At 45.4% G+C, this 59881-nt stretch overlaps 3 protein-coding genes across 6 annotated transcripts; 2 read left to right on the forward strand and 1 right to left on the reverse strand.

Annotated features, from left to right (window-relative positions):
• The first annotated feature begins 5838 nt into the window (after nt 1–5838).
• On the forward strand, nt 5839–14946 carry AQP6 (aquaporin 6). The gene is made up of 4 exons (XM_005308426.4): nt 5839–6269; nt 7474–7632; nt 8040–8120; nt 14612–14946. Exons 1-4 carry the CDS (start codon nt 5907–5909, stop codon nt 14807–14809), a joined length of 801 nt encoding a protein of 266 aa, XP_005308483.3. The 5' UTR covers nt 5839–5906; the 3' UTR covers nt 14810–14946.
• A 5610-nt stretch (nt 14947–20556) lies between these two features.
• On the reverse strand, nt 20557–47293 carry RACGAP1 (Rac GTPase activating protein 1). Of its 4 annotated transcripts, none has more exons than XM_008173837.4 (17): nt 47030–47293; nt 42029–42117; nt 39931–40133; nt 38629–38765; nt 36077–36146; nt 34840–34893; nt 33865–33942; nt 33415–33532; nt 28168–28298; nt 27033–27197; nt 25974–26069; nt 25494–25692; nt 24611–24716; nt 24262–24394; nt 23939–24074; nt 22820–22928; nt 20557–21764 (listed from the first exon to the last, which is right to left on the reverse strand). In XM_008173837.4, the coding sequence occupies exons 2-17, from the start codon at nt 42111–42113 to the stop codon at nt 21689–21691; spliced, it is 1896 nt and encodes a 631-aa protein (XP_008172059.2). In that variant the 5' UTR covers nt 42114–42117; nt 47030–47293; the 3' UTR covers nt 20557–21688. The 4 variants fall into 4 exon arrangements, with proteins under 4 accessions (XP_008172059.2, XP_008172060.2, XP_008172058.2 ...); XM_008173838.3 differs by having other exon boundaries at nt 42029–42113; nt 47030–47211; XM_008173836.4 differs by having other exon boundaries at nt 46508–47083.
• A 3238-nt stretch (nt 47294–50531) lies between these two features.
• On the forward strand, nt 50532–58162 carry LOC135977189 (uncharacterized). Its single transcript, XM_065576512.1, has 2 exons — nt 50532–56576; nt 57511–58162. The coding sequence occupies exons 1-2, from the start codon at nt 56027–56029 to the stop codon at nt 58011–58013; spliced, it is 1053 nt and encodes a 350-aa protein (XP_065432584.1). The 5' UTR covers nt 50532–56026; the 3' UTR covers nt 58014–58162.
• Nucleotides 58163–59881: the final 1719 nt, after the last annotated feature.

The raw sequence follows: 59881 nt of genomic DNA on the forward strand, positions 1-59881 counted from the left end.
TGACCTTCTTGTGATGGCGATGCCTAACTCTACCCTAACACCAATCCTTAACCCTAATCCTTAACTCCAACCCCTCACCCTAACCTAACCATAACCCTAACCCCTATCCCTAACCCCTACAGCCTAACCCCCTAGATTTTACCTCTCTAACTATAAAGCCTTACCCTAAACCATAACCCTAATCTCTCACGCAACCATAATCCTGCCCCCTAACAATAACCCTAATCTAACCGCCTAACCCTCCCCCCTACCCCGACCTCTAACCCTGATTTACCCTAATCTAATACTAACCCTAAAGTAACCCTAACCCCTGACCCTAACCCTAATCTCACCCTCAATCTACCCTAACCCTGACCCTAACCCCTCCCCACTAACCCTAAATGCTAACCCCCACAACCCAATCCCTCACACTAATTCCTGACCCAAACCCCTCATCCTAATCTAAACTCCATCCCCACCCCTCACTATAATCCTTGTCAATGTCCCTGACCCTAACCCTAACTGTAACTCTAACCATCACCCTGCTGATGGCCCTGACATTAATCCTTAACCCTAACTCTATCCTAACCCTACCCCCAACCCTAACCCTTAGCCAGATGCTGTCCCTAACCTGACCCTTAACCGTAACACTACCTCTGACTCTCATCCTATCCCTACCCCTAACCCAACCCTAAAACCTAACTTTAACCCTAATCCTAACCCCTACCCCAGCCTAACCCTAACCTAATCCGATCCCTAATCTGAATCCCTAGCCCTACGCTTTCCCTCAACCCGAGTTTGCAACAGAAACCTCAGAATGCATATTTTATACAATGGTTATTAAACTAGGATGTGGGATTTGTGTACATGGGTCCATTTGGTCACAAGGAAGTTGTCGATCAATGAACAGCAAGTGTGAGGCTGGAAGACAGAACTAATTGTATCAGCCATTTAGTGTCAAATTGTTTGGGACTGTGGGAAATGGTAGGGGAAGGTGTAAATGTGTAAATAATTATCCCAGTTCCACCTGCCTTTCCCTTTTCTCCAACTCTCCCCCCACCCCATAAAGGTCATTTGTTTAAACCTCTGTGCCTGTGAGTGATTACAGACTTGCATAGCAAAGGCACCCAGAGTAAGTTCCCATATTACTGAGTGAGGGGCTCAAGTCAAAATTAAAGAGAATCTCTTAACATAAGGATCCAGCCTTTGTTACTGTTGGGATGTTAGCCGAAGGATTAGCTTTTTTCCCCCCCTTAAAAATATCTCACCTGACTAGATGTAGCAGTGAAAACAGGGAATGCTGAAGGGGGGAAACCCAAACACAGCAACACTGGGTTTAGCACAGGTGGACCAGGAAGCAAAACTGACCAAACTAGTTTCAGGGTTTGGTTTGCTTCCTGGTTCTCTTGTGATGAAATCTGTGCAGCTGTGCTTGCATTTCTCACGCTTCAAAGGTTTAATTTCACCCTACCACTACCATCCACCACTTCTACTTATAGAGATTTCCCAAAGTTCTGGCAGGTTTTGATTTGGCTTTATATATGCAGAAAAGGTGATAGCATTCTGAGCAGCAGTGTAGCTACAATGATGACACTGTTGCAGCCGTGGCAAGACCCACAAGATTATGGGAACCCAACCAGCTGGAGCAGCACTCCAGCACTTCACCTGGTGCCTGGTGTCACAATGCCACTCACTCAAATTTGGCCCCCACCACCTCTATCATGATAGGGGGAAGTGGGGCTAAATTTGCCTGAGTGGAGTTGCAAGTTGGGGCATGGAATCACGGTGCCACTCAAATTTGGCCCAGCTGCCCTTAATTATGATGGAGAAGTGTCCAGGCCAAACTTGAATGGCACTACAAGCCCATGTACTAGGTGGCAATGCCATTCATCACTCAAATTTGGGAGCTGGCCATGGGCATGTGCAGAACCTCTGGATAGCTAGAAGCAGGAGGAACTGTCCAAGTCCAGGATGAGAGTAAAGTGCTGCGTGTGGGGTGAGCAGGAGCTGAGTGGACAGGAAAATCCCGGGGCTGGTGGCTGAGGAGCTGGTGGGATGAGTTTTGGCTGAGCTTTGGGAGTGGGGGGAGAATGCGGAGTGAGGGTTTCGGGGAGTGGGTGTTATTGGGGGGGGTGAATGAGTTGGGGGGGAAATGGAGGATGTTGGGATGGCAGGTAGGCTGGGATGTTGGGGTGCCTGGGGGCTTTTGAGGACTATGGCCTGGAATTGCGATGGGATCCCTAACCTATTCTTGCATCAGTGCACTTTGAGGCCTTATTACACCAGTGATTCTGAGCAATAACCATCCAGATTCTTGAGGGCAGGTGATATGACTCAGAAAATAGAAATGCCATGATTGAGGATGTAATGGATTAGTCTGGTTACAAATGTCTTACAAACTTTATTACTTTATTACTTAAAACCAAACAGAAGTAGCGCATCAGGTCTTTCCTGATCACTAGGGCCCTACTAAATTCACATCCATTCTTGTCAATTTCATGGCCAGAGGGTTTTTTAATTGGTCAATTTCACGATTTCTGATGTTTATATCTGAAATTTCACCGTATTGTAACCGTGGGGGTCCTGACCCAAAATGGGAACATGAGGGGGGTTGCAAAGTTGTTGTGGGGGGGTCCCAAGATTGCCACCCTCACTTCTGTGCTACCTTTAGAGCTGAAGGTAGCACCCTCCCAGCTTCCTGCAGTTAGAGGAGGTTCCTGGAGGTGGAGGTGGGTAGGATCTCCCCCATACTGCTGGGAATGTCCCAGCCAGGGGATCCTAGCTGATAGTCCAGGCCAGGGACAGATTAAGGCAGGGGCCCCTGGCCAATTTTGGGCCCCCCCCAGGAAAAATGGGTGCCCCGGCCCCAGAAGATGCCCCTACTGGGTCACCCGGAGCCCTGGCAGGAGCCGCAGGGGAAGAAGCCCCAAGTCCGGGCTGCCCTGAGCCATGGCTGGAGGGGCAGAAGCCCCAAGCTCCATCTGCCCCTGCTCTGGCTGCAGCTACCAGGAGGAAGCCCTGGGTTTGGTGCCGGAGCCGTGGCAGGAGCCGCGAAGGGGTGCAGAAGCCCAGAGCCCAGGCTACCCCAGATGCAGGAGGAAGCCGCACCTGGATCTGGAGCTCTGGCAGGAGCTGCGGGGCGGGGGGGACAGAAGACCAGAGCCCAGCTCCTGGGCTGCTGCAGCGCAGAAGTGAGGGGGTATGACCCTCATTTCTGTGCTGCCTCTGGAGGTGGGTCTGATCTCCCCACCAAGAGCAGCCATGCAGGGGAAGGACATAAGAACGGCCATACTGGATCAGACCAAAGGTCCATCCAGCCCAGTATCCTGTCTGCTGACAGTGGCCAATGCCAGGTGCCCCAGAGGGAGTGAACCTAACAGGTAATGATCAAGTGATCTCTCTCCTGCCATCCATCTCCACCCTCTAACAAACAAAGGCTAGGGACACCATTCCTTACCTATCCTGGCTAATAGCCATTAATGGACTTAACCTCCAGGAATTTATCTAGTTCTCTTTTAAACCCTGTTATAGTCCTAGTCTTCACAACCTCCTCAGGCAAGGAATTCCACAGGTTGACTGTGTGCTGTGTGAAGAACTTCCTTTTATTTGTTTTAAACATGCTGCCTATTAATTTCATTTGGTGGCCCCTAGTTCTTATATTACGGGAACAAGTAAATACCCTTTCCTTGTTCACTTTCTCCACACCACTCATGATTTTATATACACCTCTATCATATCCCCCCTTAGTCTCCTCTTTTCCAAGCTGAAAAGTCCTAGCCTCTTTAATCTCTCCTCATGTGGGTCCCGTTCCAAACCCCTAATCATTTTAGTTGCCCTGCTCTGAACCTTTCTAATGCCAGCATATCTTTTTTGAGATGCGGAAACCACATGTGTACACAGTATTCAAGATGTGGGCATACCATGGATTTATATAAGGGCAATGAGATATTCTCCATCCCTTTTTTTAATGATTTCTAACATCCTGTTTGCTTTTTTGACTGTCGCTGCACACTGCGTGGACGTCTTCAGAGAACTATCCATGATGACTCCAAGTTCTCTTTCCTGATTAGGTGTAGCTAAATTAGCCCCCATCATATTGTATGTATAGTTGGGGTATTTTTTCCAATGGGCATTACTTTACATTTATCCACATAACATTTCATTTGCCATTTTGTTGCCCAATCACTTAGTTTTGTGAGACCTTTTTGTAATTCTTCACTGTCTGCTTTGGTCTTAGCTATCTTGAGCAGTTTCATATCGTCTGCAAACTTTGCCACCTCACTGTTTACCCCTTTCTCCAGATCATTTATGAACAAGTTGAATAGGACTGGTCCTAGGACTGACCCTTGGGAAACACCACTAGTTATCCCTCTCCATTCTGAAAATTTGCCATTAATTCCTACCCTTTGTTCCCTGTCTTTTAACCAGTTCTCAATCCATGAAAGGATCTTCCCTCTTATCCCATGACAGCTTAATTTACATAAGAGCTTTTGATGAGGGACCTTATCAAAGGCTTTCTGGAAATCTAAGTACACTATGTCTATTGGATCCCCCTTGTCCACGTTTGGTGACCCTTTCAAAGAACTCGAATAGATTAGTAAGACATGAGGGACGACTCATGTGTCTCCCCCGCCCCTCCCCCCCAGCATGGCCAGACTAGCAGCTAGGAGCCCTGGGCTCCCAGCAGCAGGGGAGATCAGATTTCATGGGGAAGGGTTGATTTCACGGTCCGTGACATGTTTTTCATGGCTGTTAAATTGGTAGGGCCCTACTGAGCACTAGCTCCAGCTTCCATCAAAGGCATCACCGGAGTTGCAATCTCTGTGTTCTGCACCTCCACCATGCTGCTCCCCACCAGCCCCCAAGCATTGTGGGAGTTGCAATCTCCAGCTTGCAACTTTCCCTCCCCCAACCTCCTACAGCTACCTCATCCTGCTTCCCCCCCATTGTCTGGGTCACCCCACAATCCCCCCAGCTCCCAAATTCCCTTGGGCTCCCCAGTCCCTCCCAACCAACCAGGCACCCCCCCAATCCTCCTTGCTCCCCCAGCCCAGGAATACCCACTCATCCCAAGGGAACTCCACTCGCCCAATCACCCCATCCTGAACACCCTGAGACCCCTCCATCTCCCTCCCCCCCTATTCTTATGCCCCCCCACTGCTCCACCACTCCAACATGTCTGGGTCCATCCTTAATTCCCCCAACCCCTCCACACCATGCCACACCATCCCACCTCACTGCCCCCATACCCTAATACCTTCCTGGTCAGCCCGCTTCTTAATGCCCCACCCAGGCACCCCCAAGCATATTTCCCTCAGGGTTCCCCCAACCATCAAACTTATCCACCCTCCTGCCCCACCACGAACCCCCACTTATAAAAATCTCCCAGCTACTTGGGCCTCCCATCCCCAGGCAATCCATTTCAAGCCTTCCCCAATCTCCACAAGGCTCCCCCATCCATATGGTCCCTCCCACCCCAGCTCGTCCACTCCCTCACATCAATCCCCACAAACCCTGTGGTGGGGGTTGGGGGAGGGTGTGCACTGGTCTTGGTCTGTGTGTGAAATTCTGGGGTCCCACAGGAGTTCGTCTGCCCTGCCTACATTGCACTAAGATAACAACCCAAAAATGGAACACACTCATTTCTGAGAGTCAGAAACTGGGTTAAGTCTGGTGCTGGGAGTTAAGACTCTGGGTCAGTGGTAGTGGTGGTGGAGGGGGTGGGGTGAGGAAGGAGCATTGATGTGTGCTGAACTGGGCAGGTCTGACTCACTCCTTCACTGAAGAATTTCCAGGTTCTGGATTTCCTGGTCCTGCCCAGTTTTACAAACTTATTTACATAGTGTTTCCTCAAATATTCTCCAGTAAAAAGGAGCTCCAGCATTAGAAACGCCCTCTGTCCCTCTCACTGTTGGGCTCACGAGAGGATGTGGAAGGAGGTACTGTCTGTGACCTTTTATCGGGCTGTCTTTGCTGAGTTCCTAGCCACCTCCATCTACGTCTTCTTCGGCCTGGGCTCAGTCCTCCGCTGGCCCTCAGCCCTCCCCACCATCTTACAGATCTCTATTACCTTCAACTTGGCTGCAGCTACTGTGGTCCAGATTGCCTGGCATGTCAGTGGTGCTCATGTCAACCCAGCTGTGACTATGGCCTTCCTGCTTGGCTCTCGTATCTCTTTGGCAAGAGCTGCTTGCTATATGGTTGCCCAGCTGGCTGGAGGCATCGCTGGAGCAGCCACGTTGTATGGAGTGACGCCTGCAGAGGTCCAAGGAAGCTTAGGCATTAACACGGTGAGTTCCTCACCCCTCTTTTTGATAATGCTGATGAAAGTGAATGACCATTAACATTGCTGTGAGCCCGACATGTGCAAGCTTCCCAACCACACCTCAACCGGTCCCCTCACTCTTGACTTGTGTGGCCCCCTTCTAGTTCAGGCTTGGGTTAATATGTAGCTATATGTAGTGGTAACAAATAGTGTCAATGCTCCTCAATCCTGACCTGCACCCCGCTGCAGGAGGAGAAACTGCCAACCATGCTGAATTATGTTGTAATTCTAAATTAGGAGGCCAGGACTGTGGTAGGTATGAATTGAGGGGGATTTGTGATAAAAAAAATCACTGCCATCTGCTCAAGATGGAAACACAAATGGGCAAATCTTTACAGTGAAACCTGCCCAGTGACAACTAGAAATGAATGCCCAGTACAGGCGGGTTTTTAAATACAGGTCAAACAAAACTATACTAGATACCTCATGGATCTGTGCCTATTTAAGTCAAACCAAAGGAGGGACTAGGGGAAGTGATTACCCTTAGCAAAGGTTTCTGCATGTACTGGGCATTGATTATTGTGACTATCGCACTTTTTACAGATGAGAAGTGAGGCTCAGAACGAGGAAGGGAGTCACCCAAGATATCAGAACAACTTAATGGACTCCACAGATAGGACCTACAGCTGAGCATTCCTGCTGTTTACATAATTTCCACACATTCCCAGCTAAGTGGATTTTAGTTGCATGAGTACATGCCTCTCTGCTTTTTCATGCTCCCAGCAACATAATACCTAAGCCATAAGGAACAGATTTTCACCCTAGAGCCCCCATGGTCCTCAATTGGTGTGCATGTGTAGAATTCTCCATTGTTCTCAATGAGAGCTGCTGGATGCTGAGCCATTCTGAAAATCTGTTCCCAATAGCCTACAAAAACTTTGGAACAGTAGTAACCAATCTGCTATCAATGCCTGATCTGTACATTCTGTGCTTATCACTCCTACACTCAGTTAGTTGCTACTGCATGGCTCCAAAAGTAAGGATACAAACCATGAAAAATCCCCTTACCCCCACTGTTACACTTAAGTCTCCCAGAAGCTCTTGTCACTGCAGATGCCTGCTTTTGAGGTGGATTGTGTGAGGCAGCAGCGTTACCTAGTGTGGCTGGTGAGCAGAAGCCGATGCTGCTGTGGTCTCCTAAGAAGTCCCTTTGCCATCCCTTTCCCCAGGTGCGGAGCAACATCACTTCTGGACAAGCAGTTGCTGTTGAGCTCATTCTCACCTTTCAGCTGGTTCTTTGTTATTTTGCTTCCACCGACAGACACAGAAATGCCAACTCCCCAGCCACATTCATTGGCATATCCGTTGCCTTGGGACACCTGATTGGGGTAAGCTTGTTAGGCACTGCATAAAACATGGAGGGGTTTGTACCTAATGGTTGATTAGAAACAAATAAAAAACATGCACTCCAATTCTGAACACCCTGCCTGCCAAAAGCGCTGCTTGGAGCAGGGCAGGAGTGCTGGCTGTGGGGAAAGCTTATTGTTATGCCAGTCCCAGTCTCTTCCAGTACAAGATGCTCGCTGTGGGAGGAACTCCCAACTAGGCCAATTCCATGCTTCTCCCATCATACAGCAATGATGACTAAACTATAACTATAAGAGAGATTTGTAAATGTCTAATTGCCTGAACTACAGAGAGATATGACAAATCAAACATGAGGTTCATTTGGACTTCATTCATCTTTAGAGAGTGTAATTCTCCTAATACTTTCTTTCCCATCTCTGTTTACTAGATCTACTTCACTGGCTGCTCCATGAATCCTGCAAGATCCTTTGGCCCTGCTGTCATAGTCAACAAGTTTACTGTCCACTGGGTAATATCATTATGTCCTTTCCCTTTCTGTTCTAGAGGTCTCTACCATCTCCAAAATACCTTGGGTGAGATGTTGAAATTTGGCCTTATTGCACCCCGCGTTTCTAGGAGCTCCTTGTATCAAGGTACTGAGACCCAACAGTGAGTAACATGGGATGAGCTTTATCAATTATGTCTGCACTGAATGCGATCAATCCAGCATTTACTAAATCCTCAAACTCCTTCCCCAGCAGGCACTGGGCTCAGTGTAAAGTCTGGGAAGGACACATAGGAGTCAGTCTCCTCTTTAGATGTTCCAAAGGCCTGAAAGGGAAGGTCCCTAGGAGTCTGAATTAGCTGGGTGTACCACTCTGCAGGCATGTCTTCATCTTCATGTAATCAGTCAGTGTTTCACTGTTAAGGGGCTAGCTACACTCCCCCCCCCTCCCCCCAATCTGGTCTGTTAATGCACCATCTTTGGGTCTTAGGCCTCTTGTCCTCACCTCTCTCAGGGTGAAAGCTTGTGATTCTTCTATTCTTAGCTCGGGGTCCCTTGTATACCAACTGCTTATTGCCATGTAGGGCTAGATCAGTTTAATCACCTGCTGGAGCCTTCAGGAACCCATGATCAGTGACATTGACCAACAGGCCTCTTAAAGTATTTTTATATAGCAGTTGGAACAAACATAAGAACAACCATATTGGGTCAGACCTATGCTCCATCTAGCCCAGTATCCTGTATCTGACCGCAGCCAATGCCAGGTGCTCCAGCGGGAATGAACAGAACTGGTAATCAAGTGATCCATCCTCTGTTGCCCATTCCCAGCTTCTGGCAAACAGAGGTTAGGGACACCATCCCTGCCCATCCTGGCTAGTAGCCATTGATGGACCTATCCTCCATACATTTATCTAGTTCTTTTTTGAACCCTGTTATAGTCTTGGCCTTCACAACATCCTCTGGCAAAGAGTTCCACAGGTTAACTGTGCATTGTAAGTAAAAAATACTTCCCTTTGTTTGTTTTAAACCTGATGCCTATTAATTTCATTTGGTGACGCCTAGTTCTTGTGTTATTTACTTTCGCCACACCCATCATGATTTTATATCCCTCTATCATATCTCCCCTGAGTCGTTTCTTTTCCAAGAGGAAAAGTCCCAATCTTATTAATCTCTTCTCATTCAGAAGCTGCTTCATACCCCTAAACATTTTTGTTGCCCTTTTCTGAACCTTTTCCAATTCCAATATATGTTTTGAGATGGGGCAACCACATCTGAATGCAGTATTCAAGATGAGGCGTACCATGGATTTATAGAGAGGCAATATATTTTCTGTCTTATTATCTATCCCTTTTTTAATGATTCCCAACATTGTTAGATTTTTTGACTGCCATTGCACATTGAGTGGTAGCAGCTAATTTAGATCCCACCGTTGTATATGTATAGTTGGGATTATGTTTTCCAAAGTGCATTACTTTGCATTTATCAGCATTGAATTTCATCTGCCATTTTGTTGCCCAGTCACCCAGTTTTGAGAGATCCCTTTGTAGCTCTTTGCAGTCTGTTTTGGACTTAACTATCTTGAGTAGTTTTGTATCATCTGCATATTTTGCCACCTCACTGTTTACCCCTTTTTCTAGATCATTTATGAATATGTTGAATAGGACTGGGCCTAGTACAGATGCCTGGGGGACACACCACTATTTACCTCTCTCCATTCTGAGAACTGACCATTTATTCCTAACCTTTGTTTCCTTTTAGCCAGTTACCAATCTATGAGAGGACCATCCCTCTTATCCCATGACAGCTTACTTTGCTTAAGAGCCTTTGGTGAGGTAGCTTGTCAAAGGCTTTCTGAAAATTTAAGTACACTATACCCACTGGATCCCCCTTGTTCACATGCTTGTTGACTCCTTTAAAGAATTCTAGTGGATTGGTGAGGCATGATTTCCCTTTACAAAAAAACATGTTAACTCTTCCCCAACAAATTATGTTCACCTATGTGTCTGACAATTTTTACTATAGTTTCAACCAGTTTGCCCGGCCCTGAAGTCAGGCTTACTGGCCTGTATTTGCCAGGATCACCTCTGGAGCCCTTTTTACAAATTGGCGTCACATTAGCTATTCTCCAGTCATTTGGTAGAGAAGCTGATTTAAATGATAGGTTAAACCACAGGTAGTAGTTCAGCAATTTCACATTTGAGTTCTTTCAGAACTCTTGGGTGAATACCATCTGGCCCTCGTGACTTCTTATTGTTTAGTTGATCAATTTGTTCCAAAACCACCTCTAATGACACCTCACTCTGGGACAGTTCCTTAGATTTGTAACCTCAAAAAGAATGGCTCAGGTTTTAGAATCTCCCTCACATCCTCAGCCTTCCTGCTTCTGATGTATTTAAAAGGTTTTTTGCTATTACTTTTTGAGTCTTTGGCTAGCTGTTCTTCAAATTCATTTTTGGCCTTCCTAATTATATTTTTACACTTCATTTGCCAGAGTTTATGCTCCTTTCTATTTTCCTCTATAGGATTTATCTTCCACTTTTTAAAGGATGCCTTTTTGCCTCTCTCAGCTTCTTTTACTTTGTTGTTTAGCCATAGTGGCACTTTTTTGGTTCTCTTACTATGTTTTTTAATTTGGGGTATACATTTAAGTTGAGCCTCTACTATGGTGTCTTTAAAAAGTTTCCATGCAGCTTTCACTTTTGACACTGTACCTTTTAATTCTTTTTAACTAACTTCCTCATTTTTGTGTAGATCCCCTTTCTGAAATTAAATGCTACCGTACTGGGGTGCTGAGGGGTTTTCCTCACCACAGGGATGTTAAATTTAATTATATTATGATCACTTTTACCAAGCAGTCCAGCTATATTCACCTCTTGGACCAGGTCCTGTACTCTACTTAGGACTAAATCAAGAATTGCTTCTCCTCTTGTGGGTTCCAGGACTAGCTGCTCTAAGAAGCAGTCATTTAAGGTGTCAAGAAACTTTATCTCTGCATCCCGTCCTAAGGTGACATGTACCCAGTCAATATGGGGATAGTTGAAATCCCCATTATTAAGTTTTTTATTTTTATAGCGTCTCTATTCTGCCTGAGTATTTTGCAGTCACTAATCACCATCCTGGTCAGGTGGTTGGTAGTAAATCCCTACTGCTATATTCTTATTATTCAAGTATGAAATTACTATCCATAGAGATTCTATGGTACTGTTTGGTTCATTTAAGATTTTTACTTCATTTGATTCTATGCTTTCACATAATGCCACTCCCGCACCAGCATGGCCTGTTCTGTCCCTCTGATATATTTTGTACCCTGGTATTACTGTGTCCCACTGATTATTCTCATTCCACCGAGTTTCTGTGATGCCTATTATATCAATATCCTCATTTAATACAAGGCACTCTAGAAAGCACTACAGAAAGATTATTTTAACACACTAAACAGCCTACCCCAATATTAAGTTTTCTCTAGGCTGATGCTTTACTACAAGTTAAACAGGCTTCCTCTTCAGGAAAGGAAATGAACCAGATCACATTCTGACAAGGCTTCTTTATGCAGGGAAATTGACTAGCATAGCTAATGTGGAATAATCTATCCTGGAGTAGCTATTCCAGAATACATCCCTACGTGGACCCTTTTTGGGAATAAATGTCATTTTATTTCAGAATAATTAGCTGCTCTAGGAGTGCACTAATTATTCCAGAATAGACTGGCCACACGGGGAGCTATTCTGCAATAGCTTATTTCAGCCAGTGTACCCATGTAGACAAGCTCTTAGTAAGCAAAGAGTCTTTTATGACCCACTTTGGTCCCAAGTGACAGCAGGCCCTGCTATTCTTCTAGCCCAGTGATTCTCAACCAGGGGTACACGTACCCCTGGGGGTACACAGAGGTCTTCCAGTGGTTACATCAACACATCTTGATATTTGCCTAGTTTTACAACAGGCTACATAAAAAGCACTAGCGAAGTCAGTACAAACTATAATTTCATACAATGACTTGTTTATATGGCTCTATATACTGTACACTGAAATGTAAGTACAATATTTATATTCCAACTGATTTTGTAATTCTATGGCAAAAAGAGAAAGTCAGCAATTGTTCAGTAACAGTGTTGCTGTGACACCTTTGTATTGTTATGTCTGATTTTGTAATCAAGTAGTTTTTAAGTGAGGTGTAACTTGGGGGTATGCAAGACAAATCGGTCACCTGAAAGGGGTACAGTAGGCTGGAAAGGTTGAGAGTCACTGTTCTAGCCCACTTACCTTCCTTCTATAATTCTGTGTCTTGGTCTCTCTTAAGTACAAAAGGCCCTGTTATTTATCTCAGAGTAAATTCTTTACCATATTGCTCATTAGTTTTCTTTGTTTCAGGGCCCAAGTATAAACACTTTTAGGTTCCTCTGACAGGTTTTTTCCCCACTGGAACTGTGCATCCAGAGAGGCCGGTCCAGGAGGATTCTTCTCTTTTGATGGCTGCAGCGCTGAGTGGTTGGATCATTCATTCTTAATGGATTGTAAGCACAGGCCTGAGGCTGTGTTCCTGTTGAAACTGCTTGAGTAGAAGGGGCCTCTTCACTTTCCCTTTGACATCTAACACATACTCTTACAACTCAAGCACATAAATATTTAGGATAAAGATCAAAATATGCAATTAATACAGAGAAACTCATGTTCATGTACTGTCAGGGTAAGATTCAGGGTCCAAAGTATATTTTGTCTTTTAATGTTTACTCCATTGCATGGAAGTGGGGAAGTTGTGATCCACAGATATCAACACAGAACTGAAATGGGGCTAAGTAATTTTAGCTCAAAGCTACAGAAAATGAACATGCTCCCAAGCAACCCCAATATGGACCGACTTTCCTTCCCTCTCTACCTCCATTCAGTTTCTATATCTCTGCCTTAACGAAGTATAGCGTCACTGTAAGCAGCCTGCTGTCAGTTTTGTTTGCAACTGTAGCTTTGCCCCGATGTAACAAGGCTGTTTGTAAGCACTGCCACCTGGTGGAATTGTGCGGATATAACCATTTGCTGCATGGACACATTTCAAGGTGTAGGAAATGAGAATGCCAGACAGGAAGAAAGATCAGCCATCTGAACCCTTAATGGCACAACTTAGTAGCAATATGCAGCTGGAGAGGAAATCTTCAGTACAGGGGCATGCATGGGGCATAGTGGTAGGGACTGGCAGGGGAAAGGGTGCTGCAATCTGATGGATCTAAGCTTTCACTTAAACAAGGCCCACAACCAATCTGTTGCAAAGAGATGTAAAGCGGTCATTAGTGCATTGAAATTAATGCAATATTAGGGAACCTTCAGCTGCATGGCAGGTGCTTTATACCTGGACATACATATTATTTGTATTGCAGTAGTGCCTACAGGGCCGGCTCCAGCTTTTTGGCTGCCCCAAGTGGCGAAGCCCAAAAAAAAAAAAAAAAAAAGGCCACGATCGGCAGCACTTTGGTGGCAGCTCCTTCCCACCGAGAAGGGCTGAGGGACCTGCCGCCGAATTGCTGCCAAAGACCCGGACGTGCCGCCCCTTTCCATTGGTCACCCCAAGCACCTGCTGCCTTCGCTGGTGCCTGGAGCCAGTCCTGAGTGCCTAGGAGGTCTAGCCACAGACCGGGGTCCCATTGAGCAAGGCACTGTACAAACGTATAAAAAGAAGGTCCCTGCCCCAAAAGCATATAACCTAAGTAAGTGGACATACCTGGGACATTCAGCAACACAGGAGAGATGTTCTACTAGGATGTCCTAGTGCTTTCAGCAGCTTGGCAGGTACGACGTTGCTGGGCATACCTGACATTCAGAAGTATGCCAAGTTAATTCTATCAGGATGTTCCTAGAACATTGGCCTAGTAGTGAAGGAGTCAATGAAATATTAACGTTATGACATTTTAAAGTCATTTTAGCCAAAAGAGTCCCAGTCCCCATCTTTGATTATGAATAACCTTTGCATATACAACAGCTAAATCTCTCATACAGGCCCTCATCATCTCTTATCTCAACTTTTGGATGTTCCTCTCTGGTCTTAACAAATTCTATTTTGACTTATAGCCATTTGAAATGCCGCCACAAAGATTACGTTCCTGGCTTGTCACTTGAACCATCACCCCTCCCTTTGCATCCTCCATTGGCTCCCCTTGTCCACCATATCAAACACAAACTACTCATCTTTACATTTAAGACCCTTCACAGATTATCCTTGCCCAACCTATTTTATATATATATATATTTATTTATATTTATAAATATGAGAGAGAGAGAGAGAGAGAGAGAGAGAGAGAGATCAACCTCCCCTTCATTCTACCTATGATGACAGTCTTGGTTGTCTATTTTTTACAATTTTCAAAAAGAGCAGAGCTCCATACTGATACACATTCAAAGAATGTAAGTTATTTGGGGCTACAATCATTGCTTAGCACAATGGAGCTCTGGCTTCTAGGCACTATCACTAAACATTAATAATAAAAAATAATAATAATAATAATATGCTATTTCTCTCCCTATCTCTGCAGATTTTCTGGGTGGGCCCCATGACAGGGGCGATTCTTGCTTCTCTGATATATAATGTACTTCTCTATCCTGACCTGAAGAGTCTCTCTCAGAGGCTGGCAATTCTAAAAGGCACCTTTGACATGGAGGCAGAAGACATGGAGGAAGCAAAGCAGAACAGGCAGCCTGTGTCATTGACCAATGTCATACAAAGGATTTAATCACATAGCATCCCACAGACAACTGGGTATTCTAGAGTCGGCCAGGTACTATCCCATGAGCTGACAGAGCACGATATTTGATGGTATCTGGTGGGTGCAGGATCATGGTAGGAAGAGACATAAGCATAGACAACTCGTGCCTTCTCCTATGTGGGGGGGGCACACCGTAAAGGGGAGGACACATGATCGCCCCATGTGTCTCCTTCAGGAGAAACTTCCACCCCATCTTCCTGGTCCAGGGCAGCCAATCCTGCCAGCTCCTGGTGGGGGTTGGGGCCACAGCAGTGGGCAGCACATGCCTCTGGGCCCAGTCCTGGCTGAGCAGAGGCCAGGGAACCTGCTCCCAGCATCTTCCCCAGTGACCCCCCCACCCTGAGCCCAGTCCGGGGACTGCCACGCTCTCCCCACCTCATCAGAGTAACCTGGGGGGGGGGGGCGCGGGGACACCTCTGTCCTTCTCCTGCTACGCCTCCCCCGTCCCTGGCATATTCATCCACTGTCCCTGGCAGCAGGGTGCAGGCAGGGAGTGGGACAGAGCTGCTTCTCACATGGCTGAAGGTGGCTGCTCAGGGTCGCTGCTCTGTGCAGTGCAGTGGCTGCCTAAGAGAGCCTGGCTGGAGAGGTGGCAGCAGCAGCTCCACTCCCCACTCTGTCAGGATTTTCTAAAAAATGTGGCAGGGTGAATTTTGTTGCTTAGGAAAATTGAAAGCTAATCAGGGAATGGTACTGAGTCATTCTATTTATGACTTTAGGCATCATTTGAACCACACCTTCCCCTCCCCAGCTCTCCAATGAATCAACACGGTATTTATGAAGGCTGTGCTCTAAGCCCCATTGGTTTAATTGAGAAACCCACTGCCTTCATAATAAAGAATAAGACAGGTCCCTTTCCTGGGCTTGTGACTCTTGAATTTACCCTGGGTATTTCATCTTCCTGAGAAACTTGAAATCCATCACAAATACACAGTATGTTGAGCAGTGAACCCACTTTATGTTACTCACTGCATCAGGCTGAGGATACACTTTACAATGCACACTTCGGTCATGCACTGAACATCTTTAATGAAGGCACTAAGATGCCATAATGAGCTAACTACCTATAACCATTAGCAATATAATTGATCACTAATAATAAATTTCTTATTTACTAAATTAATAAATCAACTATGTCTATACTGCATGACTACACAGCATTGACTGAACCCCCCCACCCCCCACAATCCTGCTCCAACAGGCATGGGGCTCAGTTTAACACCGGAGGTGGATTCTCAAGTTAGTGGCTTTTTTGTATGATCTATGTCCCCACGACATTACAGCCAATATGGGAGTTTTGAAAGCTCATCCAGGCATTTCACTTGTTCATGGGAGCCATACTAAACTAAGGAATTTCCTAGGCCTTCTCCTCCAAGGCCTTTCTTCCAATAGCCATGAAACAGGGAGCAAATGTCTGTCAAGAGCCCTTTATGCTTTCTTTTCTACCAGGCAGCTCAAGCCAGCAAAGTCAAACAGCCATTGAATGACATTCCACTTGCTGGCAGTTTACATTTCCTTTGTTTGTTTTTCGTGGAATCAGTTCTGTATTTATAACTTTGTAAATACATTATTTTGCAAAAACCTTTTCAGAGTTCTTTACAGTGCCCCTAAAAACCTGGCTACTAAGGTGATCAGATCACTTGTTATGCCAGACAAGGATAGATGAGAGAGCTGGACGGGTGTACAGGTGCATCCCCTTACCACCAGCAGGTCTGGATCTACAAAGGGACTTGGGGGGCCTAGAAAAACACTGGAATAATGAGATCTACAAATCCTGAGTTGGGTGCCTGGCTCCCTGCACAATGACTGGGGGGAAACAAGCACCTAAGAATGGGATTCACAAAAGTCACCATGTGAGGTGAGGCACTGCCTACATTAGCCAATGGGAGATGCCAACAAGAAGGGTTTGTCCTAAACCTCACTCCTGTCATGAAGTTGGGCAGAGAAGATGCAAGTACACGGGACTGTTAGGATTGCCAGGCGTCCGTTTGTTGACAGCTCCAGCCTTCACCGCCATCCAGGCCATTAAAAGTCTGGTTGGCGGTGCAGCGAGGAGCTGAGGCTAAGGCAGGCTCCCTACCTGACCTGGCCCCAGGTTGCCCCTGGAAGTGGCCACCAAGTCCTTGCAGCCCCTAGGGGCTTGGCGGCCAGGGAGTGGGAGGCTCCACGCGCTATCCCCTGCCCCGAATACCGGCTCCGCAGCTCCCATTGGTCACAAGGGCTGGGAACTGCAACCAGTGTGAGCTGTGGGGGGGCCCTGCAGCCCCAGTCCAGAGCCCCCTCCTGCACCCACAGCCCCTCATCCCCAGCCCCACCGCAGAGCCTGCACTCCCAGCCAACAGCCCATACCTCTTTCCGCATCCCAACCCCCTGCCCTAGCATGGAACCCCCTCCTGCACCACAAACCCCTCATCCCCAGCCCCACCGCAGAGCCTGCACCCCCAGCCAACAGCCCATAACCCTCTCCTGCACCCCAATCTCCTGCTCCAGCATGGTGAAAGTGAGTGAGGGTGGGGAAGAGTGAGCAACAGAGGGAGGGGTTGGGGCCTTGGAGAAGGAGCAGGGGTGTTTGGTTGTGTGTGATTAGAAAGCTGGCAACCCTAAGCAGCGACAACTACTCTCCTCTCAGTGCCCACCATGTACAACCACACCGCTTTCAAAAATGCGCTTGGCTCACTCTCTTCTGGGAGTTGTAGTTTACCTCCTCCAGCCGGGGCCAAGCAAGCTGGGGACTACAACAACTCCCAGAATGCCTAGCAGGCTATTGCCACTGCTGTGTGATTCAGCAAGCCTAGCTGGAGTCTGAGGGCTGGGTGAGAGCCGCTCCCCTCTGGTGAGCATGTACTGCAGACTGCCCTGCAGCATCCGAGCTGTGAGCCGCACCAATTGTCCGCAGATATCCGCACCCACGGATTTGCAGAGCTCTATGTATACCATCCTCCCTGACGCTTAAAAATCCTAGCTCCCATTCCTTTGTTCTAACCTCTAGACTACCTTCCTTCCCCTTGGATCATGCTTGCCTGTAGCTGTGTATTTTACAAACCAAGTAGAGAAACTGCCCATACGAAACTGGCTCATTTGATTTGTTTTATTGATTGATCACTAGCAGAGAAACAGACGAGATAAGCAAGAATTGCTCTTCTCACGATTCTCAATTTGCCTCCCATTGTTTTACTTCTCATGGCTTCTATTCAGACATCATAACGATGCCAGTAACACTTTGCACATCAACTGCTAATAATACTTTGTACAGCCAACAATCATCAAGTGCTAATTAGTTAAGCCTCAGAACATGATTTGTTCCTCTTTGTTTTAACCACTTTCAAGCTTGTCTGTTTCTTGTGAGTATTTTAAAATATTTTTAAAATCGAAGTTCCTCAGATATTTCTCCAGACTTTCTGGGATGCTTCTTCCAAATGGGAAAGTCTAAGCATAGTGTCCAGATTGCACTATTGAGAGAGCAGAGCCTTTAACAGACCCTTTGCCAGAGCAGCCTCACCTGTTTCATACATACAACTCTCTATTACTGAAGAATTTCTCTTTTCATCTTGCTTTCCAGTCTTCCTGACCTTGCTATTTCCTCATGATTGCTGCCAATTTTAGACACTAACAGAAAATACTAGGAACATTAAATAAGATCTATTTCTCCAATAAAATGGATCTCTTGTATTTTTTCCACCAAGATACAGAAGAGATAAGTACGAGAGAGAAAATTTCCATCTGGGTAATAATCACCTTGTCAATCTTTTTATCTGAAGCTCAGCAGATGGCAAATATCCTCTCTGTTCAGAACTCTAATGGTCAAATTTTTATTGCCTTTCAGGATATTTTCAAGAGCTTTTTTGTGCAATTTTTAGAAGGATTTATATACATCAGATTGAAGCATAAGCATAGGGGATTAAAAGGACACTGTCAAGGCTATAAAAAAAAAAAAAAAAGCAGAAACCAACTGGACCTGACAGATTTCCCAGCTGCAAGGTACTAAAGATGTGTTGATTTGTTAATGCCATATTTAAATGAAGTCTGTAACAAAGGCTTAGAGAGGCAAATTGTGTTTAAGGGAGTATAATCTAGATTACAGCAAGGGACTGGAAATTTATGTTTCTATTTTAGGCACTTGTATAGTCCCTATTACCATAGTATCGAAGTATTTCACAATTATTAATGTATTTATCTTCCTACTACCCCTGTGAAGTAGGGATGTACTATTACCCCTATTTTACAAATGGGAAGGGAGGCACAGAAGGTATGTCTACATAGCAATGCAATACCCATGGCTGGTCACATTAGCAAGTGCAGCTAAAAGGGGAACACTCCAGAGATGAACAGCTTTAGGGTGACAAACTACTTTAGACAGCCATTGTCCTCCTATAACACTTCAAGCAGATGGAAAAGTGGAGTAAGATTCCTTATGCAAGCTGTGCTATTTAATAGGTTTTCTGAAGTTTCAATATGGAGTGGATTGCTTACCCATAAAAGGCTATCTCTCCTCCTTTCTTTTAGTTCAAGATGGCATCTGCTTCTTTAGTGTGATAGCATTTGTAATAACGTCATCCCAATCCCAAGTGATTCAAGCAGAACTCCTTGTGCCGTGCTTTCTATCATACTTTATAAAGCCCTGAAAGGCACACTTGAGTAGTTCTCTATCCTCCCTTCATCTCTAGTAAAATCTAAACAATCGGAAGCTAAGTTCCCTCTAAGCTGCGTAGCTGCACGGCCGCACAGCTGCCTATTAAGCCCCATACAGGTGCTCAGGTACAGACCTGCCCCAGACTTGCTGCAGCCAGGGGAGAGGCACCCCTCCCCCGGCCCCAACCTAGCCCTGGCACGGACCTGCCACGGCCAGGGGAGAGGCATCTCTCCCACCACCCCCAGCCAAAGTACTGCTGCCAGGAGAGAGAGCTGGGTGGAGTCCTCTCTTCCCGCTGTAGGCCCTGGCAGCCTCCATCCCAAACACCTTGTCCCTGGCCCCACCCCAGAGCCTGCACCCCCAGCTGGAGCCCTCAACACCCCCGCACCCCAACCCTCTGACCCAGCCCTGAGCCCCCATCCCCCACCTCCACCACATGAATTTTGTTACACGTCACCTCCATATTGGTGCACATAACAAAATTCATTCCGTACATGAGTGGGAAAAATTAGATGGAACACTGATCTGTACTAACACCACAGACTGGGCAAGAACAATTACCATTCATGTTAAAACAGATCAATAAGGATGGTCAGAACCGTGTGTGTGAGCACACACACACACACACACACACACACACACACGTTTAGGCAAGCCTGTAATAGGCAATGCCACTTACAAGATTGTGGGGGCCTCTCCCCTCACCTACAAGTCCATAGACTTCTCTTCTCCCTCAGGTTGTGTTACATGTTTCTTTCTAGCCTCTGCTGACTCAGAAAATCTATTTCCTTACCCACCTTCATACTACAGTCATTGATATATCGGATCACATCCAACAGTGATCAACAGTCCTGGGCAGGCAAGGTGAAAATATTTGTTTCCTAGACTGTTCTGGCTCATGAAGTATTTCAAAGGGGGCGGGAGGGAAGTCTTTTTGGGGGTGTTGTGCTGTGGGGGGGCAGCAGCAGAAAGAAAGTAAGAGTGGAGAGAATCTCAGGCCTACTATGAACTTTGGTCTGAAACATGCCATGTTAAACACACAAATAAGGGAAATGCCTTAGCCAAAATACAAAGCAGCCTGGGCCTCATTAGAAAAGTGTGATTTTACTTTTTTCAGATATACCAACTGTACGTGATTCTTACAGGCAGAAGTCAGTACAGTTTCCAGGAACTTAGTACAGAGAAGTCATGTTTACAAGTATTGGTACATGTTTAACAAGTCTTCTGGTGCAACATTGAGCTAGGTAAATTAGCATCCTCTCTCATATCCTGGAATTTGGAAAATTGTCATTAATAAACATGTCCATCCCAAAATCAAGAAAGGTTGTACAATTTTTTAAAGCGCCCCAGTACCAATCCAATAATTCTTTGTGCTAGTATCTGCAGACAATCTATAAAACTGTTCTTTACTGACAGCAGATATTTTTAATGTAGTTCTGCTGTATAAGTCACATACCAAGTGGCAATTCATTAAGAACAAACCAAACTAGCTTTTGTAGAAGCGGAGGACAAAATTACTGGCCTGTACTCAAGATAGATGCAAATTTCAGTACCATATTTACAGGCTGAGCCACTTTATAGTACACAAATAAGTCTCAAGACTTATGGCAGATTTAGGCACATTATGGAACACTGGTTTTTGTAATTTTTCACATGACCAGGTTTTAAGAATTCTCACTTTTTAAAGTCACTGGCTTCACTAAAAATAGACTTGCAAAAGGAAGAGCAAGTGTTTCTCAGCATTCACTGCTTCCCAATACACGGGATCAGCACTCATTCCCCAAAGGATTATGGTAGTTCTCTTGGAACAAGGTAGGATTACTGCTGGTGCAAAACGCTGCCTTATAGTTTTCAGAAAGTGTTTAAATGGAACTCCAATAAGGTGCTCTTAAACAGATGGAGGCCAGCTTCCCATTGAAAGATATATATTTTCAAATTAAAATATTTTTCTGGCAATTTGCCCTAACATACTGACTAGATCTTGCCAGTGACTTTACTCACTAATGCTAGATGCAATATGGCACTAAATATTTAATAAAATACATTGCACAATAAAACTCTTGATTAAAAGTCTCAATTAAGCTAAAAACAAAAGTAATAAGATTATACCCTAGTACACAGGCTGCTGAGAGTAGTGAAGGGCAGTTAGTCCTTTATTGTAGTCATGCATATGTGGGCTGTAAACGTTATAAAAGGGCTGAATCTCCAGGTCCATTTTACTTCAGCATAGGAGAGGCAAAGAAGTATCCCTGGCGTCCAAGGTTGGTTGCAGACTTGCTTTTGCTCCCAAACCTAATTAAACAGAGATAAGGATCTGTTCTAAAGCAATAATTCCCAGCCCTGCCATTAGAGCACCTCCTTGTGATGGACTGGTGAATTAGCACTTCTACATGTACAGTGCCATTATCTTTTTTCACCATTCTGTGCTCTTTAAACACTCCTTTTTAGTTTTGATTTGTTTGTGGTCCCCCCTCCCTGCTCACGAGGTCACATACTACTTATGATGGGGCTGCCTTTTGTTGGTTCCTAGAGTCTGAAGTACAGGCATTCTGTTTAACTGAGTGCCATGGAAGCTAGGGAGAGAAGCTTGGACCTGTACATATAAGCTGTCCCTCTGGCCAGCTGCACTAAGAGCCATAGAGGAGCAGGGATGAAAGGCAGGTGGCTTTCATGGAGCCCCCTACTGTTATGAAATTTGCATTGAGGAAGGGCAGATCCAAGGCCCTGTAACTTTCTCAACCCCTTGAGCTCTCCGCCATATATTCCAACCCTCCCATGGAGTAGTGCCCCTCTCCACCCCAGTAAGCAGTTGATTAGTCTCTTATAAAAAAAACTGCATAAACACCAAGCACTGTGCAATACTCAATGAATGCTCCGTAACCATGAGGTAGGTATTATTCCCCAAAGGCCAAAGTTTCTTGCTTCCCAAACTCATACTGTCCACAAAGTCCTATTGCAACCTTTAGTTTATTGGGATATATAAACAGTCAAATATAGTGCATGATATTATTTGGACTGAGACAGTAGCTCAGATTAAGGCCATGTCTACACTACCACTGGTATAACTTATGTCATTCAGGGGTGTGAAAAAAGCACCTCCTTGAATGACGTATGTTACACCGACAGATGCTCTGGGTGTGAACAGCTTCTCCTGCCGACATAGCTACCACCACTTGAGGAGGTGTTATGCTGATAGGAGAGCTCTCTCCCATCGTCATAGAGCAGCTAGACAATCGATCTTATAGCAGCGCTGCTGCATCGATACAACTGTGCCGCTGTAAGTTCTCTAGTGTAGACATGGCCTTAGCATTTGATTTTACTATCCCAAAGTATGCAGTTTCACTTACTTCGGGGTAGTCTTGCTGAGCGTAGATCGGACCTTCTGGGACAGGGAGCTAGATGAAGGAGTCTTTGTCAGTTGCTGTTCTGGAGTAGTGAGAGGACCCAGCATGCTCACTTCCGACAGAGGAAACAAGAGTCATATTCGAACAGGCACATAACTCACATACAATGTTTCTTCTTAAACTAAGGTAATGGGATTATATTTTGCCCTGTTGCCATATGGTAAATCAGGGTAACTCTGCTGAAGTCAATGGTGGGACTCCAGATTTACACAAGTGAAAACAGCAGAAAAACTGGCCCAATATGTTCTATAAAAATAGAGGCACAACAGCAAAGCTAAGTGAAGCAGGACTCCCTGCTTAGTACACTTTGTATGTAAAAACGTGTTAGTCTTCCACAAAGTTTGCTGAAGTTTGAGAGAAGCTCATCTTTCCTGCCATAAGCTACTTCCCTCCCCAGTCCCCCCCAAATGCCCTTGTAACATTGCACCAATTGATGCCACAGCTAGATATTTAACTCTTTAAAAGCTTCTTTGTAGCTTGACGTTCCGACTTACAGCACTAAAGGCAGCAGGTGTTACAGATGCTTGGTTATCAAGGTGAATGGTAACAGTTAGGCCTAGGCTGGGGACTAAGAGCAAAATGTTGCCCTCAGTGTGAAAAAGTAATACTCCTCCTGAGGCTGGGAGGTGGGTAAAACAGACCAAAGAATGCCTGTTTTGAAATGCCATTAGAGAGACAAGATGGGTGAGATAATGTCTTTTGTTGTACCAATTTCTGTTAGTGAAAGAGACAAGCTTTCAAGCTACACTGTGTAGCTCGAAAGCTTGTCTCTTTCACCAGTTGGTCCAATACAAGATATTACCTTACCCCACTTGGTTTTTCTATTATCCTGGAAACAATATGGCTACAGCACTTGAAATGTCATATCAGGGATAAAGAGCCATGACCATCAGTGTCAAAGGCTGTATGGTAACTGGAGTGTGGAAGAGGAGGAGTAGGAATTACACAGTTTGGCAAGCCTGTTCCAACACAATCTAACAAAAGGCTTTGATCTGATGTCACTGTTTTAGAGTGGATGTTTGGCCATAGTTGAAGATCTGATAGAGCAACATTCCAGGCTACCTTTAACATCTGGTGTTCGGGGAGTGGAATAGGCATTGGAGTTTTCAATTATATGCGCTGGGTCAATGTTTTCTTGCTCCACCATCATGAACTGGCTCCAGTATTCCACTGGCAGTGACAGCAGCCGCTCTACCACCTACAGAAACACACTTTAGCACACAATTCCCCACCGTACCAGAAACTTACAATTCATTCAGCCTAAAAGTAGTATCAGATGGGCCAGAGGACAACAGCCCCAGGTGCCAGTATAATCAGATTCTTTAACAGGACACTTCATGTGTCTTACATCAACATTCTGCCAGGTGTCATTACTAATCACCTACCTTGGGTTGTCGTTTAGTGTCTTGCAAGAGTGTCATGGGGTCAGGATCTGGCACAGCATGGGCAACTATTGTGGGGCCGAAGACTTTGGACAGGTTGGTGATGTCCATTTTAGTGTCTGGGCTCTGAGCCACTCTAGACAAGAAAGAAAGAAAAAGGACATTGAGTAAATTTTGTTCACAGATAGAAAACCCTGATAACGTGAGCTGATGTCAATTATATCTGAATTTGCAAATAGTCCCAGGTAAAGACTCCTCTGTCACTCAACCACCAGTGTGAGCCTGTAGAAACAGAACTACAGCATCATCTCTTTTTCCCCATTTCCAGAACTCCTAACCTGGCTGAACCCACCTCTGAAGGTGAATCATGAGGAAAGCAAGTGTGTCTCTGTTCGCCTGAGGGAGTTCACCAACAGCCTGGTACATGGCAGCCACACTGTTGTCTTCATCCAGAATTTCTTTAAATAAAAAAAGAAAGCAATTAGAGAGGCCTGTGGGATCATTTTCCTCAGACAAAAGTATGTTCCATCACAGTGCTGGAGGGTGATAAGATTCTGGGTCCCATGCTCCTGAGTTCTAATTCTAACACTGATACTATCTAACCTTGAGCAAATCATTTAAACACCTGTGCTCTGGTTTCCTCATCTAAAATGGGGCTAATACCAGTGTCTCAGAGGTTTTGTGTTACGAGGCTTAATGTGTGTAAAATGCTTTGAAATCTTCTGGTGAACAGCACTGTAAGTATTGTGCTCTCTCTGTTGGACACTGATTTCAAAGATTTTCTGTACAAATGTTAGAATAGCTTCAAGACTGCACTAAACTTGTGCATGATTCCTGAACAGGATACTGACTATCAGGACTATTGATTAATTCCAAAAATCAAAAACTGGGATTATTTAAGGATTAATCTAAAAATATGGGATCTAGAGAGTGAGTATCCACCTAATGTTAGCAGCCTACATGATAATATCCACAGAATGAGACAGCTGCAGCTGCAAGGCAGATTACTTATCAGAGAAAGTTCTTCGAAGACCTGGATGAGATACTTCACTATAACAAAGCTAACACCAGGCAGTGTTGTAGAGGCAGATCTACGGTAGGAAGGAAGATCTCTCTACAGTATACCCAGTACTGCCAATACATTCACATCCAAGAAGGATTGCCAATTCAGATGGATCTGTCTGAGAATGGACCCTCAGGCACTACAACTGCCAATGGCATTTGGCTCGCCTCACCTGCTGCCTCCATAAAAGTCTTGTTTAGCCGGAATGTGAGAATGGGTTCCTTTAGGCTGCGCAGGAAGTCTTTAAGAAGGCCACAGATGGCATGGATATCATCCACTTTGCTGAGCAGGGGCACAGTCTTCCCTCGAAGGAACTTCTCCTTCAGCTCTTTTACTGTCCGGTCACAGCCAGAAATTCGGTATAGGCCTGTCTGTTAGAGAGCAATGCCTAAAGTCAGGACTTCACCTGCCCAAACATCTTGAGAAGGCAAAGTCTAGATTCTTCAGTAAAAGCAGTCTCCTGCCCCCATTGTAAATTGTGAGATCTCTGAGTAGGGACTGTAACTTGCTCATTGTGACTCATGTGTTGAACAGCACTGTGTATATCTACAGCATCATAAACAAGAGATCCTCAGATTAACCAACTGTGGCTCTAATCATCACAGCCAAATTTGTTTAACTAGTACCCCCACTGATTTCAGGTGATTCTTACCTCACGTAGCCCTCGCTGCTCAATTTCATTCACACAATGCACTACAATGGAAGGAATCATTGGCGGAGTCATGGGCACAAAGTCCACCAGTGTCCCCTATAAGAAGGAAGAGACTGATTTTGCAACATTGACATTTACAAGTTTCAGGACACTGGAAGTGCTCAGGAGATCCCAACAGATCTAGGCTTAGGAGTAGTCTCTAGATTCTCATTCCCTAGACCCACAGAGGTAGGTGCCATGGGCACAAAGAGAGGACAAACACTATGTGCTCCTATAGAGAGCTAAACAGTATCTACCCAGAAGTCCTCCATACAACAGTCTTACTCTATAGGAAATGGAGAGCCAAGAACTGAGTTTAACTTAAGACATGTTGCACCTGTGGAGTTACCATACACGAGAGGCTCAGGCAAAAGACTCCTGCTTCACAGGCCAGTGGAAAATGGACCATGCAGCAGATATGAAGGGAAAGGAGAGCAAGTAATATTACCATTTAATAAAGCAGATAACTCTGGCACCTATATATCAGGATCTTAAGTTCACTAGAAAAGTCTAGACAAAGGGAAGGAGTACTACTGTGAGTGGTCAAAAAAAAAAAAAAAAAAAAAAAAAGAGGGATCTAGCCTAAAACAAGCAGGAGACTCCTAAAGACCAGCTTAGCTGTGCCATCATTCACCAACCCGAAAGCATCTTAAGGCTCCAATTTAAGCAAAATAACTTTGCCAATAACTTCAGTTGAGACTGGAAACACTGATACATGCAGAGCCAGAAATAGTTTCCGTGACTGCTTGTAAAATCAGAACAAAATGCCTCCACCACATACAATTCTCCACCCTCCAAAAAACCCCCATTCCTACTATTCTTGGCTTTATTTAACAGTCTCATTTATGTACATCTATTAGATCTGTAATAAAGCAGACAATCCACATAATGCAGCAACAAGTTAACCAGTATATAAGACTCCTGGAGTCCTTAAGCAAGGTCTAGTTCTCCCAAATGGGCATTAGCCCATTTGTTGTTGGCAGCTACAGGGTTTAAAGCTCATCTCACATAAAGCCATACCTCTCCAATTCTGACAGGAGTGCCTGTTAATGTTGGGATGCAGGGATGGGGACAGCGGTCCCGACATTCTGGGTGAGTCACCACACGGCAGTCCCTGCACTTTAGGGACAGTTTCCCAAACTTTATCCGCTTTCCACATGGAACGCATGACTCTGGTTTGATAACCTGGAAATAAAGAGCCTGTGTATGAGGAAGTGGTAATAATGCAACAAAACAATAGATACAGTTTAGCACAGGTATATTGAATGAGTTTCTTGTTCTATATTGATGGCAAAGTAGAGATACCATTGTAGGCAGACTAATAGGGTTGGGAGTTAAATAAGCCCTTGTCAATGGTTAGTGATTCTGCTTCTAGCAAACCCTGCTCATTTATTTTATCATCTTAGTTCCAGCCATCATGACATCTCTTACAGTCATTGGGACATGCATGGGAAGTCTAAACTCTGGATCTCAAGGGCTGAATTGTCAGCTGTTAAACTTCAGCATAGCAGGGCAAGATGTTTCACAGTAGGAGCTAACAAAGATATATGCCTGCATACAGGGCGGTCCCTAGCGGTGTTGCGGGGCCTGGGACATTAGAAACTCAGCGCCTATCTGCCAGGGGGTGCTTTTACACCCCTTTCCCCCCCCCCCCCGGCTCTGCCCAGGCCCCATCCCCACTCCACCCCTACCCACAAGACCTCACCCCCACCCTGCTTCTTCCCACCCCCATCCCTTTCCCACCCAGTTCCACCCCCTCCCTCAAGCATGCTGTACCCTTGCTCCTCCCCACTCCCCCCCCCAGCGCCTCCTGACACTGCGAAACATCCGCGGCAGGCGGTGAGAGGGAGGAGGTGGTGCTGGGGGGAGGGGTCAGTTCTGTCTCTCGCCTCACCTCACCTCCTCACCCCGATTCGCCGTACCCAAGGGACGCCTCTGCCTGCATATATCCTAGGGCATAGCTGAGGACTCAGGATCAGAGTCCAGAGCTGAAACTGCCAACATCAGATTGGATAACTGACACTGCACCAGCCTGCACTCAGAGGGATGTACAGCAGTAGGTCCAGTGAATCTCTTTCAGGACTGACTCTATAGTCCACCCACACGAGAACTGAAAGGGGAGAGCTGCTCAAGTTCCTACTGCCTGTACACATACCGTCTTTGATACAAATTCGTGCAGCCTCATCCCTCCATTGCTCTGAGGAGTGTTAGATCCATCAGTTTCAGATCTGGATTCCAGCTGCCTACTGCCCAAGCTTGAGTCACTATTCCATGGTTGTAAACTGGCTGAAAGAGAGAGAGAGAGAGAGAGAGAGTTCTGTAGAATAATTTTCCAGCCTTCTGTTTTCAGTATAAAGACTATATAATGATTGAGTCAACTTGGAACTGGCAGGAGATTATTGTGAATGACTGAGGGATATCCATGGCCTAACAAGTACTGCCACCTGGCATCTGTGTTATGGCAAAGGTAGTGCAACCAGCAGAGGCTGTTACAAGATACAACTGGCACTTAATGACAATTATTTACCTCACAGGCAATCATAGAATCATAGAATATCAGGGTTGGAAGGGACCTCAAGAGGTCATCTAGTCCAACCCCCTGCTCAAAGCAGGACCAATCATCCCAGCCAGGGCTTTGTCAAGCCGGGCCTTAAAAACCTCCAAGGAAGGAGACTCCACCACCTCCCTAGGTAACACATTCCAGTGCTTCACCACCCTCCTAGTGAAATAGTGTTTCCTAATATCCAACCTGGACCTCCCCCACTGCAACTTGAGACCATTGCTCCTTGTTCTGTCATCTGCCACCACTGAGAACAGCTGAGCTCCATCCTCTTTGGAACCCCCCTTCAGGTAGTTGAAGGCTGCTATCAAATCCCCCCTCATTCTTCTCTTTTGGAGACTAAACAATCCCAGTTCCCTCAGCCTCTCCTCATAAGTCATGTGCTCCAGACCCCTAATCATTTTTGTTGCCCTCTGCTGGACTCTTTCCATTTTTTCCACATCCTTCTTGTAGTGTGGGGCCCAAAACTGGACACAGTATTCCATATGAGGCCTCACCAATGTCGAATAAAGGGGAACGATCACATTCCTCGATCTGCTGGCAATGCCCCTACTTATACAGCCCAAAATGCCGTTAGCCTTCTTGGCAACAAGAGCACACTGTTGACTCATATCCAGCTTCTCGTCCACTGTGACCCCTAGGTCCTTTTCTGCAGAACTGCTACCTAGCCATTCGGTCCCGAGTCTATAGCAGTGCATGGGATTCTTCCGTCCTAAGTGCAGGACTCTGCACTTGTCCTTGTTGAACCTCATCAGGTTTTTTTTGGCCCAATCCTCTAATTTGTCTAGGTCCTTCTGTATCTGATCCCTACCCTCTAGTGTATCTACCACGCCTCCTAGTTTAGTGTCATCTGCAAACTTGCTGAGAGTGCAGCCCACACCATCCTCCAGATCATTAATAAAGATATTAAACAAAACCGGCCCCAGGACCGGCCCTTGGGGCACTCGGCTTGAAACTGGCTGCCAACTAGACATGGAGCCATTGATCACTATCCGTTGAGCCCGATGATCTAGCCAGCTTTCTATCCACCTTACAGTCCATTCATCCAGCCCATACTTCTTTAACTTGGCGGCAAGAATACTGTGGGAGACCATATCAAAAGCTTTGCTAAAGTCAAGGAATAACACATCCACTGCTTTCTCCTCATCCACAGAGCCAAATATCTCATCATAGAAGACAATTAGGTTAGTCAAGGACGACTTCCCCTTGGTGAATCCATGCTGACTGTTCCTGATCACTTTCCTCTCCTCTAAGTGTTTCATAATTGATTCCTTGAGGACCTGCTCCATGATTTTTCCAGGGACTGAGGTGAGGCTGACTGGCCTGTAGTTCCCTGGATCCTCCTCCTTCCCTTTTTTAAAGATGGGCACTACATTAGCCTTTTTCCAGTCATCTGGAACCTCCCCCGATCGCCATGAGTTTTCAAAAATAATGGCTAATGGCTCTGCAATCTCATCCGCCAACTCCTTTAGCACCCTTGGATGCAGCACATCCGGCCCCATGGACCTGTGCACGTCCAGTTTTTCTAAATAGTTCCAAACCACTTCTTTCTCCACAGAGGGCTGGTCACCTTCTCCCCATATTATGCTGCCCAGTGCAGCAGTCTGGGAGCTGACCTTGTTCGTGAAGACAGAGGCAAAAAAAGCATTGAGTACATTAGCTTTTTCCACATCCTCGGTCACTAGGTTGCCTCCCTCATTCAGTAAGGGGCCCACACTTTCCTTGACTTTCTTCTTGTTGCTAACATACCTGAAGAAACCCTTCTTGTTACTCTTAACATCTCTTGCTAGCTGCAACTCCAAGTGTGATTTGGCCTTCCTGATTTCACTCCTGCATGCCTGAGCAATATTTTTAGACTCCTCCCTGGTCATTTGTCCAATCTTCCACTTCTTGTAAGCTTCTTTTTTGCGTTTAAGATCAGCAAGGATTTCACTGTTTAGCCTAGCTGGTCGCCTGCCATATTTACTATTCTTTCTACACATCGGGATGGTTTGTTCCTGCAACCGCAATAAGGATTCTTTAAAATACAGCCAGCTCTCCTGGACCCCTTTGCCCTTCATGTTATTCTCCCAGGGGATCCTGCCCATCTGTTCCCTGAGGGAGTCAAAGTCTGCTTTTCTGAAGTCCAGGGTCCGTATTCTGCTGCTCTCCTTTCTTCCTTGTGTCAGGATCCTGAACTCAACCATCTCATGGTCACTGCCTCCCAGGTTCCCATGCACTTTTGCTTCCCGTACTAATTCTTCCCTGTTTGTGAGCAGCAGGTCAAGAAAAGCTCTGCCCCTAGTTGGTTCCTCCAGCACTTGCACCAGGAAATTGTCCCCTACACTTTCCAAAAACTTCCTGGATTGTCTGTGCACTGCTGTATTGCTCTCCCAGCAGATATCAGGGTGATTAAAGTCTCCTATGAGAACCAGGGCCTGCGATCTAGCAACTTCTGCTAGTTGCCAGAAGAAAGCCTCGTCCACCTCATCCCCCTGGTCTGGTGGTCTATAGCAGACCCCAACCACGACATCACCCTTGTTGCTCACACTTCTCTGGATAAAGTTGAGACTCTCAGGTTTTTCTGCAGTTTCATACCAGAGCTCTGAGCAGTCATACTCCTCTCTTACATACAACGCAACTCCCCCACCTTTTCTGCCCTGCCTGTCCTTCCTGAACAGTTTATATCCATCCATGATAGTACTCCAGTCATGCGAGTTATCCCATCAAGTCTCTGTTATTCCAATCGCATCATAGTTCCCTGACTGTGCCAGGACTTCCAGTTCTCCCTGCTTGTTTCCCAGGCTTCTTGCATTTGTGTATAGGCACTTAAGATAACTCATCGATCGTCCCTCTTTCTCAGCATGAGACAGCAGTCCTCCCCTCTTGCGCCCTCCTGCTTGTGCTTCCTCCCAGGATCCCATTTCCCCACTTACCTCAGGGCTTTGGTCTCCTTCCCCCGGTGAACCTAGTTTAAAGCCCTCCTCACTAGGTTAGCCAGCCTGCTGGCGAAGATATCCTATCCTATCTCCTAGAACTGGAAGGGACCTTGAAAGGTCATCGAGTCCAGCCCCCTGCCTTCACTAGCAGGACCAAGTACTGATTTTGCCCCAGATCCCTAGGTGGCCCCCTCAAGGATTGAACTCACAACCCTGGGTTTAGCAGGCCAATGCTCAAACCACTGAGCTATCCCTCCGCTCTTCGTTAGGTGGAGCCCGTCTCTGCCTAGCACTCCTTGGAGCACCATCCCATGGTCGAACAATCCTTCTCTCTGACACCACCTGCATAGCCATTCGTTGACTTCCACAATTCGACGGTCTCTACCCAGACCTTTTCCTTGCACAGGGAGGATGGAGGAGAACACCACTTGCGCCTCAAACTCCTTTACCCTTCTTCCCAGAGCCACGTAGTCTGCAGTGATCCGCTCAAGGTCATTCTTGGCAGTATCATTGGTGCCCATGTGGAGAAGCAGGAAGGGGTAGCGATCCGAGGGCTTGATGAGTCTCGGCAGTCTCTCCGTCACATCGTGTATCCTAGCTCCTGGCAAGCAGCAGACCTCTCGGTTTTCCCGGTTGGGGCGGCAGATAGATGACTCAGTCCCCCTGAGGAGGGAGTCCCCGACCACCACCACCACCACCACCCTCCTCCTCCTCTTGGGAGTGGTGGTCGTGGAACCCCCATCCCTAGGACAGTGCATCTTTTGCCTTCCAATCAGTGGAGTCTCCTTCTGCTCCCTTCCCTCAGATGGGGAATCACTCTTGCAGACATGCTCTCCAAAGCCAAGCAAGAAGCATGGTGCATTAGTGTGTTAAAACTGAAAGCAAAGCCAAGTTACTTTAGAAAGCAATTAAAATCAGAGAATTAGGGCAACATGCTTCAATTATTATTGCCCAGGAGCAGCACATCTTGGGTTAACTGAGAGAATAAGTGCTACCACATAAGCATTAATACAGGCACATAGTTCTTATATTGGATACACATTGTGTACTTCTAATCACTCTAGTATACCAAACTTCTTTGAGCAATTACTTTGCTTATGAATATATAAAAGCAATACTAGAAACCCCTCCGCCCCCACACTCTGCGTTAGATTTATCAGAATACCTCCATACAGAAGATTTATGAAAGACTTTTTTAGCAGTTAGAGTAATTTATTTGGAGACGGCCAGGAAGAGAAGGCTAAAAGCAAGAAGTTTGGCTTTTGTCCTTCAGTTTGATTTTCTCTGGGATAGAAATAACTATGGTCTGTTTCAGAGGATCTGAAAGGAAAATGCCCCCATGTTTATTTTTTTCTTTTGCCTCGATCCCATTTAAAGATCATTCTGTAACCCAACTTTCAAAGAATAAACCTTTCTTTTTAAAGAACAAGCTAAATTTAGAGTTTCCCCAACAACCAGGGTTAGGACACCTGAGAGAGACTATTATTTGATTACTACCTTTCAAGATACCTGTTTAATGCTAATTAGAGGAGAAATGGGAAGCAGCAGGTGGAGGGAACAAAGATTTTCTTGGAATTTTTTTCCCATCCTCCTCTCCTATATATTAACACTTACTAGCCCAGTTATATTTAACAAATAAAGAGATGGCAGAGAGAAACTTTGTGTGCCTAGTTTATTTATTGTGAAGTTGGTCATTGTGAAGTGTGGTCCAGCAAACAAGTTCTGGTCTTTGCTGTTAACTTTACTAGGAGCCATTAAGATCCCTCAGACTACACTCTTTCAAAATAACTTTTCAACATAATCACCCCCATTTGTATCAGTGTCTGCAGAGACAGCCAAATAAAGATTCATGAAAATTAGTGACAAGTGACATTGTGCATTAAAACCAGGATAAGGGACAGCCCGCAGACATACATATACCTACCTGTCTTCCTCCGGCTTCTGAGATGATAAGGTATAGTCTGAATAGTGGAGATAGCTTCAATTGGGCCACCATCATTAGGGACCATAAGTGTCGTTTTTGCAACTATAGACTCGTTTCCCTGAAATGAAAGAGCTATACGATTAGTGATGGCAATATTATGTGGCAAGGGATATTTAGCTTTTATTGGCCCCAGCAGATCACTTATCTTGCATTAACGTGTACAACTTAATCAGATGTCTGATTTAATCTTGTGTCAGACAACAGAGGGATAGAAAAGGAAGATAATTTCCAAAATATGTGACTGGCATTAGCTGTGACTCCATGAGTTGCTGTCCTGTGAAACTGTTATACTAGCTCTAGTTTCACAGAGTATCCTATTGCATTTGGGGGCTACACCAATACAGCCACCTCTGACAAGAGGTGCACACAAACTCAGCTGGGTTTACATACCTGGTCCACTGTGGAGCCAATTGATCGGGTTTTTTTTAAAGGACCTGGGGGGCCTTCTATGAACTGCCTGGAAGAACGCTGAAAAGAAAATGTGTGTTAAACAAGATTGGGGGCGTCAAGCCTAGAGCATCACACCACATTTCCTGAAGGATTGGGGTAAATTCCACTGCAGCGTTTGCAGATATTGAAGTCCATAATGATTTCTATTTAGAAAGGACATGAAGACTTGTGCAATAAGGCAGCCTAACTGACCAGTAGAAATGGTTCAGCACACAATCTTCCCAAGAAGTTTGACTGGCCAACTGAGTGCTCTACCACCAAGACCTTCAGGGGAAGTAATTTTCCCTCTTCAACATGAGGAATGCTATTGGAAAACAGGGAGCAAATACCAAATCCTCCGCCAATAAGACAGCCATCTCTTCTGATGGTTCGGATCCCTCTTCCCTACCCATCCAACATGCTGACTGCAGGATAGTAGGACAAATCCTGAGCCCACTTTTATGATGGGAACACCTATCTTTAATTTCCCACTATTACTAGTTTCATGTTACCAGAAAGATGCAGTAAGTCCACCAAGAAGCTTCACTCCAAGTAACTTTCTGCTTGTAAGCTGCAGGTGAGAGTAGCATGGGACGTGGGAATTCACTTCATCATCTCCAGCTGACAAGTGAAAGTTACTTCCAAAGCTTTCATCTGAATCCACACAACAGTGCTGAATTTTGGGATGCAAAAGAATTAAGGATTTATTCATCTAGGTAGTCCAGTTCTATAAACTAAGTCAGAAGACATCTTCCATCTCTTGCCCATGGTGCAGGTTAGAGTGCATTTCTGGGAGGTCTGATCTCACTGAGCTTGAACAGTGACCACCAGATCAGAGAGTCTATTATAATAGATGAATTACCAAATGTAGCCACAGTGCTACGTATTGTTACTCCTGACTGCTCCAACCACTTAACGGGAAAGAATGTAACATACCCGTTTCTCTCTTTTCTTCAGTCTGACAGCCTTCACCAAAGAGGAATCCCAATCCTGTAGGTAGGACAAAGTATTGTGTTAGCATACTGCAGATACTTTCCAGACTTTAGCCATGTCTTTCATTAAATCCATTTTAAAGAACGGTGGACCAGCGAGCTTAAGACAAATATAATACACGTTAGTCTTAACATCATCCAGTTATGAATCTAATGTTTCCTCTGGCTCCATTCATGATTTCTGGACGGTTATAACCAGGGAAGTCAGCTTTTCTGCAGTTCCCACACCTCTGTGCTCATTAAGATTTTGATAGCAGGGATAAAAACAGAGGTTCAGAATTCTCACTGGCCTCTACCACCCCCTCCACCCCTCATTAGTAATTTCTTACACTCACTACTCCCTTTAAATTTCATGCTGGAACTACTAAGACTCTGACTCATAGACTTTAAAGTCAGAAGGGACCATCATGATCATCTAGTTTGACCTCCTGCACATTGCAGGCCACTGAACCTCACCCACCCATTCCTGTAATGGGCCCCTAACCTCAGGCTGAGTTACTGAAGTCCCCAAATCATGTTTTAAAGCCTTCAAGTTACAGAGAAACCACTATTTACACTAGTTTAAACCTGCAAGTGATCACTGCGCCATGCTAGAGGAAGGCGAAACCCCCCTAGGGTCTCTGCCAATCTGACCCAGGTGAAAATTCCTTCCCAACCCCAAATATGGCAATCAGTTAGACCCTGAGCATGTAGGCAAGACATCCCAGCCAGACACCTGGGAAAGAATTCTCTGTAGTAATTCAAAGACGCCCCCCTATCTAGTGTCCCATTACCAGCCATTGGAGATATATGCTGCTAGCAGTTGCAGATCACTACATACCAGCGTAGGCCATCTCATCATACCATTCCCTCCATAAACTTAACAAGCTCGGTCTTGAAGCTAGTTAGGGTTTTTTTGCCATTCCACACCAGATGTGAATCCCTAGTTATAATACTACAGTACTGGGTTCCTGTAGACAGAATGGTAACTAGAGACTATAAACCCAATCTTGCACCAGCACACTGATGCAAAATTAGAACACTCATATCATAGCTGTCAGCAGAATCAACATATAAGGACACTATTTAATTTTGCTTAGCAGTGCAGTGTTTTTATGGTTGATACTGCAAGACACTGCACTGCTGAAACAGCAATATGGGGAGTGAAGATAGATAATTCTCAAAGATTAGAGTTACATTACCAATGACTCGTCAGTCTTGTCAAAGCTGATGTCTGATAGAATTGAGCCAGATTCATCTATTGTTGAAAGTCTAAGACGTAAAGTAAAAAACCGATTAGTCTGTAGGTTTCATTTCCAGTTGACTTCATGATTCCAGGGCAAGCTTACTGACCAGGCAATAGCTATGTATTCTAGTTGGGAACAAGGCAATATCTTGATGCGATGAATGTAGCATTAATGCAGCATAAATAAGAGTGTAGATTCACAAACGGATGGACTGTCATTTGCGATTTACTAGGGGAAACCAAAATCCATGGAGTAGGCATAACCCAGATTTAGCATGTCAGTATTTTGTTGTATTCCCAAATCACAAGTCTTCTCTCTTCCTCCTCCCTTCCACATAAAGCTTCTACCTCTTCTGATTGCAAAGCTAAGTTCCTTCATAAATCAATGTACAAGTTCTTTTTGACTGCAGCCCATCAGACAAGCACAGAAGAGTGACTTTCTCCTACTTCCCTATCCCCATTTAATTTGCAGTTTTGTGATATTAAATTCAAAACCTAGCCGAGACTATTTAACTACCAACACAGTTAAGACTAGAGAGAGTCCAGAAAACAAACAAAAATGCTAAAAGGTTTAGAAAACCTGACATATGGGGAAAGATTAAAAAAACTGGGTATGTTTACTCTTGGGAAAAAGAAGACTGAGGGTAGACCCAATAATAGTCTTCAAATATGTTAAGGGATGTTATAAAGAAGATGGTGATCAATTGTTCTTCATGTCCACTGAAGGTCGGACAAGTACTAATGGGCTTAATCTGCACTAAGGGAAGTCTAGATTAGATATTAGGAGAAACTTTCTAATGATAAAGATAGTTAAATTCTGGAAGAGGCTTTCAAGGGAGGGTTTTGAATCACCATCATTGGAGGTTTTAAGAACAAGTTAGACAAACACCGGTCATGGATAATTTAGATGTGCTTTGTCCAGCCTCAGCATGGGGCCTGGATGAGATGACCTCAAGGTCCTTTCCAGCCCCACATGTCTATGATTGTAAAACAAAAAATTAGGAACAACCGCGCCAGATGAGATCAGTGGTCTGACTAGTTTAGCATCTACTCTGATGGTTGTTAGTTCATTCAGAGAAAGAAAGAAAGACAGAAAGAAAGACAGAAAGAAAGAAGCCCCCCAGTGGACAGTTATGGAATATCCTGTCCCAGAAAGGAAGAATCTTCCTAACCCCCATCAGTTCATGGTTGGCTTATGTCCTGAAGCATGAAGGTTTACATCCATTCTCTAATACAATATACTAATGTAACTGTTCTTATTCCCTATATAGAGTAATTTTTCTCTGGCCTTGGTGATATCTTGTGGCAATGAATCCCATAGGTTAATTTGTCAGGTGTTAAGAAGTTTCCCGTGGTCAGTTTTAAACTTGCTTTCAGTTTCATGGAATGCCAATTCCATTGTGAGAAAGGATAAATAGGAATACCCAATTTATATTTTTTTAGCATTATTTTGTATCTATCCATCCCTTCTCTAAGTAGTTACAAGTTTTTGATATCCTCTCATAGAGAAGTCTTCCATTACAAAAATCATTTTAGTGCCTCTCTGAACCCCCTTATTTCTGGTATATCTTTGAGACTGAATACAGTAATCCAGATGAGATCATGTCACTGATTTATATAATGGCACTGAAATATTTTCTGTCCCATTCCTTATATTCCCTAGCATTTTGTTTATTTTTGACAACCTCTGCTCAATGTGTATCAGCTTTCATTTAGTTATCCACAATGAATCCCAAGTTCCCTCCTCCTCCCACCATCCCCCCAAGTCGGTATTCAGCTCAGATAATCCTTGGTAAACAAACAATGATAAATATAGTAGCTCTCTGGAGCCAGGTCAGTGGCTGGGAGAAGTATTTCTGAACTGCTGTTTCACCTTTAGGTTTATTATTGATGTGCAGGCTTAGTTATTGACAAGTAGTTTAGCACGGCTATATAAAAGGAAAATCTTTCACAAGTAGTGGGATTATAGCTGAAGTGGAAAAAAAAATTGAGTGGTTTCAACAAAGATGCACTGTCCTATGCTTTTATATTCCTCAACCCACACACAAAGTTCTGGTGGCAATAGTAGTCTCCTAGAACAATGGAGCCCCAAGACAAAAAACATTTTTGGATACCAAATACAAATTTTCTACAGAACCTAAGATTTCATTAAAAAAAAACCTATTGCCCCCCAAAAATTCAAATGCTATTACCTGCTTTAATTAAATTTACTGAGAAATATGGAATTCTTATAGCTTTCAAGAAGAACAGTTAAAGTTTCAAATTTTTCAAATTAAAATAATTTATGTTATACATTAGATTGCTTTGAGGAAGAGGTCATGTGAAACACTCTGGAATACAGGATCACAGGAGAAAAAAAGCTGGTAGCTTTGGGGTATTGCAAAGGAAAAGTCAAAAACCTCTACTATAGTCTGAGATTACTGTAAACCTAGGGACCAGATATCCAAGAGTTTAAGTATTTGTGCTAATCAGTTGTTTCCCTTATGGTCAGGTTGCTACCTTCCCTACCTTCTGTTCCCAGAACCCCCAGTGGAAAGTTGAGGCCTGTTAAGGAAGGCCAGGGCAGATTTCTGTTCTTCACTTAGCTGAATACTGCCAGATGCATCACACATCAGTAGCTCTCGAATCAGTTGGATCTGCCGCTCCTGTAAAGTGGAAAACATCAGTAGTAGCTAGGGGAGAAAGCTTCACTTCAGATTTATGGGAGACAGGCAGACCATAAGACATTTAATACAGCTAATGCAGGTAGGCTTTGATGAAGTTTGCTACTCCAACAGCATATTAAAAGCCCATAAAGCAGAAACTGGCGTCCCAGCTTCCAACAGGTAACAAACTCAATTTAAAGTAGCAGCAGTGAGATTCTTCTGAATTAAACCACTATTCAAATGAAGGCTATACTCTCTTGCAATAGAAAACAATGTATTGATGTCTTATTAGGTGCCAGTTATTGTCTTCCATAAATCCAAGTAGCTTGGACCTTTTTAGACTGCTGAGAAATGCATAAAAGGATTACATAGTGCTGAACAATTCCAGTCTGCTGAGGAAGCCAATATGGACTCTTCCAAACAATACATTAGGATGAATTAAACTCCATACTAGTCTTGCCAATATGCTTCAATTCCTACCTGCATGGTTATAAATGTCTAGTTACTAAACCCTAAAGAGCTGGATAGCCACTGCAGCAAAAGGCCTCACAAAGTCACAAGATTCCCAATAGAAATTCCTGGAATTTGTTGATGTCTCACAATGCTGCAGTGGTGCAAGAAGTCATGGTTTTGTGGCTCTCCGCAAATCCATGTAATACAGTATTTCTCTCCATTCCTGCCTCACACATGCCATTGGTGGTAGGCTGTCTACATCCTCTCTACCTGAGATCAGGAGAGTGAAAAGAGTTCCTATCAGGCTCATTAAACTCCCAAAAGAGTTGCACGTAGCTTTGAAGCTAAAGAGAGTGAACTCAAGCAGTCATAGAACCACACTGAACATTCCAAATATTATAATCAGTTGAAGATGCCCCATGTGCCGTTTCCTATTGCCCAGTGTCATTAAAATCAGTGGAGTCTTCCATTTTGTTATATTTGAAGGTGATGGTACTGTGGGAGACATGTATAGCTATTAAATATACTACAGAAATTAATATTTTTGTGCCAACACATTTAGGTACATAGAGGTCTCTTTTGTAACTTTCCAGATCCTTATCTGAGTGGACTTATTTATACCACGGAAACACTCATTTAGGTGAATCTCTATGGAATGAAAACCAAAGCCTGTTCCATACAGGAGTCACATCACAAGTAACAGGATACCCACCAGCTTCTCACAGTCTGCTTCAGCTCGCTGTCTTCGCTTGATCTCCACATCCACCTGATTGCGAGCATGTTTCAGCTTTACATCCAGTGCACTACGCTCAGTTTCTGTTTTCATCAGAAGATCCTTGTACCTGGCCAGCTCATGATCTGCCTTCTGCCACTTCTTTCGGAACTCTTCAAAGTTCTTTGCCAACTGGATAAACTCTGGGAAGAGGATGCTTAGTCTTAACAACAGTGAAGAATAGAAGCAGAAGAAATACAGCATCTGCCCCTTTATGTAGGAAGAAACTTTCCATTAATGATTGCCTTCAAGTAAAGATAACAGATCAGCTGACCTGTTGGCAAACCCAGCTGAAGAGGAAAAAAGTCTGCAGAAGAGCCTAGAGGCTAGCTCAGTGGTCTCCAACCTTTTTACGCCCAGGATCACTTTTTGAATCTAAGGGCAACCCAGGATCTACCCTGCCCCTTCCCTGAGGCCCCCCCCCTCACTCTCCCCCAGCCTCACTCACTTTCACAGGGCTGGGGCAGGGTGTTGGGGTTGGGGGGGCTCTGGGCTGAGCCTGGGACAGGGGGTTGGAGTGCAGGAGGGGGTCCAAGCTCTAGGAGGGAGTTTGGGTGCAGGAGCGGGCTCTGGACTGAGGCAGAGTGTTGGGGTGCAGGAGGGGGTATGGGATACAGAAGGAGGTATGGGGTGCTGGCTCTGGAAGACGGGTCAGGGCAGGGGGTTTGGGTGCAGGAGGGAGCTTGGAGATGGGGGTTGGGGTGCAGCCTCCAGCCAGGCAGCATTTACCTCCAGTGAATCCCGGTCAGCGGCGGGCGCAGCGAGACTAAGGCAGGCTCCCTGCCTACCAAGGCCCCACACCGCTCCCGGAAGGGGCCAACGCACCCTGTGACCCCTGGGGGTGGGGAGGAGGCAGGGGGGGCACATGGCTCAGTGCACCGCCCCCACAGCTCTCCCAGCCAATGGGAGCTGCAGGGGTGGTGCTTGCAAGGAGGAGCAGCGTGCGGAGGGAGACCCCCTGCCCCTGGGGCTGCAGTGGCCGCTTCCGGGAGCGGTGTGGGACCAGGGTAAGCAGGGAGTCTGCCTTAGCCGCAGCCACACTGCGCTGCCGCTGGAGATCATGATCGACTGGGAGATCCTCTAGGATCAACCAGTCGGTGACCACTGGTCTAGCTGATCTCCCCAGCAGTTACATCAGTCCCCAATACCAGAATCATGGATTCATGTTTTACTGGCCACCCAGTCCCTAGCATGTAAACAAGACTTCAATAAAAGATAGTCACTCCCCAGGTTTCATATGTTATGCTAAATCAGCAGAAAGAAAAAGATGACCTTCCTGGCAAGTTGTCATACATCAGACTAAAACTACTGCTATTAAAATAACAAGAAGACAGACTGCGTTATGGTCACAGCTCAGTACACCAGAAAGACTTTCAATAGCAGATTCAAATGTATCTGCTGTAATATGCTCCAGTAGATGTAGATTAGTATTATAGATGTCTGGAGCTGCAACTCCATTCAGCTAGATAATTTTACTTTCAAATCAATATTTGTATAAAGCCCATTTCCTTTAGCGGTTTAACACTTCCCTAAGGGGAATATAAGTGTTCCACCCTGCAAAGTTACAGCAAGAAGAGATTTCACAAGTTTGCCTTCAGCCAATGTTTTCCCCCCTGCTATTTATGGAAGCGGTTAGTCCCAGACCGTGTGGGCTCTCCTTGGGCCCATGTCGAAGAAAGTTAACTGTTGGGCCCCCCTAAGGTTTTCACCCCCTCCTTTGGTACTAATTAGCTTCGCACACACGCATGCACACACACACCCCTACACTTTACAAACTCCAACTTTGAAATTCTGTGTGCAAGAAAATCAGGATGCTACAGCATGATGCATTCATCCCAGAAGTCCAGCCAGTCACTTCAGGAGTCCAGTCAGAGCAAATAAACCAAGTTTGCTCCCAAATCTATGTACCTGGAAAAGCACCACTACTTACAAAGCCATCGGTGGGCTCTTTAGTACTCAGGGCTGAAGTCGAAATGAGCTAGCAATTGTCAATTCTTACACTGAACAACATACATGAGTTAACTGTGACATGACTTACGGTATTCATTTCCTTCATTTAGAAATTCTGACTGGCGCATGAGTTGGTCAAACAGATTCCGTAAGTTCAGCATTGCAGTCTCCATCTTCCTGCCAAGAAATCAAAAGATTTAAAGTGATCTATCCAGGTTTTTCCATTCCTCCTGACACAGGAGTCATCGCCAGCCTAAGACAAACCTGTGCTCAAAAGTCTCCGACTTAATATTTGCAGCCAAACACAAAAGTCTCTCAAGAATGCAGTTTCATAGAGCTGTATGTTTCTCATCTTATTCTTGGAAAAAAAGGTCTTCAGGTGTCCCATGAACGGAGGATGGTCAAGACAGCTTTGTACAGAAGCACTACATTTCCCACCCACACAAACACTCCAATGCTTCAGGTAACTTGCAATATACTGTAGGACCTCATACCCCAACAAGACAATCAGGGATTTCTTGCCAATTTATTATTTTGAGGGTATACAATATTGTTCCAATTCCAGCCTAGGAGTAATATAACTCTTCAAAGGACACCATTATTCATACAGTTTCAGAGCTACATACATAAAAAATAAAACAGAAATGTTCTTGGGAAATCTTTGGGTAGATTTGGATTTTGCTTCATTTTTTAAATTACTATTCTTATTGAAAAGATCTTTGGTACTGCCATGGCCAGCATTTTAAATTACATCACAGCAGTGATTAATACAGAAATTGCTAGTTCAGCAGCGCAGAAATTACTTCTCTAATGCAGATTTCTGCTGGAATGCTTATGAGAACTCTGGCTAATATGTTAATACCAAGTACAGGCAGATGATTACATAGTAGTATGTCCTGGCATCCATGCTACACAACACATCACCTTCACAATTAGGAGGGTAAAAGCAGCTCACATATAAGGCACTGTGAACAGGCATGCTTTAATCCCATTCAGCAAGGAAAATTCAAACTCTTTAGAGAACTGATGCCTCATAGAAGAAAAATTCTACTGCAAGAATGCTATTCAATATTTCTGTTTTGTTGCCACTTTTAAGTCTGTTATTGAGTGTCCAGGGAGAAGTCACCTACTACAGGACAGGTCCAACAAAGAAAGTAACAGAACACCACTAGCCATCACCCACAGCTCCCAACTAAAACCTCTCTAGCGCATCATCAACGATCTACAACCTATCCTGAAAAACAATCCCTCACTCTCACAGACCCTGGGAAACAGGCCGGTCCTCGCTTACAGACAGCCTCCCAACCGGAAGCAAATACTCACCAGCAACTACACACCACACAACAAAAACACTAACCCAGGAACCAATCCCTGCAACAAACCCTGTTGCCAACTCTGTCAGCATATCTATTCAAGAGACACCATCATAGGACCTAACCACATCAGCCACACCATCAGGGGCTCATTCACCTGCACATCTACCAATGTGATATATGCCATCATTTGCCAGCAATGCCCCTCTGCCATGAACATTGGCCAAACCAGACAGTCTCTACGCAAAAAAATAAATGGACACAAATCAGACATCAAGAATTGTAACATTAAAAAAAAGCCAGTAGGAGAGCCCTTCAATCTCCCTTGACACTCAATAACAGACTTAAAAGTGGCAATCCTTCAACAACAAAACTTCAAAAACAGACTCACACCTTCTTGTCAACTGTTGGAAACGGGTGACATCCACCTCGATTGCATTGGCCTCATTAGCACTACAAAAGTAATTTTCCCTCTTGATATTCACCCCTTCTTGTCAACTGTTGAGAATGGGCCACTTCCACCTTAATTGAATTGGCCTCATTAGCACTGACACCCCACTTGGTAAGGCAACTCCCATCTTTTCATGTGCTGTTCACTCCATGCATCTGATGAAGTGGGTTTTAGCCCATGAAAGCTTATGCCCAAATAAATTGGTTAGTCTCTAAGGTCCTCATTGTTTTTGCTGATACAGACTAACACAGCTACCACCCGTAAACCTCTTAACAGTAAGAGCAGTAGGACAACGGACTGCCTAGGGAGGTTATGGAAACTCTTTCACTGGAGTTTTTCAAAAGGAGGCTGGATAGCTATCTGTGTTGGATGGTTTAGACACAATAAAAATCTGCATCTTGGCAGGGAATTAGACTAGACAACCTGAATTCTTATGGTACCATATCCAGAATGATATGCCTCTTAATAATCAAGCACTAACCAAGAAACTCTCCACAGCAATCTCATTACACCAATAAAAGTGCACTAGTGGGTTAAGTGTCCTTAGGATGACCAGACAGCAAGTGTGAAAAATCGGGACGGGGGTGGGGAGTAATAGGAGCCTATATAAGAAAAAGACCCAAAAATCAGGAATGTCCCTATAAAATCGGGACATCTGGTCACCCTAAGTGTCCTTGGAATCACTTTTAGCAGCAGTTCTTTTTACAGGTTCTTAATGGGCCAGTTTCCTGTGGTTATAAAAATAAGTGTAAGAAAAAAAATTAAGTACCACTTTTGGTTACTTAAAAAAATTAGGACCAATCAGGCATGACATCACTGACTACACAATGGGTCCCTCCACATCAAGCAACGGAAGTTGGTAAAAAATTCAAACAGGCTGCAGGCAGTAGTGCCAGCTCCTCTATTGGGAATCCAAAGACCTTTGGAGGAAGCAAGCAGTAGCCCAGCTCTGCCCTTCACAGGAAGAGGAACTTCAAAGAGTTCCTTTATCCCCACACTATCCCTTTAACTGAAATGCACACTTTACTCTTCCCTTATCCCAAAGCAACTTTACAGACACAGTACAACACCACTAGTCATTCCTGTCCATGGCTTTTTCCTCTGCTAAGCCCAGGCTGGCTATGTTCCTACGTACAATGTCCTGCCGTCTAGCTGGTGGTCGGACTGACCTTGGTTGTGTTTGCTTATTTTCTTTGCCATCCTATCATCTGTTTGTCTTCTACAGGCTCCCCACTTTACAGTGATGCCATTTATATATACCTCACCTGACAGACATGTTGCTAGTCAGCCCTAACAGAACCCCAGAATTCAGGTCCCCATGTTCCAAGGTTTATGTAATAGGATGTAGGTGGCAATATGTGTTTACTCACAGAAGTGAGTACTCTTGCAGTAAAAAAATCATTACTTCACCACTAGCCAATCAGTGCCAGCTTTGCAGAACCATCTGAAGCCTTCTTATTTAGCCAACAGTGTCTCAAGCACCTCTTGGAACTTTGCAGGCATCTCATTAGTTGGCAAGCCTACCATTTCTGCAGGTAGAAGATTGTTCTCAGTAGAGAAGGACTAATAACAAGTCCACCACTGGACGATGACATGATATTTGAACATTCCTCTTCTCAGCATCAGTGCTTAGTGCTTCACTCTGCAGTTCTCTCACCAGTAACACTTATGGGATAACATAAAGGTATACTAGTAAGCCCCGCAGTACATCTATGAGAGCTGCATTCTTAAAGTGTAAGTAGATACAACCATTCCACCATAAACAGAATCCTAACAGTCTAAATCCTGCTTTCCTTGCTCACAAGAGCAGTCCCACTGAAATCAATGGGACTACCTCAAACAGCTAATACAACCTCGATTGTACTCTATTCCTATTCGTATGTAAGATGTCTATGAAAGAAAGTCTGGTAGGCTACAAAGATTGATTGCATGGGTAAGTTAACTCTTACAAAATTTAACTGTTCCTCCTCCATACAATTACAACTTCAAGAGGAACAGTGTTCTTCAGCTGGTTATGCCTTTTACCTCAACACCTAAAAAGCATGTAGGCAGCACATATTAAGTACAGCTGCCTAAGCAGTGGCACTTAAAGTCTACATTCACCAAGTTATTGTCAAAGGGTATAAAAATCCAGGTTTAGAGAAGAACGAATGAAGAATTTCAACCATTTAAAAATACAATAGACAATATGGGGTGAGAAGAATCTGGAGAAGGCAAAATGCAAAACATTTTAGAAGGGTTGATGTGTACAGTGTATTTAAAGCATCAATCACCCAGACATCTTCCTAAAATATGCTATTTACAGTGCTTTCATGGATTTCCAGACCTAAACATGAGACAGAAAATGGAAGCCAAGCAGTCCTAACTAAGGAGTCAAAATTAATTTTAGATCTCTCAAAGGCTCATTTCAAAGGTAATTCATGTCCTACCACAGACCATGCTGGGCAACTCTTCTGTTCCACAGTTAAAAGGAAGGTGCCTCTTCCAGACTATAAATCACTCTCTTTCTTTCTCTACACAAGGTAGAGATTCAAAAGATCTACCTTAAGCCTTATCATACATTTACAATGTCAATTGCAAAGATGCCTCTAAGTAAGAGGAGTGTATCTAAAAGAGTCATTAGTCATTAGGATCCCACTGAAAGAGCTATATGTTTATTTAGGATAAACAAGGATCTAACAGAATTTCAATTATGCCTCTAGAGAAAGACACTACGATGCTTCTACTGCAGTGCATCCTAAACATCCCGTTGACAGTTACAGGTTCACTCCGGGACATCCAAAACACAACTATTTTCCCCTACCAGCAATATAGCAATGCCCACCAGGCAAAGGTCAGACCCCGCCTGAGGGCAGAGACGGCTATTGTGGGACCCAGCTAAGGTCAGGAGGCTCCCCGAGGTTAATCCATCATTGCCTGATGGGGGGAGGACGGGTCAGTACAAAGACGATTCAGGTTAGGGCACGTTCCAGCTGCGTCGAAGGCATCGCCACTGGCCAGCATCCTCCATCGCCCTCCCGCCGCCAGGGCTTCCCGTCCCCTCAGGGCCGCGATACCACGGGGCCAGGATCAGAGCGCGCAGGGCTGCTTCGGGCCAGCTCGGACCGGTTCCTGCCGACGGGCACCGGCTCCACGTCTCGGAGGGTCAGTGTGGCGCAGCGCGGCGGCCGGAGGGAGGGCCCGTCACCGGGGAAGCCGATGGGGCGATCCCTTCCCACCAGCCTGAGGGTCACTCAGCGCCGGTACTCGCCTCCACCCCCCACAGCGTCACCCGGGAGGGCCCCACGCCCGCCCGACGGAGTGACCCCGACACCCCGCCACTCACCCTGGCCGCCTCACAAGCTCGGGGCGACGATCCCTCACCCAGCCGGCGGGCGCTAACTGTCTATGTCCACCTAGCTCCGCGCGGCAGCCTCGCTCTGATTTGAATCCTAACAGCTGGCCAATCACAGAAAGCTATCCGGGCCATCTCTGCCACTCATTGGTTCTACTTCCACGCGTAGAACTGGCATGCTGAAGCTGAACTGAGCACCATCTTTGCTGAGGGCCTGGCCTTCCGGCTCCACCCCCTGGTTTCTTTCTTCTGAGTGCTGCCGGGCGCCGTTTTCATCAGCGAGGGCAAGTATCGCAATGGAGACCTCAGCACTTGGGACACGCCTAGAGGCCCCAGCGGGCTACAGCCAATATGCAACCGTAAAGCACAGTACCCACCCCAAGCATGCTGCAGTCTAATTTAAAACCTTAGCTAATCTATCAGTTCTACAGCTGCAGTAACTGAGGAAGGGCAGAACTAGGTCTGTTGTGTGGGGACCCTGTGCCTTTTGGAGAGGTTTCTCTTCAGATGAGACATAAAACTGAGGTCATGTGCACTTGTTGTCATTGCATTTTTCATAAGAGTCAGACTGTTAGTTCCAAGGACCTGGCCATATTTCAACACGGGATAATTATAGTCTGCCTCTTCCCAGTCACATCCTTTACAGTATTTTCCATCCCAAGCCAGCTGTTGTACAGACATATGGTGAAAGACAGACTCTGCACCAATTAGTTTACAATCTTAGGATCCAATTCTATAAACACACACATGCTTAACTTTACTATTATTATTTGTTTGTATTACCATAGCTACCATCTATGAGAGGGGTAGCTGTGTTAGTCTGTATCCACAAAAACAACAAGGAGGCTGGTGGCACCTTAAAGACTAACAGATTTATTTGGGCATAAGCTTTCGTGGGTAAAAAACCCACTTCTTCAGATGCATGGAGTGAAAATTACAGATGCAGGCATTATTATACTGACACATGAAAAGAAGGGAGTTACCTCATGTCATGGAGTGTGGGGGGAGACAAGGCCCTGCACCCCTGGCTTCCTATGATTCTCAGCCAGCCAGTAAAGCAGCAGGTTTATTTAGATGACAGGAACACAGTCCAAGACAGGTCTTGCAGGTACAGACAACAGGATTCCCTCCCCCAGTTAGGTCCATCTTGGGGTCCCAAGGGCACCACAGCCCCACTGGGGGGGTCAGAGCTCCGTCTGGGCTCCCCTCCATTACACCAGCCAGCTCCTGAAACACTAACTCCCTCCAGCGTCTCTCACCCAGCCTCTCTCCGGCTCCTCCCCCAGCCTTTGTCCAGTTTCCCCAGGCAGAGGTGTCACCTGGTCTCCAACCACCTTCCTGCGTTCTCACATTACATGCTCAGGTATCCTCCCTCAAGGCCAAACTCCCCTGCAACCTTCCCAGGCCAACACTCCCCTCTCAGCCTTCAAAGACCATATTAAGAACAGTCCCAGTTCATCCCACCTCACAAGTGGAGAACCAGCACTGACAGGGCCAATACAATAATTGATGAGGAGGTGTCAATTCCAGGAGAGGTAAAGTTGCTTTGGTAGTGAGCCAGCCACTCCCAGTCCCTATTCAAGCCTACATTAATGGTGTTAAATTTGCAAATGAATTTTAGTTCTGCAGTTTCTCTTTGAAGTCTGTTTCTGAAGTTTTTTTGTTCAAGTATGGCTATTTTTAAATCTGTTACAGAATGTGCAGGAAGATTGAAGTGTTCTCCTATTGGCTTTTGTATGTTACCGTTCCTGATGTCCGATTTGTGTCCATTTATTCTTTTACGTAGAGACTGTCCGGTTTGGCCAACGTACATGGCAGAGGGGCATTGCTGGCACATGATGGCATATATCACATTAGTAGATGTGCAGGTGAATGCATCCCTGATGGTGTGGCTGATGTGGTTGGGTCCCCTGATGGTGTTGCTAGAGTAGATATGGGGACAGAGTAGGCAACGAGGTTTGTTACAGGGATTGGTTCCTGGGTTAGTGTTTCTGTGGTGTGGTATGTAGTTGCTGGTGAGTATTTGCTTCAGGTTGGGGGGCTGTCTGTAAACGAGGACTGGCCTTCCTCCCAAGGTCTGTGAGACTGAGGGATTGTTTTTCAGGATAGGTTGTAGATCGTTGATGATGCGCTGGAGAGGTTTTAGCTGGGGGCTGTACATGATGACCAGTGGTGTTCTGTTATTTTCCTTGTTAGGCCTGTCCTGTAGTAGGTGACTTCTGGGTACCCGTCTTGCTTTGTCAATCTGTTTCCTCACTTCTCCAGGTTGGTATTGTAGTTTTAAGAATGCTTGATAAAGATCTTGTAGGTGTTGTCTCTGTCTGAGGGATTGGTGCAAATTCAGTTGTATCTTAGAGCTTGGCTGTAGACAATGGATCGTGTGATGTGTCATGAATGGAAGCTGGAGGCATGTAAGTAAGTATAGCAGTCAGCATGTTTCCGGTATAGGGTGGTGTTTACGTGACCATCACTTATTTGCACTGTAGTGTCCAGGAAGTGTATCTCTTGTGTGGACTGGTCCAGGCTGAGGTTGATGGTGGGATGGAAATTGTTGAAATCCAGGTGGAATTCTTCAAGAGCCTCCTTCCCGTGGGTCCATATGATGAACATGTCATCAATGTAGCGCAAGTAGAGGAGGGGGCGCCAGGGGACGAGAGCTGAGGAAGCGTTCTAAGTCAGCCATAAAAATGTTGGCATACTTTGGGGCCATGCGGGTACCCATAGCAGTGCCGCTATGTATTGTAAACATAGAATGCTCTAAAGTTTGCAAAAGTGCTCTATAAACCAGGCACACCTAGGCGGCCCTGCAGTTTGGGCTACAGGGTATGTAGCAGGGTGCACCAGAGTGCAGTGCTGTAACACCCCCATGTGGACACTGCAGGTGCGAACTAAAAGGTTCCTACTTTGGACTAATGTAATCCTGTTTGCAGGGGCCTATGTTAATGCAAACTAGAAACTGTATAGTTCATGCTCACACCATTCACACAGGGGAGCTACAGCGCAGCACTTTTGTGCACACTGCTATTCACAACCCAGTAGTCTGCACTGCTGAGCAGTGTAAAAATGCTCTGAGATGTGCCCAAACCTGAAGACCTCTGTGGAAGCTTTCTTTCACAAATAAATTTTATGATCCCATAATAAAAGATATTACCCCAATAGGTATTAAGGTAGTGCCCTAATGCCCATTCTTCCTGGTAAAACTGTTCTAATACCTCGCTTTATAATGAGCCTAAAGCAATGAAAAATGGTGATACAGGATAATAAAGAGAAAAAACGCACTGTGATAGGACACATGGTCATTAAACTCAACAGGAACAGTGTGATATTTTACCTGCTTGTGAGCTCACAAATTCTGGCACCTTCTGAGTCAGGAAAAAAACAAGATTCATTGGCTCTGAGGATGATAATACTGTCCTTTTCATCTGATAACCTCCAAGTGCCTCACAGATATTTACCTATATGCATCCGAAGAAGTGGGCTGTAGTCCACGAAAGCTTATGCTCTAATAAATTTGTTAGTCTCTAAGGTGCCACAAGTCCTCCTGTTCTTCTTTTTGCGGATACAGACTAACACGGCTGCTACTCTGAAATTTTAAAAAGTAGCCACCAAGTATGAGTGCCTTAATTTTTGGGTGCCCCATTTGAGACATTTTGGGCTTGGTTTTCAGAAGACCTGGTCACCCACTGCTCTAGTTGAAGTCAACAGGAACTCAGGTGTCAGGACCTCTGAAAATATGGCCTAAAGTGCTCAAATTGGGAACCAAAAAAAGGCCTGACAACTCCTAGTGAAGTCAATGGGAGTATTTCCATTTACTTTAGTGGGAGCTGGGTCTGACTCTAGTTGAGGCACTCTTAATCAGCATTTAGATAACACAGGAGCAAGCACTAAATTAGATAGATTAATTCAGATTAGATAGACAGTTTAGGTTAGATTAGCCCCATTTTACAGATGGGGAAAATGAGAGATACAGGTGAAGTAACTTGCTGAAGGTCTAACTGTCTATTTAGATATTTATTATAAGGCCAATATCAAATTAGCATCTGAGCTTCTCCCAGTTAGTTAAAAATAACAGTAGAAATCTCACTTCCCTTCACAGCTTGTCAAAGGAATAGCTTGACTAGTTTATAGGTTGGTTTGTGTGTGTAAGTAGGTCTTTGATTATGAAGAAATTATTGAGGGAAAGCTGAGCAGAAGAGGACACAATGAATCAGGAATAGAACCCAAGAGTCCTGACTCTCACCCAACACCTCAGCTTTCAGGGAGGTAAACTGGATAATCTAAAATTCTTTTCCATCTATTGAGTCCTTTATTTTAACCGCTAGATAAAGCTGCCTCCCAGAGTCCTTTAACATACAAATTAGACCATTTAAGGGCTCCCAGTTCGGAACAATGATACCTCAAGAGATTTCTCCCTGAAACCTTGATCTGAAAAACAGTTTAAGATCCGTCCCTTCTGCTCTAAAAAGCAAGAACGCATTTCATATCCTACATGTGTGATCCATTCTGAGACATTTAATAATGTGCACCACATTAAAATAAAAACAAATAAAAGCCAACAATTACACAAAACAAACTCACATAACCATAAAATAATCATACATTTTAATCTCTTAACGCTGAAACAAAACAGTGGGTAACTGAAGGATGGATATTAGCGATTATAAAGCAGAACTAAATGCTTAAAATTACTAAGTGGAGAAGCGAGTTCATAAAGTGTATTACTGTCTATAATAGAGTCTGTTTCACAAAAACCTGTGTCTTGTAGGTTACAGGGCCTTGTCTAGTTTAACTAATAATAAATTAATATTTTGCACTTCTATAATATTTTCCACCTGAGAACCTCAAATCCCTTTACAAATATTAATGAATAAAGCTTAATTACTTCACTCCTCATGAAAGTAGGTCAAAATTATCCATATTCTATAGGGAAATTGAGGCACAGAAGGGCGATTACTTGCCCAAAGTCACACTGAGAGTCAATGGCAGAACCAGAAATAGAAACTAGCTCTCCCAGCACGTGGTCCTGTGATTTAACTACAAAATCATCCTAAACCATAATTACCTCTAGGCAAGTTGTGCCACTCTCAGGGTATACTTTAGAGCAGGGGTCTCAAACACACGGCCCATGGAGTTATTTCCTGCGGCCCGCCATAGGCGCCGACTCCACCAGCAGCCAAGCTCCCCTCACCCCCTGTCCCCTCTCCTCTGCCCCCCCGAGTACGCCGCATCCCCACTCCTCTGCCTACCTCCCAGCGCTTAGGACTTTCCAGGAGGGGGGAGGAGCGGGGATGCGGCATGCTCAGGGGAGGAGGCGGAGAAGAGGTGGGGATTTGCGGAAGGGGTTGGAATAGGAGCAGGGAAGGGGTGGGAAGAGGCAGGGCCTCATGGACTAGATGAGCAGTCTGAGGTATGAAGTTCAGCATGTATGATTCTTTGCTGTGAGTAGTTGGGAAGAATGTTTGTTAAAAGTGGCTACGTATTTTGTATGAATAGTTACTTTTAAAAGTTCCTGCCATTACAGCTATGTTGATAGACCGTTAGTGTAGATCATCATCAGTGTTACTGACCACATAAGGAATAGTAACAGGTGTTTATATTTTATTAAAACCCCTCTTCGCATTACAGTTTTTAAAAAGTTAATACATTGACTTTTAATAGCATACTATATTAAGCTTCATTTTTTTCATTTTTGACTATACTTTTGTATTGTTGTATGAAAAGATTTCAGTGATGCGGCCCTCGGGCCAATGTACTAGTCCTCATGTGGCACTCGTGGTGATTTGAGTTTGAGATCCCTGGTTTAGAGGAATCAAAGGCTTTTTTCTCTTGTAACAAACTGAAATCTCTTTTAAATTGTAGCCCATTATTCTATGCCTTCTTATTAGTCTCAGTTATAAGTAATTTCTGTCTCTTCCTTCATATTACTGTCCTTTAGGTGGTTGTAAAGAGTGACCATGTTCATCTCTTGCATAATGTTTTTCAATGTTACACAAATTACTTTTCTTCCATCTGTCTTCATATGTAATTTTTCCGAGTCCTTCTCAGGTAGGGTGACCAGATGTCCCATTTTTAAAGGGACAGTCCTGGTTTTTGGGACTTTTTCTTATATAGGTGCCTATTACCCCCCACCCCCGTCCCCTTTTTTTCACAGTTGCTATCGTAATCCTATTCTCAAGGAGCCATTGAACCAGATTTGAAGCAGAGTCTGGCTCTTTGGAGGGATGGAAGGATAACCTGCCACTGCACACCCAAAGCTTTGAGTCGCAAAGGGATAGATCCACAAAAGGACTCAGGCACCTAAGCCCATTATTTAGGTGCCATTGAGATCCTCAGAACCCCTGCTCAGCTCCTCCCTATCTCTGTAGACACCTAAGTTCCAGTTGATGGACATGCCCAAATCCACCTAAATGCTGATGCTGTGAAGCCGCTCAGTGTCCTAGCTCACGCCTAAGTCCTTGTTGGATTCACAAACTAGGCATTCCCCCACCTATCTTGACTGCAGGGCCCAATCCGGTAGGCCTTCTCAGAGTACACCAACCATATAAGGACTTGCATAAAAGACAGGTGGGGGAGGGAGTCCGTGCATGCAACCAAATCAGGAATTTTCTGGACTGGGTGTGTCTATGTGTGTCCCAGAATACTTAATAGCATTTAGGACATTCACCTGGGAGGTACGAGATCTGTTTACTGATTTGGGGTAGGGCGCTGATCTTGGGTCTCCCATATTACAGGGTATGTGCCCTAATCCCTAGGCTATTAGCTATGCTCACATGGAACTCTCTCAGTCTCTCCTGTTGGAACTGTTCCACTTTGTATAAATAAATATTTGTAAGAAATGACTGACCTAACCTGGCTTAGGCACCTAATTCCAGGAGCTGGTTCATGGCTATGGGGATAGGTACCCCAGCATTTTATACTGCCACTTAACTCAGGGCTGAGGATTCCACTGGCTGGCAGGCACCTAAAAGTTAAGCATTCCCCTCTTCTCTACTCTCTCCACAAATCTCTCCACTGCAGCACAAGGGCCTTTTCCTCTTCAGCTCCCACGGTCTAGAACAGCCTTGTATCTTTCTGCCGCACTGTCTCTCGTCTCAACTCTCATCTGATAAAGGACAGTCTTGTGGTTAAAGCATTGGATCAGGACACAGGAGAGAGTTTCTGTTCACAGCCATACCACAGATTCATTGTGTGACTTTAAGCAAATCTGTATCTTTAGGAATTATGTCCAATGTTATGTAAATAGCACTGTCTGCAATGAAAGGTTCCTTCTGTGATAATATTCTAGCACAGAGTTTCAGTGATACAATACAGAGTAGGGGGGCTGAAGATATAACTTAATTAAGGACCATGACACCCCGTCCTGGACAACTTGGCTTAATTCTGGCCAGCCAGTTCTAGTTCTGGAAAATAAGACTTGGTCCTGGATGGAATTTTAATCTCAGGAATTAATTATAACCATTTGGGGATTCTTTCCACTATTTCTGACAGCACTTTGAGTTATTGTGTAATAATATTGCTCTATGCTTCTCAATAGCGCCTTTCATCCAGAACCATCACAAAGCATTTTGCAGACTATATATAGAGATCATCTCACTAATGAATTTTTGAAGAGACTCTGCTTCCAAAATGTAGCCACCTCTGGGGTGGAACGTGCAGCAACGGTTTAGGACAGGCAGTGAATAATAGCAAAGTTCAAGGGAGTTTAAGGAGGAAGAATATGATTATGCAGATTGGAAAGAGACTCCATATTGGGCCAATACTTCTGTTCTTGTGAATAGTGACATGGGGTCTTTGATAGCCACAAATGCTCATGTTCTTGATTTTACACCTAATCTAGAATTCACAGCACCACATTATCCCATTGTCAGGGCATCATGTCTACACTGACTGACCAAAAAGGAGCTTCCTACAGCAGGTGGAGGTCACCTGGTCAAGTACTGATCAGGTCTACCCATGATTAGTATAGGAGACAAGATGATATCAGAGTCAGTGGTGATACTGCTGGATAGGACAAATGTATCTTTCATTAAAAAATTGTCATATAGGAGTGCAAGGAGGTATCAATGGGGCCCATGAAGAACAAAGCCTGTCAGGAAACGCTTACAGTTTTGTCTAGACAGGTCAGCAGCCATCAAGGGGGTCTGACTACTTATCAGTCTGGCTCTGGTTAGCTCAGCCCCACCCAACTCCATGGAGAATTTATAGAATTCCTCTTCTTTTCTCCTTTTCAGTAGCAGCATGATTGATTGTTGCAAGATGAGAATAGAGGAACTGGAGGTCCCTTTCATATATATTGTTATTTCAAAGGAGAAAAATAACTGGCAACTAAGGCCCTTTTGCCAGTCTCTTTATTGCAAAGTAATTATCTTCCCTTTTGTTTGCAGTGGGGGTGGGGGAAAGCCTTGAAATGTCTTGTCTGGGAAACTGTTAATAGAATTTATGCTAATTTGATGATTACAAGAGGAAGTGCCTTTTCAGGCAGTAGAAATTTCACCTGCAGTTCTGCCACAGTCTAACTCTGTTGGGCAGCTCATCCCTTCAAAACCCCCACCCATGAGCCTGGGGAACTCCCTCACTATCTTTGTTTTGTGGGATCTCTCTGAGGCCAGGTCTACACTACGAGTTTAGGTCAACTTTAGCAGCGTTAAATCGAATTAAGCCTGGACAAGTTCACACGACGAAGGCCTTTCTTTCGACTTAAAGGGCCCTTTAAACCGGTTTCTTTACTCCACCTCCGACGAGGGGATTAGCGATAAAATCGGCCTTAGTGGGTCGGAATTGGGGTAGTGTGGACGGAATTCGACGTTATTGGCCTCCAGGAGCTATCCCACAGTGCTTCATTGTGACCGCTCTGGACAGCACTCTCAACTCAGATGCACTGACCAGGTAGACAGGAAAAGCCCCGCGAACGTTTGAATTTCATTTCCTGTTTGCCCAGCATGGAGAGCACAGGTGACCACGCAGAGCTCATCAGCACAGGTAACCGTGATGGAGTCCCAGGATCGCAAAAGAGCTCCAGCATGGACCGAACGGGAGGTACGGGATCTGCTCACCATATGGGGAGATGAATCAGTGCTAGCTGAACTCCGTAGCAGTAAACGAAATGGCAAAATATTAGAAAAGGTCTCCAAGGCCATGAAGGACAGAGGCCATAACAGGGACGCACAGCAGTGCCGCGTGAAAATTAGGGAGCTAAGGCAAGCCTACCACAAAGCCAGAGAGGCAAACGGAAGGTCCGGGGCAGAGCCGCAAACATGCCGCTTTTACGTGGAGCTGCATGCCATGCTAGGGGGTGCAGCCACCACTACCCCAACCGTGTGCTATGACTCCTTCAGTGGAGAAACACACAGGGAACCGGGTTCGGGGTACGAGGAAGATGAGGATGAAAATAATGTAGATAGCTCACAGCAGCAAGGAAGCGGAGAAACCGGTTTCCCCAACAGCCAGGATATGTTTATCATCCTGGACCTGGAGCCAGTAACCCCCAAACTCACCCAAGGCGAGCTCCCAGACCCTGAGGGCACACAGGGGACCTCTGGTGAGTGTACCTTTGTAAATATTACACATGGTTTAAAAGCAAGCGTGTTTAATGATTAATGATTAATTTGCCCTGGCAATCGCGGCCAGTACAGCTACTGGAAAAGTCTGTTAACGTGTATGGGGATGGAGCGGAAATCCTCCAGGGACATCTCCAGAAAGCTCTCCTTCATGTACTCCCAAAGCCTTTGCAAAAGGTTTCTGGGGAGGGCTGCCTTATCCCGTCCACCATGGTAGGACACTTTACCATGCCAGGCCAGTAGCACGTAGTCTGGAATCATTGCATAACAAAGCATGGTAGCGTATGGTCCCGGTGCTTGCTGGCATGCAGACAACATCCATTCCTTATCGCTCTTTGTTATCCTCAGGAGAGTGATATCATTCACGGTCACCTGGTTGAAATGGGGTGATTTTATTAAGGGGACATTCATAGGTGCCCCTTCCTGCTCTGCTGAACAGAAATGTTCCCCGCTGTTAGCCACGCGGTGGGGGGGGGAGGGGTGAAGTGATCATCTCCGATAATTGGGTGGGGGGAGGGAGGGGGGTTAGTTGGGTTTGTGCTGCATGTTAACCCGGAAACCACAGCCCCTCCTTTTACATTGCAAACCCATTTTAAATGGCCAACCCAACGGGTGCTTGGTATGGGAAATGAGGGCGCTAGTGTTTGAAACCATTCCCACATGTTAAGAAGGTTAAAAAAGCCAAAAGACTGTGGCTTACCATGGCTGCCTGCAAGCCGAAATCTGTTGCCTGGCACTGCGTGAGTGATCTCTCACACCAAACCGGCAGGCCCTCAATATAAGAGGAAAAATGCGACCTTGTAACGAAAGCACGTGTGCTGTGTAATGTGAACAGCAAAATTTAAAGTGAAAGAGTGTACCCATTGTTCTCTAAAATGTGTCTTTTTTAACCACCTCTCCCTTCTCCTCCACCAGCTGCAAATGTTTCTCCTTCACAGAGGCTAGTGAAGATTAGAAGGAGAAAACGGCGGACTCGGGATGATATGTTCACGGAGCTCCAGATGTCCTCCCACGCTGAAAGAGTACAGCAGAATGCGTGGAGGCAGTCAATGTTAGACTACAGAAAAGCACAGTATGAACGAGAGGAGAGGTGGCGGGCTGAATCGCGGGATGAACAGAGCAAGTGGCGGGCCAAAGATGATAGGTGGCGTCAGCTTGCAGACAGAAGGCAAGAGTCGATGCTCCGGCTGCTGGAGCATCAAACTGATATGCTCCAGCGTACGGTTGAGCTGCAGGAAAGGCAGCAGGAGCAGAGACCGCCGCTACAGCTCCTGTGTAACCAACAGCCCTCCTCCCCAAGTTCCATAGCCTCCTCACCCAGATGCCCAAGAACACGATGGGGGGGCCTCCGGCCACCCAGTCACTCCACCCCAGATGATTGCCCGAGCATCAGAAGGCTGGCCTTCAATAAGAGTTAAAGTTTTAAACTGCAGTGTGTCCTTTTCCTTCCCTCCTCCCCCACCCATCCCGGGCTACCTTGGCAATTATCCCCCTAGTTGTGTGATGAATTAATAAAGAATGCATGAATGTGAAGTAACAATGACTTTATTGCCTCTGCAAGCAGTGCTCGAAGGGGGGAGGGGAGGGTGGGGTGGTTGGTTTACAGGGAAGTAGAGTGAACTGGGTGGGGGGGGGCGGAGTGTTCATCAAGGAGAAACAAACAGAAGTTTCATACTGTAGCCTGGCCAGTCACAAAACTCGTTTTCAAAGCTTCTCTGATGCGCACCGCGCCCTGCTGTGCTCTTCTAACCGCCCTGGTGTCTGGCTGCGCGTAATCAGCAGCCAGGCGATTTTCCTCAACCTCCCACCCCGCCATAAATGTCTCCCCCTTACTCTCACAGATATTGTGGAGCGCACAGCAAGCAGCAATAACAATGGGGATATTCTTTTCGCTGAGGTCTGAGCGAGTCAGTAAGCTGCGCCAGCGCGCTTTTAAACGTCCAAATGCACATTCCACCACCATTCGGCACTTGCTCAGCCTGTAGTTGAACAGGTCCTGACTACTGTCCAGGCTGCCTGTGTACGGCTTCATGAGCCATGGCATTAAGGGGTAGGCTGGGTCCCCAAGGATCACGATAGGCATTTCAAGATCCCCAACAGTTATTTTCTGTTCCGGGAAGAAAGTCCCTTCCTCCAGCTTTCGAAACAGACCAGAGTGCCTGAAGACGCGAGCATCATGTACCTTTCCCGGCCATCCCACGTTGATGTTGGTGAAACGTCCCTTGTGATCCACCAGGGCTTGCAGCAGTATTGAAAATTACCCCTTGCGGTTTATGTACTCGGTGGCTTGGTGCTCCGGTACCAAGATAGGGATATGGGTTCCGTCTATCGCCCCACCACAGTTTGGGAATCCCATTGCAGCAAAGCCATCCACTATAGCCTGCACGTTTCCCAGAGTCACTACCCTTGATATCACCAGGTCTTTGATTGCCCTGGCAACTTGGATCACAGCAGCCCCCACAGTAGATTTGCCCACTCCAAATTGATTCCCGACTGACCGGTAGCTGTCTGGCATTGCAAGCTTCCACAGGGCTATCACCACTCGCTTCTCAACTGTGAGGGCTGCTCTCATCCTGGTATTCTGGCGATTCAGGGCAGGGGAAAGCAAGTCACAAAGTTCCATGAAAGTGCCCTTACGCATGCGAAGGTTTCGCAGCCCCTGGGAATCGTCCCACACCTGCAGCATGATGCGGTCCCACCAGTCTGTGCTTGTTTCCCGGGCCCAGAATCAGCATTCCATGGCATGAACCTGCCCCAGTAACACCATGATTTGCACATTGCTGGGGCCTGTGCCTTGTGAGAGGTCTACGTCCATGTCAATTTCCTCATCACTCTCGTCGCCGCGCTGCAATCGCCTCCTTGGCTGGTCCTGGTTTTGCTTTGGCATGTCCTGGCTCTGCATATACTCCAGGACAATGCGCGTGGTGTTCATAGTGCTCATAATTGCCGCGGTGATCTGAGCAGGCTCCATGATCCCAGTGCTATGGCGTCTGGTCTGAAAAAAGGCGCAAAACTAGTATCTGACGGACAGACAGAGGGAGGGAGGGGCGAGTGACGACATGGCATACAGGTACAGGGAATTAAAATCAACAAAGGTGGATGTGCATTAGGGAGAAACACAAACAACTGTCACACAGAATGCCCCCCCCCCCAAAGATTGAACTCAAAACCCTGGGTTTAGCAGGCCGTTGATTTCACGGAGGGAGGGGGAAGCAATTGAATACAGAACAAATCTATTTTTTACATCTTAAGCTGGCAGACGACGGTGCAGCATGACTGATAGCCC

The sequence above is a fragment of the Chrysemys picta genome, chromosome 22 (assembly GCF_011386835.1).
Source record: "Chrysemys picta bellii isolate R12L10 chromosome 22, ASM1138683v2, whole genome shotgun sequence".
In the NCBI taxonomy this organism is placed as follows: domain Eukaryota; kingdom Metazoa; phylum Chordata; order Testudines; family Emydidae; genus Chrysemys; species Chrysemys picta.

Coding starts and splice junctions, on each gene's coding strand:
- LOC135977189 (XM_065576512.1), top strand. CDS start 56,027: ATGGAGTCCCAGGATCGCAAAAGAGCTCCAGCATGGACCGAACGGGAG. Junction 56,577..57,510: donor GGGCACACAGGGGACCTCTG/GTGAGTGTACCT, acceptor CTCCTCCACCAG/CTGCAAATGTTTCTCCTTCA.
- AQP6 (XM_005308426.4), top strand. CDS start 5,907: ATGTGGAAGGAGGTACTGTCTGTGACCTTTTATCGGGCTGTCTTTGCT. Junction 7,633..8,039: donor CCTTGGGACACCTGATTGGG/GTAAGCTTGTTA, acceptor TCTGTTTACTAG/ATCTACTTCACTGGCTGCTC. Junction 8,121..14,611: donor ACAAGTTTACTGTCCACTGG/GTAATATCATTA, acceptor CTATCTCTGCAG/ATTTTCTGGGTGGGCCCCAT.
- RACGAP1 (XM_008173837.4), bottom strand. CDS start 42,113: ATGGAGACTGCAATGCTGAACTTACGGAATCTGTTTGACCAACTCATG. Junction 40,134..42,028: donor AAATGAAGGAAATGAATACC/GTAAGTCATGTC, acceptor TCCTCTTCCCAG/AGTTTATCCAGTTGGCAAAG. Junction 22,929..23,938: donor CCGAACACCAGATGTTAAAG/GTAGCCTGGAAT, acceptor CTCTGTCGGAAG/TGAGCATGCTGGGTCCTCTC.